Raw genomic sequence first — 69,325 nt, 5'->3', positions numbered from 1 at the left:
ATGGTTGTAGCCATTGTCCCATTAACAATCACACATATTAGCAAACATTTCATTTCAAACATCACATTTTAGTAAAGGCTACTTACCATAATGAACGTTATCTGCAAAATAGCTGCGATAAAGTTATCGGTATGGTCGGTGTTAATCATTTTCGGTTTATCGTCCCAGCTCTAGTCTAATTTGTCCCTACCGTACTCCCTACATCATTTTCACTCCCTCAGCTTTGAGGGACACTTGTACATATGGCGGAGGTGCGTGTGAAGGCAAATGGAGAACCGAGGGGCATGGGGATTACCTTTGTGCAAAGGAAGGAAGCAAATATAGCCAATTTTGACTTTGTAGCGTGGAATCTAGTGCTGCTCGTAATCACAATTCTACGTAAGCCTTGACAGATTCTCGCCGTTTCATCTGTCCACGAGACATTAGCTGATTGTCAACCGAAACTACCTTCTTTTGCATTGACTTCTGTTCTGATCCTCTGGTTTGATCATGGGGGAGTGGATTAGGGGGCGGGACTACCCAAGGTTTCTTGTTCTCTCGCAGTAATCTGCCAATCCTGTCTCGGTGCGCTATTCTCTCATCGCTGTTACCAGAGGGTACTGCCAGAGCGCCTTCAGCACCCTGGACAGTGGCCACCGCACGTGCTCTCCGACCTACGCTAGATCAAGCGCTCCTGCTAAAGAACCTCCCCTGCTTGCTCACCTAGGCAACACTGGAACACTTTTTCAAAGGGTTATGCGTGATCACATATCCCAATATAATCAAACATAAAAGAACGGGTGGTTGTGAAGACATGATCAAAGTTGAGGATTTTGGCGGACAGCATTCACTTTACAATTGAATAACTGAAATTCCAAGGTGAGCGTTTTATGTTTTTCCCTCAGCCTATTTGTGTTTAGAGGTGGTACTTGAAATCAGTCTCTATCAATGACTCATTTTCTTTTCATGATATTGAGTGAATAATATGCCATACATTAGCTTTTGTGTCCATTTGTTGAAATGAATACACAGTCAGTTAATGTACTTCTTATTCTGTGTATTTAAGTCTGCATGCAGCATTGACTCATTGAAAGGCTTGGATAAGAGAATCCTACAACCTCGGGGCATTGTGGAGTAACTTTGTGGATGTGTGAAGGAACTCGTCGCAGAAAACATCCTGCATTACAAAGCAGCGGACCACCACGAACACCGCCAACATGGATGTCGTGAAAAGTTTAAACTTAACAGACAAAGCAGGATATTTGATACAAATATTTATTAATGATGAGGATATTCTCTATAAGGAATATAAGCCTCCTCCTAGGGACATTATCCAGCTGCCTAAATCCATGCTATATCTGCTGATGGCAGCTGTCGTGGTGGTGGCTGTGGCTTACGCTATCGTCGGTCACCTCATCAAGGACCTGGCCCTGGACATAGCAGGTAGTTGGGGGGGGGACTTTAAGGACAAGGGATGTTACTTGAGATTGGGATTAACCTAACGGGTCCCTGCGCTCAGTACTCAGTACTATATAGATCAGAGTTTTAAAGAAAATCAAGGACCTGGCCCTGGAAATAGCAGATACTTAATCTCTTGGGGGGAATTCAAGGACAAGGAATGTTACTGGAGATTGTGATTAGTTTAATAGGTAACCTGTACTGTAATAGTGTTAGTAATAGTGTTCTAGTTTAAAGTTACAGTACTATACTGATCAGAGTTTTAAGTAGAAAGAACATACTGTATGTAGTGTACACTGGAGTGTATCAATCTATTGATGAATAATTGTACATTTGAGATATGTTTTAACCTATTAGGTTTCTGACTGTACAGCAGTTGAAAGGTTAGAGGGGGTTACCTAGGGGATAAGGAATGAGATTCAGACTAACATGTTGACTGCACACATGATTATGTATAACTTCATCAGCACTGTAGGCTAGAATGGAGTATATAATAGATCATTGCAATTGCAGAATTTCTTAGAGAAGATACTTTGGACCCATTGACTTTATGTTATCAGATCTCTGTGGAAAACAATTGTGACTTAAAGCAAATGTAATGCTTTTGTGGGAGAATCTACTGTATAGGAGGGATTGTGTAATACCGGCCCCCATTCGTTTCTATCCTACTAATCACCGAAGCGCCGCGGAGAGCCTATGCTCCTTGAGGCATGATCGGCCTAAGTAGGTACAAAGTAGGCCCTAAATCACACCATCCACCTCTCTCTATCCACAGACTGCCTGCTGAAGACATGTTGTACCCATTGTGTTTCTGTTGTTTAGCAGGCCTCTGTGAAAGATTTGGATGTGATAATAGCCTACATTTTATGAACTGGGGAAACCTAGGAGAAAGGAGTCATATCTCTAACCACCATTCATTTCTATGCTACTAATCACACCATCTATCCCCACTTCTCTCTCTCTCCAGACTGCCTGCTGGGTCCCGTGGAACCTGACCCCCTGAAGGATGGTGACCTGAAGCCCTGCGGTCCTTCCCACATGCCCCCCATCATGACCAACTCCCACCACAACGCCTTCCACGTCTGGGACACAGACAACGTCATCATCCCCATGACCCCCATCGAGGGGAGCCCTCTGGCCAGCCCGCTGCTGAATGTCATAACCCACATACCCTCTTTCTTCCCGCACTCGCTCAGCGTCAACAGCCCTGCGTTGAGCCATTCCCTACCTGGCCGAGAGATTAGAGAGTCGGACGCCTAAGGCCGACCACTGGAGGCAGGTAGCCTAGCGGTATGAGCGAAATGTCGCTAGTAATGGCCAACTCTGGCCTTGACCCCATTCTCCGAGGGTGTCTCAGGGAAAGTGGGATATGCAAAATCACATTTTCCAATTCACACACTTGTACATGTGTGAAATAGGACAAATATAAGCACTGACCCACAAGATACGGTGAAATAACCACAAAGAGAGCAAGAGGCCTAGGGACCACCCATGGGATGATGCAATAATTACTTTATCGAAGATGGAGGATTGTCTAGAATAATCTGAAGCCATTCAAGGCACTGTGCAATAACAATCATTTTAATGGTTCTTTTGAGGACAGTAGGCTTACAGTCAGAAAGGTACATTTTAATACAGTACTGGTAAACCATATTTAGTTAGCTATTCCATTAGCGGTTATTCTGGTGTTCATCTTAATTTATTCATATGGTTCATGTCATTTTCAGTACCAAACTTGTAGCATGCTAGCAGATCTCTATGCTGTACCAAACCTGTAGCATGCTAGCAGATCCCCATAGACTTCCAGTCATTGCGCTAACACTAGTTAGCATTGGCTTGTGAAACTACCTCTATTTTCCTTCATACTCTTACTCGACACAGACATATAAATGGTATCCACAAGTTCATCTAACTCGGGGAAGTAGATAAAGGGCCTCATTGCCAAAATCTCGAAGTATCCCTTTAACAGTACCAAACTTCATTGTTTTGCCTCAACACATTCCATCCCAAAATGTCAGAGGAGCAAAGTAAAGACTTTTGAATGTTTTGGGCACATTGTGTATTCACCGGGTGAAAAGAAAATCACGGGACATCGTAGGACTGCACACAATCGATTGACGCTTTTGTAATTTCACCAACTTGGTTGGAGAGTTACAGATATCCGTCAAGCTTATTGTATATGGACGGACCTTTTCTGGAGTTGGCCAAAGTGGACATATTCTTCACATCTTTCCTATCAAGGAACCCCAGTTGAACAGGCAGGGATACTGCCTCACTTGGCCAGGTTTCACTTGGCCAGGTTTCCCTTGGCAAAGAGGTCTTCTGACCTCAATGGGACCATCTGGTTAACCAAAGGGGGATCTGATTTAAAACCAAAGTTGGTGGGAGCAGTGCAATGACGGAAACGGAGTGATGGAAGCGTTACCGATCATCCCTCTTTAAAGCTTGAGGGGATAGCTTAAGATTGACTGACAGTTGTGTATTAATGGCGATGGGACAAGGCGAGGGATGCCGGACTTCCCCTGTGAACTTTCCATCGGATTTGTGCCAAGTCACCACACTTCCTTCCTCTCTTTGACACCACCAGACTAGTAACTTTTCCTCCTCGAGCATTTAAACATTAAAACTACCAATAAACACAGAAAAACAGCCACATTTGCGTATTTTATAATGAATCTAATGTTGAGTGTTCAGTAGACCTATATATCTGTGGTCTATTATTTCTTTACCAATACGGGTGTCAAAAGCAAAGGCAGCTGCAGGCATCTTAATTTGGGAGAACGGTCTCATAACTATGGCTAGAACAGAATGAATGGAATGGGATCGACCATATAGTTTCCATTCCAGCCATTATTATGAGCACTCCTCCCCTCACCAGCGTCCTGTGGTCAAAAGTTATGGTAAAGTGAGTGTGGGATAACATTCAAAACTTCAACTAAAAGAGGACTTTGTGTAAATATATGTTCGTGCGAATATGGTATTAGATTTATTCTGTTTGATAACACCTGATACTAAGGTTATTTCCAGGCAGCAGGATTAGCTTAGTTGATTTACTAATTAACTAGTAGGGTTGAATTAATTCAGTTAGTAGGGGTGAGGTTAGGTTAAGGTGAGTCTGTGTGATTCCCATACAGGTGGCCTAGGAAGAGGTTTGGGATAGGCCTATCTAAACAGTATTCTAAGTGGAAACACACTACCTTATGCAAACAAATACTAGAGGGTAAGCACACAGTAGTAGAATTCAAGTACAGTGTAGTATATTTCAATCCTGTTGCTTCCTGTGGCTAGTTATGTCCCATAATTGATGTAGTTTTCCAGAAAGGTATAGCGTTACACAACTTAAAACAAACTATTCTTATTTAAGCTGGATGTTACCTGATATTGCATGTAGGATTTGATACTGTTATGCTATTTTATAGCTTTTATCGTCAAGCTTGATGTCGACTGCGCTCATCCCATCTGTGCGTGTCTTTCAAGTGCCTGTCTTCCTTTATTGGGAGAGCAGAAGAGGGGGATTAAAGAGAAAAGATTACACACGCAGCTTATCACTCTCTAATACAGACTCCTTTTATTACTTTTCAGCCAGGGAATTAGAGGCTCAGAGAGCAGTTTAATCTGAGGCAGAAGCTCAGAACCTCACAGACAGCTGTTATGGAATGATCTTATCAGGACAGCAGCTTAGTGTACCAACGGGAAATGAGCTAGTATTGTCACGTTAGTCTTGATGGATCCATCCTCAGTGTTCTCCCATCTCAACCATTGATTGAACTCTGGCATAGTCTGCCATCCTAACTGAGCTGCCAGAGAGGAAGGTAACTAACTGTTCAGGGATGTGACCAATGGTGATTAAAACAGCTGTTTCCTTCCTCTCTGGCAGCTCAGTTAGGATGGCAGAACATCACACTATTACTATGGAGACGGAACAGAAGTTCAACTGTGTTAATTTCATCCCCAGCTTTGGAGGACAAAGCTCAACCTCATATAGGGTAAACCTATCAAACTATTAGTGTTACTGTCAATTGGATTATAAACCTTGACTCAAATGTTTGACCATGACCAGAGGATGTAAACCAACTACGCTGTACACATTTTAATAGGAAACTATATATGAGAGAATGTTTGTAAGTTGACAAAAAATATCAAAGATGACACCTGCAGGACCTCTTGGGGTGGTGAGGTATTTCATATTGTCTTGGGCAGTCAGCACATGGCTGAAGCTACCTGCCGTATTAAGAGCAGATCTAGGCCTAATAAAAAGCATAAGCCCAGCAGTGACACGTTGGCGTTGGGAGTAGGTATCGCTCCACACCGGTAAAGAGGGCTTAATGCAGGACTAATGAGGACTCTGCAAAGGTCGTTCTGACTCAGACTAACTGGGACACTGCTGGAGTTCCACTTGAATGTTCTAGAACTGATTCTAGAATTTTTATGTAAAGTTTCTAGAATGTCAATGTGCGAGAGACAGTCTTACTGGATTTTTTACCACTCATAAACGTGTTTAAACAAGGAAAAGTAATGTTTAACTTGGTTATCCAATAAAGATCAGGCCCTGATGTCAGTCCACAGTGGGAGAATAGGCCTGTTAGGTAGAGATACAGTATAACCAGTGCGGTAGATTACATTTTGGGATAATCCTAAAACGGATTGGGATTGGAACATGTGATGAGTGGATTACCACTCCCTGCAGTTTGGGACATTGTTGTGACTGGCAGGTTTGGCCAAACTGGAGGATTCACATTTTTCTACACCTGTGATGGTGCATGCAAAGTTGTGCTGTGATTGAACTATTGTAGGGAGACAGTGACTGACAAATTATTCAAAAAGCACAGCTGGTTTGAGGGAACATTGTGTGTAGACAATTGTTTTTTGACATCCTCAGCTATATGGGTAATGAAATGTCTTCATAATGTTGCAGTTAACATAATGCTAGAAGAGATTGTTTCATGGCGTTGCAGTAAACATGTCACAGTATCTAATAATGTAAACATGCTACTGTATCTAATAATGTAAACATGCTATAGTACCTAATAATGTAAGCATGCTACAGTACCTAACAATGTAAACCTGCTACTGTATCTAATAATGTAAACATGCTATAGTACCTAATAATGTAAGCATGCTACAGTGTCTAACAATGTAAACATGCTAGTGTCTAATAATGTAAACATGCTACAGTGTCTAATAATGTAAACATGCTACAGTACCTAATAATGTAAGCATGCTACAGTACCTAATGTAAACATGCTACAGTACTTAACAATGTAAACATGCTACAGTGTTTAATAATGTAAACATGCTACAGTACCTAATAATGTAAACATGCTACAGTACCTAATAATGTAAGCATGCTACAGTACCTAATGTAAACATGCTACAGTACTTAACAATGTAAACATGCTACAGTGTTTAATAATGTAAACATGCTACAGTACCTAATAATGTAAACATGCTACAGTACCTAATAATGTAAGCATGCTACAGTACCTAATAATGTAAGCATGCTACAGTGTCTAACAATGTAAACATTCTACAGTACCTAATAATGTAAACGTGCTACAGTGTAAGGGGCGGCAGGTAGCCTAGTGGTTAGCGCTTTGGACTAGTAACCGAAAGGTTGCAAGATCGAATCCCCGAGCCGACAAGGTAAAAATATGTTGTTCTGCCCCTGAACAAGGCAGTTAACCCACTGTTCCTAGGCCGTCATTGTAAATAATAATTTGTTCTTAACTGACTTGCCTAGTTAAATAAAGGTACAAAAAACATGCTACAGTATCTAAGGGCTACAAAGTCAGGTAGAAATATGTAATTAATGTATCTATTCATTAATTACATTAACAATTCAGATGTCTCAGGTTAGTTGAAACAGAATGTTGTAACCAACCCTACCCATGACCCTTAACTGGGAATATCACTCAACTCTTGTTTGGTGTTTAAACTTGACTGCTGACATGCAAAACATTTTGGGACTGAATCAACAGTAGACTAACGGAAAGAAATATATCATTTTGGAGTGGAATTCCACTTTAAGGTTTTTACCCCATACTAAGAGGACCTGGTTCCATGGTGTGACTGACTCGGCCATCTGGCTACATGACCGGTTCTCGGTAAGTCTCTGGCCCTATCCCGTTCTGTCCCTGTCCTGCTCTCAGGTCAACTAAGCTCAGCTCCCTACTGTACCGTGACGATTACAACCGGATGATCTGGCCTGCCTGGCTACTACACAATTGGCTTGTATTTAAACTCTAACAATTTGTATTTTCTAGTGTACATCATGATTTGCATGCATACATTGGTAAATAACAAATGAATTGTGCAATGTGGCCAAGGATAAGACGTTGGCAAGGTATTGTAGGCTACCTCACACTACCCCACTTATTAACATGCATTGACAATACTGGTACGGTGTGTTTGAGTTCAATCCTATTGGTGGGTCTTGACAGTGCCAACACCATTCAGCCCTGATCCCTACTGGTCTTCTATTGGCAGCAGACCAGAGGCTCTCCTCACCAATGGACAAAAGTGCAAGGTCAGCAGCACAACCAGAGACAGCCTACTCCCTCATTATCTGGTTCATATGCAGTCAATGAACTAAAGCAGACCAGACCCAGACGCTAATGCATTGGTGCCTACAGTATGGGAGCGCCACCCCTTAAGTGCTCCCATACTGTAACTGACCATTTTGTTCCATATTAAGACAGTGTCAGCGGGACATCATTTACCCACCATCTTTAAAAAGAGCATGGTCAGCAGCACTCACCCTAACTTCAACACGACCACCTCTGTCTGCTCCCTACAACCAGTGGGTTCAGGGGGTCATGGCGAGACTGGGGAATGTATTTTACATCTAAATAGAGCAAATGTTTGAAAAGAAGTGGAGTAGGCATCAACCTGTCCAACTAAGACCAATTTGATCATAACGTTTGGGTTTAGGTGAACACCTTGTCAGAGCCTGGCCTTTGAGTCAATTAATTTAGGACACTGGAATACGAGTCGTCACTGTTTTTTAACTAGCGGTGCAGTGAAATAGCCTGATCACCAGAGGGCAGCATGTACAAGGATAAATAGATGACTTGGTCCTTCAACGCCATTGTAATGGGCTAATGCTGAGGCCCAATGATCAATATAGCAAGCCCTGAAAGAGCTAACAGATTAGCATCAATATGTACAAACTACAGGAAAACAAATCCAAAAGGTTATTTATTCTTTAAATGAACACAATCTCTTTTTACATTTAATTTTAAAAAAACAACATCCTTTCATTATAATACATTTTTCTCCTTTATGCTACATTCGGGCAAACTTATAATTTCACCAAAGTTAATGCCAAGGTTGTTTTCTAAAATCGCAACCTGAAGTCATCCATCCATCAAACATGCACTATAATAACTGCCAGTCTTGTATCCACACCTCAGCCATCCATCCTATTGTACATGGTCAATATCTAGCCCTTACGAAGGACTACATTTGAGTAAATTGTACTTTGACAGAATTGAACTGCTAAAGTAGAAATATTGTAAAATAAATCAATGTAGTCCTTAATTTAAGGGCTAGGTCATATATACACACACACGTCAATTGTGACCGTTTATTTAGTCATTTCTTCCACTAGGGCTAATCCTTGTCGTCGCTGCCATTTTGGTCATCGTCGATGTCCCTGCGTGGCAAGACAGTGCGGTACAGAGACGTCCCTTTAGCCTGGATGAAGGTGAGGGTCATCTTGTCCTTGGTTACCTTCAATACAATACAACTTTATTGATCCACTCAGGGAAAGGCAAATGTACGTCTGAAATGGCACCCTATTCCCCATGGAGTGCACTATTGACCAGAGACTATTGAGAATAGGCTGCCATGTGACACAGCCAAAGTCTGTCTACAAGTATGAAAACCACAAACAGTATACAGATAAGACAATTCAATAAAACGCTAGAATGGACAATTCTATTTATGACTGACCTCTCCGTGGACAAAGCCTCCCAGGGTAGAAAACTGGCCTGTAAAAAACTTGAGGGTGTCTTTGGGGACATGGTGCCAGTGACGCGTGTCTGGGTCCAGGAAGTTACCGGCACCGCTCACTACATAGCCCACACCAGACTCCTTCAGGTACTGAGGAGAGAATAGGGAGAGGGGGAAAATTGACATTAAAAAAAAAAAAAAGTCAGGGTCATGTTTGGCAGAGCGCAAACATTTTAAAATAGAGCCACTACCTGAAAATATTTTTTAATTGTGTTGAACATTTTTCTACAGTTTGCCATTCCAAACGATGCCATGATGCAACTTAAAAACCGCTTAAGGATCCACCCCTTTTTTTTTTTTTTTTTTCACCTAAAATGACACCCAAATCAAACTTCCTGTAGCTCAGGCCCTGAAGCAAGGATATGCATATTATTGGTACCATTTGAAAGGAAACACTTTGAAGATTGTGGAAATGTGAAAGGAATCTAGGAGAACATAATAGACCTGGTAAAAGATAATACAAAGGAGAAAAAAAAAACATTTTGTATTTTTTTGTACCTTCATCATTGAAATGCAAAAGAAAGGCCATAATGTATTTTTCCAGCCCAGGTGAAATTTAGATTTGTCACTAGATGGCAGCAGTGCATGTGCAAAGTTTTAGACTGATCCAATGAACCATTGCATTTATGTTCAGAGTTTTGTATCAAGACTGTCCAAATGTGGCAAAAAATTATTCATAACTTTTCATGTTCAAAATTGTGCACTCTCCTCAAACAGCATGGTATTCTTTCACTGTAATAGCTACTGTAAAATTGGACAATGCAGTTAGATTAACAAAAATGTAAGCTTTCTGGCAATATCAGACATGTCTATGTCCTGGGAAATGTTCTTGTTAATCGCATTAGCCTACGTTAGCTCAACTGTCCCGTGGAAGGGTCACCAATCCCGAAAGGAGTTTTAACATTATCCATCAATAAATCGAGAATGTTTACTTTAGCATGTCACTTTAGCAATCTTCCATATGGCCTTCCTTTATCTAACAGCAACCCTCTGGTTGATAGAATAGTTGGTTACACCACTAGTAGTTTAGGAGAAGACTATGCGAAATTAAGTTTCAAAACCTCCACAAACCTGCAGGTTGTGGTCGTGACCACAGAAGTATGCGGTGGCCTTGTGTTTGACCAGAAGGGGGCGTAGTCTCTTCAGGAGGCACTCTGTGGGGCCGTGCTCAGACACTGACCACACCGGGTAGTGACCAGCCACAAGCAGGAAGTCAGCCTTGGACTGGGCCATCCTCTGTTGCAGCCAGGTCAGCTGGTAGGTGGATACAGTAAATGAAGACTTAGTTATTGATAATTTCCTCTACAACATTGTTTTTTTGAATTTCTGATGGAGAATTTGTCAGCAGTTGCAATTAATTAACCATAAGGACAAGAGAAGAATAACAAAAGTGTAAAAAGTACATCCAGTTGCAACAATGGTCAGGTTGACAGGGTCAGTGGAACAAAGAAAGTCAATAGAATCTCAAATCTTAAAGTGACTTTAAAAGTTCAAGCCAAAAACATTTTATTTAACAAAGCCCAGAATAATCTGTGTACCTGTCGGTTGGCCTCAACGGTGCTGAGGGGTCCGCGGGGCTTCTCATCAACGTAGTCGTCAGAGTTACCACACAGCATTACTGTATCCAGCATCATGATGCTCAGAGTGCGCTTGGTGTTGGGGATACGGAAGTTCAGCTCGTAGTAGTAGTGAGGGAACCGCCTGAGGGGGGATTGAGGCTCAATGAATGAAGACTGCTCAATGAAGGTTAAGATAGAAACAGCTCAGTGAAAAGGTCTGCATCCCGAATGGCACCCTAATCCCAACAGTGTACTATTTTAGACATTTGGGATGCAAACTAGGATTATGCAGTGAAAAGACTGATTCTGCTGCATGATACAACATATATGATGAACAGAGATACGGAAAACTTTTAAAGGTTTTATACTGTCAAAGACTTGCATAAGGTCTAAGCAAAGACAGTGGAAAAATTAAGATGTCCCACTCAGGTGGTTTACCATTGAAAAAAAGGGGTGGCTGTCCCATAGGCACCAATGCATTATCAGCTGGGTCTTGTCTGCTTAGTTCATGAACCAGAAAAGAGGAGCGAGTGAAATGTCTCTCCTCTGGTCTAAGTGTCTGTTTCTTACCATCTGTCAGACTTGCGGCTGTAGTCGATCTGAGCCTTGACGTTGCCCGCATGGTCGTGGTTTCCAGCCAGGATGTACCAGGGAATGTTGAGAGAGTCAGCCGTGTACACGCGCTCAAAGGTATCCTGAGAGGGCAGATTGATAAACAACCACATTCCCATTCTGTTTGCAAACCGTACACATTTAAAATTCCTCAAGACGTAACACAGACACAGCAACTAACCATTAGGATCAGAAAAACATTCACAGCAAAGAAAGTAAAGATATTTGATCCATTTTGCCATAGCTGGAGTACAGCTGGAGTAACTCTGCTTAACAACTGACCTGGAATCTTGGAGAATCTGCACTGTTCACTCCAGAGTAGTAGAAGTTATCACCCAGGGCCAGAACAAAGTCTGCACCCATCTGCTCTGCTGTCTTGCCCATCTCCCAGGCTGTAGCCTTCTCCACCGGTGTGATGTAGGGAGGGTAGGGCACCCCACCCCAGTCCCCCAGAGCCAGGAACCGGATGGACGTTTGGTTCTCTGGGGGAGAAACCACCACCATACATGTAGTATTATAGCCATTTAACAGACACTTTTAACCAAAGAAATGTACAGTTCAAGTGTATGAGGCCCACGCAGGAATCAAACCCATTACATCCTCCAACAAACGCATAGCGTCTCAGAAAATGTAGTGTATATATACACACACACAACTTACTATAACAGATTGATTTGTAGCCAAATGGCATGTGTCAGTGGAAGTATAACTGAAAAGCAGTGGAGACTGGTGGGAGGTGCTATAGGAGGATGCGCTCATTGTAATGTCTGGAATGGAATCAATGGAACTGAGTCAAACATGTTTTCCATATGTTTCATACCATTCCATTTATTCCATTCCAGCCATTACATGAGACCGTCCTCCTATAGCATCTCCCACCAGCCACCACTGTTGAAAATGTACATACTGCTGCTTTGCTCCAGGTCCTGGAAGGCAGTGGGGAGGCAGTGGACCACAGGGACGGCAGTCAGCAGGAGGGTGAACAGGGAAAGGGCCATCTAAAAGGACAAAAACAATTCATGATAACTTGCTTTGGTTTTATTTGACAAAATCCAAGTCCAATGTTAGGACTACAGAAGAACTGAATAGCCTGATATGGCACTACAGATTGTGCTTTGTCAGGGAAAATCCTACAAACTACAGATTGAAACTAAAACATGCAAACACTGCCAACTCAGCACAAGCAATAACCTTACATTGCAGTAAGAAAACAAACTACCACAAGTAACAAAGGCTCTCGCATCATGTGTTGACAGACTCAATTCTCTGTCTTCCCCAGAGCAAGCACCACTTCTTGTAAGTCCAAAATGGCAGCTTATTGATCGTTTATTGAGTTGACCAATCCCAGCTGGGACTCGCTGTTGCCAATCAGAGTTCTAGTACCACTGTGGCAGGGAAGATAGTAATACAGCATGTAATACAGCTTGTCAGAGTTGACCATTCATAGCTGGTTAGGATAATTAGGTTAATGTTAGGGTTAGCTAAAATGCTTACAAATTCAACTTTTGAACTCAATTTGACATAAGCTGTATCTTGTCGAACCATGACCCAGGGAAGGGTCATGACTCGTGATCTCATCCCTCTCATGCCCGTTGCATTAGAAGTGTCAAAGAATGAATATAGCATAAGTTTTGTACCTAACAAACTGTTTTAAATAACCTACATCTCACCTACAGAACAGCTTCTCCAAACCCCAGATACAAAGCAGTCAACTTTACATGGAGTAAAATCAGAATATGCAGATCTATTTAGCAAAAAACAAATAGCCAGCCGTATTCAATATGAAGAAATCCTGAAAGTGCTGTTTCTCCTACACTGAAAACCTACAGGTTGATAAGAATGTCATGTAAATCCACTCACTGTGATGGTAGTGAGTTGTCCTGAGTGTCCTACTGCAGCCAGGCCAACACTCTGTCTATTCAGTCTCCACTCCTCTTTGATCAGCTCCTGTCTGTCTGTCCTGATAGAACCAAGGTAACCCCAGGCCAGCCCCACCCCACCCCAAAGCCCCACCCACAACCCCAGGCCAGTCTGTGATCAACCCCAGACTACAACCATGCCACTGGAGCATGACAGTTGTTCACAGCCTTGGCCCCGAGTCAGTCTTGGGACCAGAGAAGGAGTGCTAGCAGCATGTGACTGACATTGGTTATAAAAGCTAATGGTCAGACTCCACATTTTCCACCTCAGTGTTAATCAGCTTTTCTCCTTTTCTGTCTCTCAAACTTCTTATTTTTCTCTCCTTCGTTTGCTCTCTCTCTCTCTCCCTGTATCCTCTCAACAGTATCTTGAAGGCTTGATGGATTGCTTTTGAGCAAGGGGTCTTCTTCCTTTTCTTGGAATGCCCCCCCATCATGTTTGCAAAAAAAAAGTTGTTTACTTATCAGTGCTTATAAATTACTACTGTACATTTACCTCTATGACCCCACCTAGCAGCATTGTGTGACCTTGCCATATTCACTCATCTGTCAATGTATGGGCAGATTCTCAGAAACATGACCTGAGAGGTCCAGAGGTCAAAGGAGCTGCACATCAATGATCTAACAGTACACGTGTCAAACCACAGATTATCCATTATATTGACCAGATACTCAATTGGCCGCTCTAACAATGAAAATAAATGTCTTCAAAAAGGGAAGGGAGGAGGCAAGATCAGGTGGGACCATTCTAGCTAATGTGTTTGGACACACCTACAAATTCCAGGGTATTCTTTATTTTTACATTGCAGAATAATAGTGAAGACATCAAAACTATGAAATAATACATATGGAATCATGTAGTAACAAAAAGTACACATATATATATATACACACATATATACACACACACACACACACATATATATATACATATATATACACATATATATATATATATATATATATATATACACACACACACACATACATACACATACACATACATACATATATATATATTATATATATATATATATATATATATACACATATATATATACTGCTCAAAAAAATAAAGGGAACACTTAAACAACACAATGTAACTCCAAGTCAATCACACTTCTGTGAAATCAAACTGTCCACTTAGGAAGCAACACTGATTGACAATACATTTCACATGCTGTTGTGCAAATGGAATAGACAACAGGTGGAAATTATAGGCAATTAGCAAGACACCCCCAATAAAGGAGTGGTTCTGCAGGTGGTAACCACAGACCACTTCTCAGTTCCTATGCTTCCTGGCTGATGTTTTGGTCACTTTGAATGCTGGCGGTGCTTTCACTCTAGTGGTAGCATGAGACGGAGTCTACAACCCACACAAGTGGCTCAGGTAGTGCAGCTCATCCAGGATGGCACATCAATGCGAGCTGTGGCAAGAAGGTTTGCTGTGTCTGTCAGCGTAGTGTGAGGACGTTTGGCATTTGCCACTGGCGCCCTGTGCTCTTCACAGATGAAAGCAGGTTCACACTGAGCACGTGACAGTCTGGAGACGCCGTGGAGAACGTTCTGCTGCCTGCAACATCCTCCAGCATGACCGGTTTGGCGGTGGGTCAGTCATGGTGTGGGGTGGCATTTCTTTGGGGGGGCCGCACAGCCCTCCATGTACTCGCCAGAGGTAGCCTGACTGCCATTAGGTACCGAGATGAGATCCTCAGACCCCTTGTGAGACCATATGCTGGTGCGGTTGGCCCTGGGTTCCTCCTAATGCAAGACAATGCTAGACCTCATGTGGCTGGAGTGTGTCAGCAGTTCCTGCAAGAGGAAGGCATTGATGCTATGGACTGGCCCGCCCGTTCCCCAGACCTGAATCCAATTGAGCACATCTGGGACATCATGTCTCGCTCCATCCACCAACGCCACGTTGCACCAAAGACTGTCCAGGAGTTGGCGGATGCTTTAGTCCAGGTCTGGGAGGAGATCCCTCAGGAGACCATCCGCCACCTCATCAGTAGCATGCCCAGGTGTTGTAGGGAGGTCATACAGGCACGTGGAGGCCACAAACACTACTGAGCCTCATTTTGACTTGTTTTAAGGACATTACATCAAAGTTGGATCAACCTGTAGTGTGGTTTTCCACTTTAATTTTGAGTGTGACTCCAAATCCAGACCTCCATGGGTTGATAAATTTCCATTGATTATTTGTGTGATTTTGTTGTCAGCACATTCAACTATGTAAAGAAAAAAGTATTTAATAAGATTATTTCTTTCATTCAGATCTAGGATGTGTTATTTTAGTGTTCCCTTTATTTTTTTTGAGCAGTGTATATACACACACACGTATATAGCAGCATTGTATAGATAGGTATTTATATTGCTGACTATTTTTCAATGCAACTTTTAACTTATCCAATCACAGCTGTGAGACACAGAGGAACTTATAAGGTCTCCATGTTTGCAGCAGACACGATCACAGTTCAATAGAAAATGCTGGTGGCGAGTGATTGATCTGTTTGATAAATTCGAGAAAAAATAGTATTCTGAAGTTTGCTGGGATGTTACCTACCCTACTTATATCAGTAGACTCAGAACAACCTAAGCATTACAAAACGTACATTAGATCAAATAAGCCACACGTAGCAAATAAGCCATTACATTATTTGTTAACCAAATTCGACACCCATTGACCTTCACACAAAAACTACTAGCTTGGTGAGCGAAAAAAACGCCACCTGATGGAGAAAACAGATTTTGGGCCGTAATCCCTCTCGCGTTGCCTCTTCCTCTCTGGTCAAACTTATTCCGTGGACCGCTGTCGGTTTTTGTTCCTCCCTTTTACTTGATTGATGAATTAAGGTCACTAATTAGTAAGGAACGACCCTCACCTGGTTATCCAGGTTTAAACAAAAAAAACAGCAGACAATAGGCCCTTCATGGAATGAGTTTGACACCCCTGTAGTAGTAGAACAGGACAGAGATAATGTATGGAGGTTAATTGGAATTGTGGGGAAAAGCTGTGAATAAAACAGTATTGCATGTATATGGGGCTATATTTAAAATGTAAAATCTACACCACAATGGATGTTTTTAATTTATGTCATATGGTTTTTGAAGAATGATTAACAATTAACTGATAGTTGTAAGTTGCAAATACAGTGAGGGAAAAAAGTAATTGAACAGTGAGACAATAACAAAAAAAACGCATGTCAAAAATGTTATAAATTGATTTGCATTTTAATGAGGGAAATAAGTATTTGACCCCCTTCTCAATCAGAAAGATTTCTGGCTCCCAGGTGTCTTTTATACAGGTAACGAGCTGAGATTAGGAGCACACTCTTAAAGGGAGTGCTCCTAATCTCAGTTTGTTACCTGTATAAAAAACACCTGTCCACAGAAGCAATCAATCAATCAGATTCCAAGCTCTCCACCATGGCCAAGACCAAAGAGCTCTCCAAGGATGTCAGGGACAAGATTGTAGACCTACACAAGGCTGGAATGGGCTACAAGACCATCGCCAAGCAGCTTGGTGAGAAGGTGACAACAGTTGGTGCAATTATTTGCAAATGGAAGAAACACAAAATAACTGTCAATCTCCCTCTGCCTGGGGCTCCATGCAAGATCTCACCTCGTGGAGTTGCAATGATCATGAGAACGGTGAGGAATCAGCCAAGAACTACACGGGAGGATCTTGTCAATGATCTCAAGGCAGCTGGGACCACAGTCACCAAGAAAACAATTGGTAAACACACTACGCCGTGAAGGACTGAAATCCTGCAGCGCCCGCAAGGTCCCCCTGCTCAAGAAAGCACATATACATGCCCGTCTGAAGTTTGCCAATGAACATCTGAATGATTCAGAGGACAACTGGGTGAAAGTGTTGTGGTCAGATGAGACCTAAATGGAGCTCTTTGGCATCAACTCAACTCGCCATGTTTGGAGGAGGAGGAATGCTGCCTATGACCCCAAGAACACCATCCCCGCTGTCAAACATGGAGGTGGAAACATTATGCTTTGGGGGTGTTTTTCTGCTAAGGGGACAGGACAACTTCACCGCATCAAAGGGACGACGGACGGGGCCATGTTCCGTCAAATCTTGGGTGAGAACCTCCTTCCCTAAGCCAGGGCATTGAAAATGGGTCGTGGATGGGTATTCCAGCATGACAATGACCCAAAACACACGGCCAAGGCAACAAAGGAGTGGCTCAAGAAGAAGCACATTAAGGTCCTGGAGTGGCCTAGCCAGTCTCCAGACCTTAATCCAATAGAAAATCTGTGGAGGGAGCTGAAGGTTTGAGTTGCCAAGCGTCAGCCTCGAAACCATAATGACTTGGAGAAGATCTGCAAAGAGGAGTGGGACCAAAATCCCTCCTGAGATGTGTGCAAACCTGGTGGCCAACTACAAGAAACGTCTGACCTCTGTGATTGCCAACAAGGGTTTTGCCACCAAGTACTAAGTCATGTTTTGCAGAGGGGCCAAATACTTATTTCCTTCATAAAAATGCAAATCAATCTATAACATTTGACATGCTTTTTTCTGGATTTTTTTGTTATTCTGTCTCACTGTTCAAAAATGAACCTACCATTAAAATTATAGACTGATCATTTCTTTGTCAGTGGGCAAACATACAAAATCAGGGGATCAAGTACTTTTTTCCCCCTCACTGTAAAGTCTTCTAGCTACAGTACATAGTGGGGTATGGTAGGCCAGGCTCTAGAACCACAATGAGGAAGTGCATTCAGTGGTTAAGAGTAGAAACTAAAGCATAGCATACCTTCAGAGAAAGCATTTGGGCCATTGGCTCCCAATGCATGAGCCATGATCTGCATCATAATGTTACTTGTGAGGAACATCCCTGGTATTTTAAAGTGATGCTCAAGATGAGTTAGCTACATCGTCTTTCTAGGCATTTAAAATGTAACCACCGCCAGTCAGGTCAACAATAGGATTCAGTCTATATTCAATACAGAACTAAAAGTAACAAGTTGGCCCGCAGCATGAAAACATGTCAGGGGATCGGTCGCCATGTGGAGAAGAAGCCTAAACAGAGTAGACCTGGTTTCAGTAACTACTTGATACCTTTCAAATACTTTGAACGTTTGCTTTAGGCTGCCTGGAGTTTGAGTTTGCACTTTTGGGGCTTTTCTTTTGTTTGCATTACAACAGGCAAGCTCAATCAAGCACAGATAAAAGTATTTGAAATGATTTCAAATAGTATTTAAACCCAGGTCTGGAAAAAAGTGGTCAGTGTATGTAAAGTATGACACTTTGCTCCAAAATAAAAGTAATTTATTCTTACAAACAACCAGATACAAGCCTTTTACCGAAACCTTGCAATTAACACATTTCCATTGCTCTTTCACATACAAATCCAAGTTACTGTCAACTTGTTTTTGTAACCACACTGCTGGTTAATATAATAACAATTAAAACATAAAATAGTGATTGAAATTAAAATCGAAAATAAAAATGTAAAGAAAAGTCTTTGAAACAGACATTTTAAAGACTAAGAACAGATTCTCCGTTTACATTCACATTCAACCTCGGGTGGCTTGACAACAGAAAAACAAAAAGTGTAAAAAATTTAAAAAAAATAGGGAAATACATTTAAAAAAAACTTGAACAAAACAAGAAGTCTATGACCCAAAATAGCATCATTCCGAAAGCGCTATTATTATTTCCTTTTTGTAATCCCGATACAGAACTGAACAACTTGTTAGACACATTTAGGTTACATTTACCACATGGTAAATAAAGAAATGGATAGTCTGGTTTATGAAATAAAGTGATGGTGAAAATGACTGAGGGTTTAGGATGAATCCATTTTAGATCAATATAATGAAAGTAGAGAAAGACATTAAGGTCTTCTTTTCCTCTGGGGGAATGCTTTTAGAGGGTTGGTGGGGGGCTTGAGAGAGGGATGTGGTGTGTGTGTGTGGTACCTCCTATTTATACTGATAGTTCATGTTTCCGTATCCCGTGGGGTAGGAGGTCTGCTGGGTCTGGGGAGTAGCAGCCGCCCCGTAGCCCTGGGAGGAGGCGTTCCCGTACATGCTGAAGCTCGATTGGTTGCCGTAGCCTACGGACCAATGAAACATCAATAAGAACAAGGCATTAAATAATCAACCGATCAGATGCTCTTTAAACCATTATTAAGACATTGGATATCAAGTGACTAAAGACAGAACCAATATCAGAAATAATACCAGATAAAAATCTCTATATATTGGTATACACACACACACAGTGCCTTCAGAAAGTATTCCCACTCCTTGACCTTTTTCACATTTTGTTGGGTTACAGCCTGAATTTAAAATGGAATAAATGTGGATTTGTTTGTCACTGGCCTATACACAATACCCCATAATGTCAAAGTGGAATTATGTTTAGAAATGTAAACATTTGAAAAGCTGAAATGTCTTGAGCTAATAAGTATTCAACCCCTTTGTTATGACAAGGCTAAATACGTTCCAGTATTTAATAAGTGGCATGGACTCACTCTGTGCAATAATGGTGTTTAACATGATTTTTGAATGACTACCTCATCTCTGTACCCCACACATTATTATTATCATCATCATCATCTGTAAGAATACTTTCTGAAGGCACTGTAACCGGTGTATGAATGCGGGTATGAGTGTGTGTGGCGGTGGGGGCCTCCTTTGGCCCCTTACATAGATTTCTACTCACCGCATCCCCACTCACCGTAACTGTACATTTGGCCCCCGGTGACAGAGCTGGGGTAGGCTGTACTGTACATAGAGTAGTCCACCTGTTGTTGCTGGGTCTGTTGGGCTTGAGCCTGAGCTGCAGTCAGCAGACTCTTCTTATCCCCTCCGTAGCCATAACTATAGGGGCTCTGCTGGTCCAGGGGAGGGGCCACCGACTGGTAGGCACCCAGGGAAGATGCACCGACCTGGGCTTGGGCGGTCATGGCGGCCGAGGTGGCGGAGGCGGTTATGGCCGGTGTGGTGTAGGATGATTCGGGGTAGAAGGTGCCGTAGCCGGTGGTGTTGCCGCTGGCGTCTGGCTCTGTGGAGGCGTCACCGGTGGTTGTAGTGGAAGCAGCCTCTGTTGCACCCATACTGTACAGATTGTCTGAGGGAGAGATGGACAATGAAGTTACGATAGCGTGATTGGTGAATGGAGGACATTTAGTATTGGTTGGAGGAACACTTAGCAAATGCTGTGAAGGGGATATCTTTTTGAGAAAAACTGAGAAATGTATAGTGATCGTCTCTATATCTCAGCCAAACAACTTCAACTAGGAAGTAAAAATACAGTATATTTTCCTTTTAATTCATGTTATTATTATTATTATTATTATGACAAATGCTCAACATTGTGTTGCAGCCCAGCCCCATGGGTCAGCCCCAGCATTCAAGTCAACATGATGGAGAGAGATGCTAGGGTTTAAATAAGAGAAGCAATGTGTAAGTGTTAAGACTCAACTTAGAGGCCAAGGAGGGCAGAAAGCAAAGCCAGCAGTCAGGGCCCCTTTAGCCCACTTCTGGGGCCCCATTCCTACCTTCTTTGAAGTAGGCGTAATCACTAATTCAATCATTATACATGATTATACAGTTGATGCAAGGGAGGCACATGGCTATCTAATTCATGGATTTCTAGTGATTATACTTGAAGGAAGTACTTTAAGTAATTGAAATGGGTACCAGTGACTCAATAGACTATAGTGGCTATAAAATAGATAAGGCTAGAGATAAGTTACCAAACACAAATGAACACACCTAATCTATCACTCATTAGTTCCCTTGACAACAGTGTGGAGAGAAGACACTTACGATAACCAGAGCCAGCACTGCTTCCATAACGGTAGTTTGCTGTTAACAAGAAAAGAGATCTAGATTTATTAACGCAAAGGAGCCCAAAAGAGTTGGACGATTTCCTAACAAGCTCTCTAGAACAGTCCGACTATAGGCTTATTGTCTAGTCATTAACTTATTTACTAAATAATCTAAAATAAGCCATATTTGAATGATTTTCTGATAACCTCATCTCTGTGAGAACATGCTCTTAAAAGGCATTAAGTCCAGTCTAGATCCTGAGATAGACAGTCCAAGTGAAGTGTCCTACTTTGGTTGTAGCTGCTGCCAGTCGTAGGCTTTCCTCGACCCCTGCCTCGCCCGCGGCCCCGGTTGTTAGGCTCCGTGTCGGTTGGAATGCCTCGAATAGTGCCAAAGCCTGGGATATGCTGTTGAGGGGAGGTCAGAGGTCACTAAAGGGTTCCTGGTCATGGTGTGTGTGTGGATTAATTAATGGCTATTCCTAGTCATGATTCTATAGTATTGTGAGGTGCATTACAGTGTGTGTACGAAAGATAAACTCAGCAAAAAAAGAAACGTCCCTTTTTCAGGACCCTGTTTTTCAAAGATCATTTGTAAAAATCCAAATAACTTCACAGATCTTCATTGTAAAGGCTTTAAACACTGTTTCCCATGCTTGTTCAATGAACCATAAACAATTAATGAACATGCATCTGTGGAACGGTCGTTAAGACACTAACAGCTTACAGACGGCAATTAAGGAAATTAAGGTCACAGTTATGAAAACTTAGGACACTAAATAGGCCTTTCTACTGACTCTGGAAAAACACCAAAAGAAAGATGCCCAGGGTCCCTGCTCATCTGCATGAACGTGCCTTAGGCATGCTGCAAGGAGGCATGCGGACTGCAGATGTGGCCAGGGCAATAAATTGCAATGTCCGTACTGTGAGATGCCTAAGACAGCACGTACAGCTGATCATCCTTGCAGTGGCAGACCACGTGTAACACCTGCACAGGATCGGTACATCCAAACATCACACCTGCGGGACAGGTACAGGATGGCAACAACTGCCCGAGTTACACCAGGAATGCACAATCACTCCATCAATGCTGAGACTGTCCGCAATAGGCTGACAGAGGCTGGACTGAGGGCTTGTAGGCCTGTTTTAAGGCAGGTCTTCACCAGACATCACAGGCAACAACGTCGCCTATGGGCACAAATCCACCGTCGCTGGACCAGACAGGACTGGCAAAAGGTGCTCTTCACTGACGAGTCGTGGTTTTGTCTCACCAGGGGTGATGGTCAGATTCGTGTTTATCGTCGAAGGAATTAGGGTTACACCAAAGCCTATACTCAGGAGCAGGATCGATTTGGAGGTGGAGGGCCCGTCATGGTCTGGGACGGTGTGTCACAGCATCATCAGACTGAGCTTGTTGTCATTGCAGGCAGACATCCTCCTCCCTCATCTGGCACCCTTCCTGCAGGCTCATCCTGACCTGACCCTCCAGCATGACAATGCCACCAGCCATACTGCTTGTTATGTGCGTGATTTCCTGCAAGACAGGAATGTCAGTGTTCTGCCATGGCCAGCGAAGAGCCCGGATCTCAATCCCATTGAGCACGTCTGGGACCTGTTGGATTGGAGGGTGAAGGCTAGGGCCATTCCCCGTATAAATGTCTGGGAACTTGCAGGTGCCTTGGTGGAAGAGTGGGGTAACATCTCACAGCAAGAACTGGCAAATCTGGTGCAGTCCATGAGGAGGAGATGCACTGCAGTACTTAATGCAGTTGTTGGCCACACCAGATACTGACTGTTACTTTTGATTTTGATCCCCCCTTTGTTCAGGAACACATTATTCCATTTTTGTTAGTCACATGTCTGTGGAACTTGTTCAGTTTATGTCTCAGTTGTTGAATCTTATGTTCATACAAATATTTACACGTTAAGTTTGCTGAAAATAAACACAGTTGACAGTGAGAGGCGTTTCTTTTTTTGCTGAGTTTATATCATGTCTTACCATGGAAGTGTATGTGACTGGTTTCTTCTTCTTGGGGTCAGAGTGAGGGTTATAGTAGGGCCCCGCCCCCTCGGGGAAGAGTTTGTCCAAAGCAGCTAAGGCTGCGTAGGCTTTGGCCTCCTTCTTGTTGGAGCCTCGACCTTTGAACTTCTGTCCATCTACCTCCACCTGTGAGTGGCGGAGGTGGTTACAAAGAGACACATGCTGGTTACTGTGTTTCCACATCCTGCTCTGTCAACTACATCTGGGCCCATACTCATAAAGCCTCTCAGAGTGGTAGTGCTGATCTAGGATCGTAATGAATAAGATTCTACATAAAAATGGGGACCTGATCCTAGAGCAGTACTTCTACTCTGAGATGCTTTGTTGATACGAGCCCTGACCTTACTGGTTATTCATCTACTGTAGTTTCCAAATCCATGCGCAATGAATCAATAGAATTGTCCCAAGCGTGCAAACCCCGCTCATCTGCCACTGACTGACCTCCATGACAAAGCACTTGTCATGGCTGCCCCCGGTCTCAGCAGAGAGCTCGTACTTCAGGCTGCGTCTCTTCTCGTTCAGCTCCATCACTGGGTTCTTCCCGTGCTTGGTGAGGATGGGACCGTTCTGATAGTATGGAAGAAATAGCAGAACAGTCAAGTCCTTGTTCTACGTACCCAGAGTCAGATAAACTCACAGATACCATTTTTATGTTGTTGCATGCAGTAGGAAGGAAGGATGCGGTAGTTTCACAAGCTAATGCTAACTATTGTTAGCGCAATGACTGGAAGTCTACAGGTACAGTTGCAATGCTTTGTGCTGCTTTATGAAAGTATATTAAGTCAACCATTTTAAAAAGTCACAGGGAAAAGCCAGAGAACATAAGAGATATGAAGAGAGAAGGACTACCTCGTCAGATGCAATGGACGCATCACTTGCTGTAGGTGTGGATGGTACGTTGGCTCCTCCCTCTTCGCCTGGTTCAATCTTCACATCCGCCCCAGTGGGCAGGCCCAACTTCTGCAGGACCTGAGATGGACAGGGAGAGAGAGGACTTGGTGGACGGGCAGCCATTATAGACAGAGTCAATACAAACAACAAGGCATTCAATGCAAAACCAGCGGATTACATTCTTGGAGAACAATGACATAACACTTTGATGACAGCAAGCGAGGGTTACAGAGAGAGGAGAAACACTACTCCTTCAAAGAGAGTGACATTTGATTTCAGGGACCAACTTGTGTTGTACCAGTTAACCATCATCTTAAAGGGATAGTGCGAGATGTGTCTAGTTACCCAGAGTCGTGGATACCATTTTTATGTCTCTACGTGCAGTATGAAGGAACTTGCAGGTAGATTTGCACGCTAATGCTAACTAGTGTTAGCGCAATGACTGGAAGTCTACTGGTACAGCTAGCATGTTTTTTAGCCGAGGCATATAATCCCTTACCTTGGCAGCTAGGTGGAGTTTGGCGGTGCGTTTGGACGGCCCTGAGGCCTCGTACGTATCGCCTTCCACGTCTACGGACATGGTGAACACCGGGAAGTGCACTGGACCGCTCTGACCCGTCAGACGGTACTGCAGACCAGGCTTGTGCTGGTTAAGACGCATCAGGGCGTTCATGGCCATAGGAGAGTCCCCGGGCTTCTCTTCTGTGGCTGGGGGAAGGGAGAGTGAAAGAGAGAGTGACAGCAAGAGAGACAGGGAGAGATAGTGAGAAAGAGATAGATGGGGAGGGGGGGAGAAAGAAAGGGATAAAGAGGGAGAGAGCATATCAGAACAGGAACAAATGTAACCTCCTCAAAAAGAGCCTCAATGGTAGAATAGCTACGAAATATCCCAGTCGAAGACCACTTCGGATACATACACGACTTTCTAGGAAATTTGGGATATTTCTGGAACTTCTGAAACTTCCTCTTCTTGCTGTCATCTCCCCCTTTGTCCGTGGCATCATGAGGTCTCTTGGGAGGGTAGGTGGAACTGGCCAGGATCTGAGCTGGTAGGGACATGGAAAAGGGACAAGGTTCAGGAAAAGTTCAAATTCACAACACATCAAGACTACTACTAGACAGCTAATATGAAAGTCACATTTGAGAAGCATGGGACAGGCCAGGAAGATCGCCAAAAACTGAGGAGATACTAACAACCGTAGTTTCTGAGACCTGGCCCTATGGTCCTCCTTGGTTCCCTGGCAGGCAGGGAATCCATCCCCAGCACCTTGTACAGCTGTCCAAACGCAGACAACCTTAGGGCATGCTGACAGGGAAAAACAAACGTAGAACACAGTCAATCACAAAAGGAAGCACATGGGAGTGAATAACACAATTGATATTTGATATTCTACCTGGGGCGCATTAAGGACGCAACATAACAGAACTTTCAGTGACAAAAATCTTGTGTAGAACAGATATTATCGTTTTTCAAGTAGAGTAGGAAATCATGTCAGCTCCATTTGTTACAATTCTACCTGGAACATTATAGGCATAAATATTTCACCTAACCGAATAAAACTGCAGCCTGTTTTACCTGGGCACTCTGTGTAATGTCCTCACGTTGCTGAGTGTCCAGGTGGCTGATGGCGTCCACCTTCTCCTTCTCACAAGGGTCCTTGATACCCGGACCGTCTTTGAAAAACAGAAGAACATTTGAACTAGTTTAATTTGGTGGATGTCATTTCTACATTGTTCTGAGAGGTGTTCCGCAAGGCTATGCTCTAGGCCCTATATTTTCTCTACCCGATACAGGTCTTTAGGGATAAAAGACTTACCGGCCATCAGGATTCCAGACGCCAAGCACTCTAGAACTCTGCGGAAAGACTCTCCTGCTCCCATTGGCCGATCGCATGTTCCAATGGCCTTCTCACACAGCAGCTCTAAAGGCTACACAGAACAGAGAGAGAACAGTAGATAATGAATCTAGTTCAGACCTGGATCCCACCGCTGCCACCAAATGTAATAATATTTATTTACTTATATTTAATAATTTATTGTATGACATGTATATCATTATAGTCAATATTACATGTATTATATTAGTTTGACTTGACTCACCCATCCTCTGAGTGGAGCCCAGGTGGGGACGCGGTTACACAGGTCTCTCATGATACGGATCACGATGGCGGCCGACTTCAGGTCGTTGACCTTAGCCTGAGAGAGACAAGCACGGGCCGAGCTAAGTCAAAGAGGGTGCGATATCCAACGACCTTCCTTCCTTCCTACCTACCTACCTACCTACCTAGAGCACTGGTAAATAAAATAAATAAAAAAGGGGTGCAATATTCCAGTAGCCTCGCGAGCCGCATGATCCCGCGAGCTTACATGAATGCGCGCTGCAGCCAGCTCACGAGGCTAATATTCCTGGACAGCACAAAGGAAAAGTGTGATACGAGTCGAATTCAACCAATTGTGTAAGTAACTGAGTCATCAGGAATATTGCACCCAGAGGTAGCATAGGAAGATTAGTGTAGTATCTCTCCAATATACCATTGGAGCCAAATACTTAATTACGAGGGAAAGGGGATACCTAGTCAGCTGCACAACTTAATGTATTCAACCAAAATGTGCATTTAACCCAACCCCTCTGAACGAGCGATGGTTACATAGTGTTTAGGGACCCTTAAAAACAACGTAGCTACAATATCAGTTGTACTAGCAAATAACAGCAATATAGTTCCAAGGAAGACAGAATGTTTTCTATGATTTCAATGAGGCATTGTGAGAGCATACAAACTCACAACTCATTATGGGACAAGGCAGAATAAAAGGCACATTTGAACACTTTATTTGACAAGTAAAGACGGGATGCAAACCTGGAACCACTTGGCGTGGCGGAGAGATGCCAAGGCAGTTAGGCATTTCTGCCTGTCCAGAACGTCCGCCGGCGCATCGCTGTCGACCGTTAGCTTTTCTATTGGTCGATGGGTGGGATAAGAAGACAAGGTACGGTTTGACCAAGGGGGGGGGTTCTGTCTCGAGGCTCGGGGAGGAGGCAGCTTTTCCCAAGGCAGGACAAGGACTTCTACATCGCTTGCCATTTGGGGTTTTAGACTGGGTTTCTGTACAGCACTTTGTGACATTGGCTGGTGTAAAAAGAGCTTTATGAATAAATTTGATTGAAGGGGACTCCCCGTAATTATAGAGAATGGATTTACCCACCCACCCTGTAGCACAAAACCCTATGCTAGGTCTAAGTGATGAGAGAGTACTATAGCCATCAGATTCACAGTGGGTACCAGAGCTTAATATTTCTCAATATAAGGTTTTGCTGGGGGGATTTCTTAGTCTTAATCAATCCTAGTCTTAGTACCCCTTCCCGCCGCCCCAGTGGTTTGGGTCATGCTGCTCTGCCCCTTTCCGAGACAGAATGAGATGCCAGTTGGTCAAAGGTCCAGCGTCCCTAAAAACTGACACACTAGAAGGCTTAGTAAGAGAGAATCAATCAGGTTTGGAATTACTGTACAAGGCAGTTGGAATCAGAATGCATCTGTGGTCGGCTCGGTACTGCAGCAAAACTGATGACTGCTTGGCTTCAGCTTGCCTTCCTCCAGCAACCAAATCTGGCCTTGATCCAAGACAAGGCCATTCTCTTGGAGGACGTAGCTACTAAAGATGATTGAAGTCAAAATGCCCTTTTCCTGACTTTTAATTAGATCACATTCATCTCTTTTGCCTCTCTCTCACATACACCCCACCCCCATGCATTACTCACTCACACATATTGCTCTCTCACATACACTTTCCCTTCCATATCCCTTGCTTGTGACTGGTTGTGTTCCCATTCAACCAGGCAGGTCAAAGGAAGGGTCCAAAAACATTACCTGTCATGCCGATCAGTTTTGCTGCAATACGAGCCTCACGTTACACTGTTCTGCATTAAAAACACATGCAATCAAATCTATATCCGCGCATTGGCTGGCATTCTCAGAAAAGCCTTCATTTCTTAACTTGAACAATACAATTAACTGTAAATTAAGTCGTACATTACTGTTATTAAAATAACCAAAAACATTATTACACAATGCATTATTAACGACTAAAAGAGGCATTGTAGCGATGAAGATTTTCGCCGTTTTGTTACATAATTACAGCGAATAGAAGAACTCCGAGCTCCAGTGAAGAACCAATCAGATTGTTTGTTCACTGGCATCGGTTCTAAAGTAGCCACTGTGCAGGTTCCACTAACCTCTATATTGACTGATCAGGTATTTAAATGGTGTCTCAGTGTATGGATCAGTAGGGAGCTGCACAGTAACATGCTTTAATTAAATAGTAACACACAGATTATCAGCTGTTGCTGATCTGAAGTTGCCTGCTGTTAAGTGCAGTCCAGGGCTGCCTACATTCAGCAAAGCACAATGTTGTGGAACATTGCCGATAGAAGTATCACACATAATATCTATTGGTGCACATATCACAAATATATCTATACATCATATTTCTGTCTGAAACGTCCCACAACGCTGTGCCCTGAACACAGCTGTGGTAGTGTTGGGTAGTCCCAGCCTCCTGGCCTGGTTTAAGGCTGGTCCCTGGGGGGGGGTCATACCTCCAGGTGGTCCCTCCAGGGGGGTGGTAGCTCCGGCACCCTCTGGCTCAGCCTCCATGCGGATCATGGGGGAGGTCAGGTGAATGGTTAGGGTCAGGACGGGCTCCTTGATGCTCTTGATCACAATCTCCGCCTCCTCTGGGATCTGGGTGACCTCATACTTGTCCTCTGTGACGAGCTTTAGTAGAGTTGGAATGATGGGAAAATAAATCAGTTAGGATTTTGGCTTACAGAAGGGTTGGCTTGGCTTACAGTACAGAAAGAAAGACAATATTAGCATAGAGGCGGCACCTTTCACAACCAAAAATACCTTTTTAAATATAGGTCCTATTGCAACTCTCTCGGTCACTCTCATATTCTCACTTCAAAATGACCAAAGAGAGACAACGTTAAAATCATCGAAGGATATCGGTCTCCATTGGGAAAGAGGTCTTCTGAGCACAATGGGACTTCCTGGTTGAGTAGAGGTTAAATGAAACAGATACACTACCTCAATCTGGGTGGAGAGGTTCTCAGCCACCTTCTTGAGCAGGGTGACGGTGGGTTTCTCAGTGCAGAGCAGCACCAGCTCCAGGTCCATGTCTCCCTTCAGCAGCAGGCCCTTGGCCACCAGGCCCACCCTCATCACCCCACGCAGGATACGCTCTGGAGGGGGAGCCACCTCACTGGGACAGGGGAGGGAGTACCAAGGAAATGCTTATTCAGAGACAAATGCAATAAGTAAATCTACAAGATATGAAGAACCACACATATCCAAGATTAGATGTACTGTTATCCTTCACTTCTTTCTCTCTCTAAAAATGCATCTTGCCTTCCTATGTTGAAGTATTCATTACATTTTAGACTTTTAGCAGATGCTCTTATCCAGAATGACTTACAGGAGCAATTAGGGTTAAGAGCACCAACAGATTTTTCACCTAGTCGGCTTGGGGATTCAAACCAGCGACCTTTCGGTTACTGACGAAACGCTCTTAACCACTAGGCTACCTGCAGCCTAAGAGTCACAGAACTTAATTGCTTGGATTAGTGAAAGTAATAGGATGTTAATCCAATCATGTATCAATCTCTTGCTTAACTCAAGGAAATGACGAAGGAAGCGTTTCCAAACAAATCAAATCAAACTTTATTTGTCACATGCGCCGAATACAACAAGTGTAGACTTTACCGTAAAATGCTTAATTACAAGCCCAACAGTGCAGTTCAAGAAGAGTTAAGAAAATATTTAGTATACTAAAGTAAAAAGTAATAATAAAAAGTAACACAATAACGAGGCTATATACAGGGGGCACCGGTACAAGTCAGTGTGCGGGCGTACAGGTTAGTAGAGGTAATTTGTACACATAGGTGGGGGTGAAGTGACTATGCACAGATAATAAACAGCGAGTAGCAGCAGTGTACAAAAGGGAGGGGTGGGGGTAGAAGCTGTTGAGGAGCCTTTTGGTCCTAGACTTGGTGCTCCGGTACCGCTTGCCATGCGGTAGCAGAGAGAACAGTCTATGACTTGGGTGACTGGAGTCTGACAATTTTATGGGCTTTCCTCTGACACCGCCTGGTATAGGTCCTGCAGTACCAGGGTCTTTGATCAGTCTTTCTTACCTCTCCTCTGCCCCTTCCACAGGTACAGGCGCCACCCCGACTCCGGCCTCCACATCCAGCAGGTCGGAGACGGTCTTGAGGGCACACTCCACGTGGGAGATGACTGTCTGCACCGCCTCCAGCTCCTCAGACGATGGGTACACCGCCGCGTGCTTCGCCATCATGTGGCGGTCGTCACTCACAAATATACGCATGGGAGGCGTGCGCACCGGAGGGGCCTGGAAGAGAGAAGGTAAGATGGAAAAGGGTAAGTGAGATGTGGGTCGTGTTCAGTTGGGCACACAGTAGGAAAACTGAAATCTATGTTCTTATTGTAATAAATCAACCGTGCGTCTTGCCTTTTTGAATGCCCGGCCATCTTCAGACAGCTGTTCGTTCCACAACACAAAATTCTAAAACAGGCTAGTTTTGTCTCCTCTAGTCTCTCCTTATATTGGCTGTTAGATGTGAAGTAGGCTTATTTTACTTTAATGCTTTTGAGTAGTTTGTTTAAAAAAATGTTATGGTATTAAAACAGTTTTTATTTTCATGACGGTCTTCATCCATAATCGTCGGTTACATGATTATACAGTTACCATGCCAGCCCTAAGCACTACTTTAATATGTTCCAATGGAATAGGATGTGTGTGAATGATCTGGAAAACCAGTATGACTAGTAAGTACAAATAGACTGAGGGGAAAAACTGTGACTGGAAAATTATAGTTACTGTATCATCTACAACTTCTGCATTTACATGCTTCTTAGCAAGAGAGGAAATAAAATATTTTATTAATGGCCATCACGTTGGAAACAAATCATAGGACCATTTGTCCAACATATCAAAGTAGGTGCAATTGGCTTCTCGTGTTGGCCTATTAACAGTATGCACAGCAGAGGAGACTGTTGAGGGGAGGACGGCTCATAGTAATGGCTAGAACAGAGTGAATGGAATGGTATTAAACACATCACAGTTTCCAAGGGCTTGATACCATCCCATTCACTCCATTCCAGCCATTATAATGAGCAATCCTCCCCTCACCAGCCTTCTGTGCTGTACAGGTGAAACAAATTGTTCTTCAAGTAAAATTCAACACAACACCTAGGGATAAATCTGATTCTCCAATCCTTGTGTTCATTCGGAGGTGACAGGCATTAGCCAGCGCTACATTCACACACACAGGGAATTTGTATTGACATGAAGAGAAACGGTCGAGGTGGAAGTTTGAACCTCAGTTTGGAGTCGGTTCTCCTCCATCTCCTGTATGGCGGCGATGTACTCATCGTACTGCCTCAGCTCCTCCTCGTAACAGAGACAGTCATACCAGTAGCGCAGCTCCTCATATCTGGGAGGGGAGAGAGACACAAAGTAGTTAGAATAGAAACCAATTACAGTACTAAGTTCACCTCTGTAGATTCAACATCGACCAATTTTGGCAGAGATTAGTTCAACCTTTGGAGAGAATTGAAATGCCTTGTGTGTAGAAATACTACATTGTAGTTTTCATAAGGTTACATTATTATAACCAGTTGGAGTAAGAGTAAAAGGCATGGATGAGAGAAGGCACTGCTCTTTAGTCAGTGCTCCTTGCATTTCCCCCCACTAATGGTTAAAGGACAATTCCACCCAAAAACTCTTAGTCCATTGTTGATGTTGTCCCAAAATATTTTGCATGTCAGAAATAGAGTTTTCCAGACATGTAACTTTCTAAATACATAAATACAGCCAGTATGATGCATTTTGCACCATATAATGCAAATCCATCATACCGGCTATATTTTTGTATTTTGAAAGTTATATCTCTGGAAAACTATATTTCTGACATGCAAAACATTTTGGGACTATATCAACAATGGACTAATGAAACAAATACCCAAATATAGTTTTAGGTGGAGTTTTCCTTTAAGGTTAGGACTGGGGAGGGGATGTGGGTCCTAGATCTGTACCTCATTGAAACTTCACCCTGGAGCGATACAATACCTGTCAAAGTCGTGTGGTAGCAGGCGATGGCCTCGCTGTATCAGGCTGTCCCAGTACAGGAGCTCTTCATAGGCCTGCCGTTCGTCCCAGACTGCATCTGGCACTGGCTCTGCTGCCATAGCCATGAACTTGTCTTTTTACTGCCACCTGTGTGACACCTGCTGTAGCCATAGAAACAGAAACACTGAAAATCCCTCTCTCTACAATGCACCACCTCATGATAAACACATGGTAAAGAAAACTATATACAGGTTGTATAAGAACATTTGGTGAAACTGAAGGTAGTGTGACATACGACAGGCTTGTACATCACGTGACATCCCTGAGGTAACTACCTATGTTTACGAACTACATTCGTAAACATACCAGGCAGTTGCACAACGACGTGCAGGTAAACTATGCTAACTGTTTGTTTACCAACAAATGTGTAAGCAGCTGTCCATACCGCTTTTGGTAATTTGGTTTTAAAACAAAACTAAAAAAACTAATTAAACACGCTGCAAACCAATAATTATTGGGCTAACAGAATTTGTTTTCAACCTGCGGTGGCGACGCCATTTTTATGGCAAGATAGCTAGCATGATACTACCAGATCAGAGACCGTACCAGATGCTGTAGTTAGCAAGGTAAGCTAATACTTTTTTGACGTTTAATTCAGCACATAACTGCAATTAAATACATCGCTAGCAGAATGTCTGTATTAATTTACAAACACTAAAGTAACAACCTTTTCTAGATCGTTAAAAACACTCACCTGAAAAGGAAGGAGGCACGGTAATGTCGCGCTGTTTGGGGGGCGTGGAGCTGCGCGGTGTCGCGCAATAATGACGTATTTTAGCAACACCTTGGTGGCTTCTTCTTCTGTGGGACAATGGCGGACTACAACCCCAGAAGGTGTATTGCCGCCACCCACTGGACGGGTTGAAAAACCAAAACAAGGTAAAAAATAAAATCCATATGTGATAGGGAAACTAACTTATTAATACACCTAAATAAAAATAGTACATTGACAAAAACATAACAAAACTCCTACTTCTTCCTTCTTTCAAATCTCCATATCTCCCTTCTCAGGCTCTAGGGCCTGAGAGGGTGGTAAGGCTTGTGACAATATTTCAATGTAACTCATCCGCTGTGAAGTCTTCCAGTTCCAGGAACCACTCTGCCACATCCACAATGACATCTATTTTCCTGGACCTTCTCTCCACCTTGGCAGTACTATTAATCACCATAGCTATGAAGGCCACCTTCTTAACCTTTAAAATGCCAGGTCCTGCTGGTGAAAGGCAACCCCTGCAGCCTCCAGTGAAGGCCTATCTACCAACATCGATTCTTCAGGAGCACCTTTCAAACCCTTAACCCTTTTAACAGCGGCTGCATATGAAATGCTCTGGACAGCCCTGAATTTGGCCACCTCATTCTCTTTCACCCTTGTAGGGCAATCGAAAAATGTAGCTTCATGGTTCCCACCACAATTGCAACATGTTACATTTTCCTTATTTTAAAACACATGATATGATCTTTTCCACAACTTGGACATCTCGGTTTCTCCCTTCTGCAAACACTTGAAACATGACCAAAAGCTTTACAATGATCACACTCCATTGGTCTTGGGATAAATGCTCTGACTCTGTAGTTTATATACCCCAACTGCACTTGAGTAGGGAGAGACTCCATATTAACAAATAAAAGAACAGATAAACTCTTCACTTTTTCACCATTCACACGATTCATCCGACTTGCATCAATCATTCCAGGAATATTTTTAATCTCTTCAAAATCGACTTCTCACGAGATGCCAGATATAACCCCCTTGAGGGGTGCCCTGTTCCGAAGAGACACACACACGACACTTAACACTTATCAAATCGGGTGAGACGCAACGCACGTTCCTTCTGATCCGCAGAAGCACAGCACATCTAAACAAGCCTGCCTCTCGTGATCCTCACAGCCTTCACTTTACCCAGCACACTCTCCACCAGTTTGGATATCTCAAATAAAACCTGGCTGCCACCTACTGTGGGCCATATCTAGGCCATATCTAGGCCATATCTAGGCCATATCTAGGCCAAAAGTAGGTGGCAGCCAGGTGTTATTTGAGATATCCAAACTGGTGGAGATACAGTTGAAGTCGGAAGATTACATACACCTTAACCGAGTACATTTAAACTCAGTTTCACAATTCCTGACATTTAATCCTAGTAAAAATTCCCTGTCTTGGGTCAGTTAGGATCACCACTTTATTTTATGAATGTGAAATGTCAGAATAAAGTAGAGAGAATGATTTATTTAATCTTTTATTTATTTCATCACATTCCCAGTGGGTCAGAAGTTTACATACACTCAGTTAGTATTTGGTAGCATTGCCTTTAAATTGTTTAACTTGGGTCAAACGTTTCGGGTAGCCTTCCACAAGCTTCCCACAATACGTTTGGTGAATTTTGGCCCATTCCTCCTGACAGAGCTAGTGTAACCGAGTCAGGTTTGTAGGCCTCCTTGCTCACACAATTTTTTAGTTCTGCCCACAAATTTTCGATGGGATTTTAGGTCAGGGATTTGTGATGGTCACTCCAATACCTTGACTTTGTTGTCCTTAAGCCATTTTGCCACAACTTTGGAAGTATGCTTGGGGTCAATGTCCATTTGGAAGACCCATTTGCGACCAAGCTTTAACTTCCTGACTGATGTCTTGAGATGTTGCTTCAATATATCTACATAATTTTCCATCCTCATGATGCCATCTATTTTGTGAAGTGCACCAGTCCCTCCTGCAGCAAAGCACTCCCACAACATGATGATGCCACCCCCGTGCTTCACGGTTGGGATGGTGTTCTTCGGCTTGCAAGCCTCCTCCTTTTTCCTCCAAACATAACGATGGTCATTTTTGCCAAACAGTTCTATTTTTGTTTCATCAGACCAGAGGACATTTCTCCAAAAAGTACAATCTTTGTCCTCATGTGCAAACCGTAGTCTGGCTTTTTTATGGCGGTTTTGGAGCAGTGGCTTCTTCCTTGCTGAGTGGCCTTTCAGGTTATGTTGATATAGGACTATTTTTACTGTGGATATAGATACTTTTGTACCTGTTTCCTCCAGCATCTTCACAAGGTACTTTGCTGTTGTTCTGAGATTGATTTGCACTTTTCGCACCAAAGTACGTGCATCTCTAGGTGAGAGAACGCGTCTCCTTCCTGAGCGGTATGACGGCTGCATGGTCCCATGGTGTTTATACTTGCGTACTATTGTTTGTACAGATGAACGTGGTACCTTCAGGCGTTTGGAAATTGCTCCCAAGGATGAACCAAACTTGTGGAGGTCTTGGCTGATTTCATTTGATTTCCCCATGATGTCAAGCAAAGAGGCACTGAGTTTGAAGGTAGGCCTTGAAATACAATACATCTACACCTCCAATTGACTCCAATGATGTCAATTAGCCCATCAGAAACTTCTAAAGCCATGACATCATTTTCTGGAATTTTCCAAGCTGTTTAAAGGCAAAGTCAGCTTAGTGTATGTAAACTTCTGACCAACTGGAATTGTGATACAGTGAATTATAGTTGAAATAATCTGTTTGTAAACAATTGTTTGAAAAATTACTTGTGTCATGCACAAAGTAGATGTCCTAACCGACTTGCCAAAACTATAGTTTGTTAACAAGAAATTTGTGGAGTGGTTGAAAAACACGTTTTAATGACTCCAACCTAAGTGTATGTAAACTTCTGTCTTCAACTGTACATACATGGCTACCACAATTTTATTCAGTGTGACTTGGAGTCAATCATTTTATAGGAAAGAACTATGAGTGTTATTTATTGACTGCCATGGTCGATATAATTTGCTATTTAATTTACTTACTCTAAGCCAGCATTCCTTTCTTGCTCTTGTCCCATGGGAATCACATTTCGAGCATAGTTTCCAGCATCTTATCATTTAAATGAAAAAAAGACCAAGTCAGACAGAATATATGAATTGTAGACAAGACTGTAAAGTCTAGAGACTATAGAGGAAGGATTGTAATGGGCCCTGAGAAATAAATAAATCAAGCGTTGGACTTAGAACTGAACAGGGATGTTTTATGAGGTGTTATGATGACCCTCAGTCCTGGTTTGCTGGGTTGGCTTGTGTTGTTGCATGTGTTTTGGGAATTTGGTGTTTTGCTGACTTTGGCCTTTCTCCAAATGTATGATTTAAAAGCTGTGTCAAATATACAGTTATGTGAGAGGAAAGTTTTCAGAGAACTACGTAGGCGGTAAGCAGGCTGCAGCATTTATCTTCAGTTTCCTATCGAAGAATATTCACTTGAGCATAATAGTCACTGTTTACTAGAATGGACCCAGGAACACCATTTGGTTTCTTTGCATCGTGTGTTTTTCCACCATATATTCAGGATACTGTACACCCTTTGAACATACTGTATTATTGTAATACTGTATTTAATACCTTGGCGGAGAGGAGAAAAAAAAGGACAACAATGGTATCTAATTCAGTCAAAACATTCTTCTTTATTTTATCACATTCAATTGCTTTACATTCCATAACTTCTTTATACGTCCCCAGAGAATTGAGGAAAAGCAATAAATATTTATAACTTGTACAATATTTGACATGGAGTAGCATTTTTATACATCAGAAGCTCAGGAAAAATCATAGTTCTCCCTTTACTTAACAAGCAATCTTAATCGTAGCAAAACATTTACATAGCATACAACTCCGTTTTTTTGGAATCGTTCTGGAATCGTTAGACATCGATGATGTTAAAATGTAATTGTTAAACCTTAACCAACAGACTTCAGAACAATCAAATGTAACGTTCCACAAATGAGATCCAATCAGTTGAATGAATTGTGATATTCATCTGCGTTTCATTCTATTCATGAAGATATGTAGCTAGGCTTTGACCTTCTGATCTCTAAGATGAACCTGTGCTGATATAGCTGCACATTTTCATATGCTTCAACCTACTCACTATGCAAGTGTGTTTCTCAACTCTCCATCTGTGTTTCTCAACTCTCCATCTGTGGGGTAATGTGTTTCTCAACTCTCCATCTGTGGGGTAATGTGTTTCTCAACTCTCCATCTGTGGGGTAATGTGTTTCTCAACTCTCCATCTGTGGGATAATGTGTTTCCCAACCCTCGGTCCTTGGGATAATGTGTTTCCCAACCCTCGGTCCTTGGGATAATGTGTTTCCCAACCCTCGGTCCTTGGGATAATGTGTTTCTCAACTCTCGGTCAGTGCGATAATGCAGACTGACTGGTCCAATAGACCGTACTCGGACACCGGGTATGTCCGTACTCAATTCCTAGTTTTAATTTAAGAGATATCCAAAGGAGGATGATCTTAGCTTGCCAGTCACTGTGATGAAGAAGATTGAGAGATACTGCCATGGCTGAAGAACATCCTCATTTTTCAGAGCATCGTATCCTTCACTATACGTGACAACAGAAATGCCCTCTTTTTCTGTTGGTGACCACCACAAAGTACCAAGGACCACGCTCGCTGCATGATGAGTAACCTTGCCTGAGACCTAAAGAGTTGCTTTGGCTCCCTGGTCAATACTAGGCTTTAGCTTAGCGGGCTAATGCTGTCTTCTTCTGGCACTCACTCGAACACCGTCGGTCACACAGTCATATCCTGTTGACTGTATTCTTCTCCAAGCTTTTACTCTGAAAGGTGTTCCACTCCCAGCGTAGCAGCACACTCCCCTTCAAATCGGCCTGCTGCTTGGTTATGATCTCATATCCTGTTAACGGGATTGTTCTCCGAGCTCTTGCTCTGAAACGAGTTCCCCTCCCAGCGTCGGAGCACACTCCCTTTCAAATCGGCCTGGCGCTTGGTGATGAGGTAGATCTTGCGGAGGACGGCCCGACGCAGCAGGATATAGACCCAGGGGTCCAGGATCTGGTTCCAGGAAGCCAGCCTCACGCCCATCAAATTCAACGTCTCGTAGGTGGCCATGTCAGCTTTATCAATGGAGCCCCTATAGGAGCGCATCACTGACATGAGCCCGAAGATCTGGGGCATAAGAGAAGAGATATAATTGTTAATTGTTATACTTTGATCCAGCAGCATCATGCAACCTATTTTTTTGATGGGGCATTGACGGCCTAATTCGATTTCTTTGGAATAATTATGCGTAAAATAAACTATCTTGTGTATTTTCAGTGTACAAATGGATCAAACTGAAGGGGCCTGTGGCCAGTCTTTGTTGTTGGGTGACTTTTTTCTAGATGTGTAGCGGGTGTAGGGAATAGGCATGGTGTGGTGGATGGAATCAGTGGCATCAGCATCTACACTTGTTCATGTCCTAGGCAGCGATTGTCCCACTCACCAGCAGAGGGCTCCAGCAGATACAGGACGTGACCATGATGCCCACCAGCTGCACCACCATCTCTATATCATGGCTCTTGGCCACTGAGCGGTGGCTGTGGGACGATGAGTAGCCCGATGGCCTCCGTCTCAGCCTGGCCAGAACCAGGGTCAGCCCGCTGATGGTGTTACACACCAGGGCCACCCCCAGCGACGTCAGGCCCAGCCCGGAGAAGAGCGTAACGAAGGCTACGTCCGCTTCCTGGGTGTCGTTAGCTAAGACCTTGATGAAGGAGAAGACAGACATTTAGTCGTTGTTGTATATAACTCGGTACTTTATCCTGTCATATTGTACACTAGTGTTATTTCTATGAAGCTTTTTGTGCCTCAAAAAAAATCCCATTCACTTTAATGGTGGTAGGCAGATTTACTAAACGTCACATTGTTTAAATAACTGCCATAGAACTTTGAGAATGTTCAACCTAAAGCATTAGGGGAGCTCAGTATCTGGCTGCCAGGGCTGGTGTCAATTCGAATTGAATTAAATCAATAAATAATTACAAAAATTTAAAAAAATAAAAACTGCATCTATTTTTAATTACTTGTTAATAAACGGAGGAGTAGAAGCTATTTATTTCAAATGTTTTTCCATTTCTTATTTTTTTTTATTAAAATCACTTTCTGAACTGACAGCTGTTAATTCTAATTGACCCCAGCCCTGCTGGCTACTGACCTTGATAAAACACCAGCTGTTGGGGTGCTGGTAGGTGTATGACCCCAGCTGGAAACAGGGCAGCAGGGCCACGCAGAGGGCCACCAGCCAGATCCCAGAGAGGGACAGCTTGGTACGGGTGGTGGTAACTAAGGAGGAGTGGAGCAGTGGCTGCGTAACACCCAGACAGCGCTCGGCGGCCATCGCACAGCCCAGGAAGAGCGGGCACAGACCGAAGAACACCATAGATCCACCCAGGAACTGGCACATGGGGTCGGTCGAGCCGTTTGAGGAAGCGGCAACCGCCTCGGGGAACACCCCTCCGGAGAGGTAAAGCCGGAGGACCAGCGCTCCCGGGATGATGTGGCCAAAAAAGTCTGTGAGTACCAGGGAGCTGGCGAAGAGGAGGAAGGTGGCTTTGGAGCGTCGGCGCTGGTGGGAGTAGGCGTTGGCCAGGATGAACAAGGCCACGATGTTGGAGATGACGCCCAGGGTCATGGAGAGAGCGGCTGCGATCGGGCCTCCGGACATAGGCTTGTCCGAGGTGAGGTTCCCCTGGTGAGCCAGACTCTCCATTTCCACCTATACAATATGCAATATACAATACAACTTTATGCCTCCCTCCCTCCATCACAATCTGAACTGTGTCTTTTTGCTGTCTTATGTTATCAACCCAACGGACATCACACATACACACACACACAGAAGTGAAACCAGCCTCCCTCCATTAGCTAGTTCTGGCCCCCGGGACTTTAACCAGTGACCTTCGGGTTACTGTTCCACTTCTCTAATATCTGGCCTACCTACCATCTCCGTGTCCCACTGGCTGAGGTTGGAGAGGGGGTCGAGGGCCCCCGGGGGCCCGGAGAGGTTGTAGTGATTCATGGCTAGCATCACTGGGCTTTGAAGGTCAGGAACCCCATCACCGAGAGAGGCTGGGAAGAGAAGGAGAGAGACAATATGATTATAGTGGTATTTCAGGCTTCAATGACCTGTAAGTAACATGGGGGAATGGGGTCATTGTATAGGTAGCAATATAAATGGAAAACACACACAGTCAATACTAGAATTCAGACTCTCAAGTTTCAGCAACACGTCTTCTTCCCTATCTAGCTATCTACTAGCTACAAAATATCATGATGATGAGGAACTCATGAATGACACCACAGAATCAGATGTGTCAAAATTCACACTGTTCTCTATCCTATTTAACCCACATAGATAGAATATGCTTTAAAGCCCCTTTAAACTTAAACTTGACAAAAATAGCTATTTGCACCTCAGAGAATATCTGTACCTTAGAGACTGTTTGCATTGACTCTCCAGACATCCAACCCTTACACACAAGCGCAAACACAGAAACACACATAAACACACGCACACACACACACACACACACACACACACACACACACACACACACACACACACACACACACACACACACACACACACACACACACACACACACACACACACACACACACACACACTCAACACTGCTGTTCTATTATATACCATTTATTTAACTGCGCGACCAAGACACTATCCACGTTATATTTGTAACACAGTCATACTTGACATAACACATTCATTATCTATACTGTATATTCTATTGTGTACATATCAGTTTTACTTTGCATACTACCTTCCTCTAATTACTCATTATTTAAATTTTTTTATTGATATTGTACTGCAATGTTGAGTGTCTATCACGCAAGCATTTCACTTAAACTTTTATACCTGCTGTAAACTGTGTACATGACGAATAATGATTTTTATTTATTTTAAATGTTTATTTGAGGTAATAGCACCTAACCCCTAACCACAGGTCTAGGATCAGCTCATTCTACCCCAATTCCCAAACATAACCATTAAGGAATCATTAAACAATATCTGATCCTGAATCAGCAGTTAGGGACAGCTTCCACCTAATCCCACAGAACAGCTGCTCTATTCACCCTTAGGTTGTACAATTGATGTACAATGCATTTGATACAACTGGGAGGTTGTCTGCACACAAATATAGACACAAGCATTCTGCAGTGTCTCCACACACTGGTGTAATGACTTTTCTGCTGAAAAACTCTCTGTTGTATCACACAATCTGTTGTACATTAGTCATACGCCACTGACGGGTTAGAACTAAGGGCAAGTTATAACAGTTCCCTGTTGACAAGCACACAACTATTGAGACACATTCCATGAGCAGCTTCAATCCCTCAGGCTCTATTCTAGACCAGGGAGGCAGCAGGCAACACACGTTCTCGCTCTCTCTCTTGACAAAATGGTTTCCTCACATTAACACTTGTCTGGAAACATGGACATTACATTGAGGTGATGGTTATTTTTAAACCGCCTCAAATGGTCTGTGTTCGTTGGTGTAAAAGTAGACTTTCAAGCAATACATCTTAAGCAAAAAAAACACATTTCTGATAACTCTACACACATGTTTGTGTTTCAACAGTGTGTCTATATTGTATTGATGTGGCAGACAGTCTATGTTTCTAATACAGATTTGTCTGTTTTATTCAGTGGTCTAATGTCACTAATAGAGGTGGTATATGCTGCCAACATTATTCTACCCAACTCAATTAATAACTTGGCTGTTCTATTCTACTCAATTATATTCTATTATTTTCTGTTCTATTATACAAAAAAAAAAAATCCCAACAGGTGGTTTTGCACATGCATATGTGTCATGAATAGACCTACATACTCACTAAACTTGAGGAAAACAGTTCTCCGTGCACAGCTCACCCTTACTGTAAATGAAACTAAAATAGGTTTAGTATCAAGTCACTGAGGGTGAATCAGAAAACATCCAAAGACATTTTCTGGATTGACCTGTCACCTTTCACTATCATCCTAATCACCCTACTCAATGACTAATTATTACCTTATCATCGAGCCACCCTGTAATTATTATTGAGTTGAAGGTGTGTTTAGCTATTTTAAATATGCACTACCATGCCTTACATACCACTGGCATGTCTTTGTGGCTCTGAAACATTCTTAGCATCATTTCTTTGAGGTGGGTTATTTTTTTCCAAAGCTGTCCATTTGCTTACCCTTTATTAATACTGTTGCCATACACAAAAATAAAATAAAAAGCCATAATAATTATGATAATAAAATATTTAATGAATAATCATTACCATTACAGATAGGGATGAATAATTCCAGTCAAATGTGATGTCCACCCTGTCAACGGAATAGTCTGCGGTGTTATTCTAAATCCAGATTCCAGAAAGATATACAGGTATCTATATAATCCAAAGAAACCGTTGAAAACGAAACACATTCACCAAAGTCTTCCTAAATCGACTGGGGCAGAATAAAAGTACTCTAAAAGAAGAACCATTGTTCCATGATATCTCTTCGGCAGGATGATGACACTGAGTTAATATTCCCCATTGTTCTCGGAAAACAAATGTTCAACAACTTCCCAACAGAATTGCCTTCATCGCTTTTAAATCCGTTTGATTGGAGTTTCATGACCGGAGCGCGTGGAATATTCCAATGCCGCGGATAGGCTGTACCGCAGGTTCTCTGACGCGTGCTTCTCAATAGCGTTTTATATAGCGCCGTGTCCTAATGGATAGGTAGCCCATGGGCGGCCCCGTGAGTCATTAAGTCATATTATTTTCAGACATAGAATAACACTTTTTCATGTAATTTGTCCATGTTTACATGTACGATTTACGGTCACTGTAATATTAGGCTACTGTAGCCAATGTGAGGCACATTCACATTATACTTTTGAATATCAGTCTGTATATACATGGTACAGGAAATAATAACTCAAATAGCATCACAATAACCAGCTGCCAAACATCTATAGTTTAAAATAGATACCTAAATATTTGGTTGTTTTTAAATAGCCATTATTGATTCATTTGATCATTATTACTCAGTAAAAATGACATGAGCTTATGGTCTATAACCCATCATTATAAGAGGTGAAACACTGCATGCAGTAGGTTAGACAGTATGGTGCAGCCTGTATAGGAAAGTTTGAAATTATACTTATGCTTATAATTCACCATTAAATACTGGTATACAGTAATTCAGGCGATTTTCTGTGCTCCTGTAAAAATACATTTGTTGCAAGTGTTTTTAACGTGTGCATCTCAGAGTATGCCTTGAGGTTTTGTAGCAAAAAATATAGATGTTTTATTGTCACATACACCAGATAGGTGCAGTGAAATGTGTTGTTTTACAGGGTCAGCCATAGTATTATGGCACCCCTGGAGCAAATGAAGGTTAACTGCCTTGCTCAAGGGCACATAAACAGAACTCTCACCTTGTCGGCTCGGGTATTCAAAACAGCGACCTTTCGGTTACTGGCCCAACGCTCTAATCGCTAGGCTACCTGCCGCCCTAGTGAGATCTATCTGATTTCTCTGGATCAGTATTCTTTTTCCAGGTCCTAGGATCAATGCTTGGTTTCAAATTGATGATAAAGTGCAAACCGAGACGAGAGATGGCATTTCTCTCTTGCTACGCAGACGCTGCATATGAAACATGATGTTATAAATAACTAGAGGTGTCAACTATCAGGCCAGACCCAGTAAAAGTTGAATACTTTGCTGAGGACATACTGTAGGCCTATGAAGTAGGCAGACTGGTTCTCTAGTGGCTTTTTACTCTCCTGTCTAAATGTATGATGTAGGCTAATATTAGGCAAATATATTCTAAACCAGACACTTAATTCATGCAGTGATTGATTATGACAGGCTTTATTAGCCTGTTATAGATAGCCCAGATATCAAGGGAATTAATTCACTCTGATCAGCCCAAGAATGATTCATATTTATACTACTTACTGTGTCTTATCCCACTGTGGTTTTAAATATATTGAATGTCATTTTACTACTCACTCATATGGTTACCCAGAGACCATGCAGCTTAGTTAGGGAACTCCTTTCCATCCTCTACTACTAACACTATTCATTTAGTGCTGAAACTGTCTGTCTTTCTCTCTCTTTGATTGACAGCTTAGTATAAAAAGAGGGGATAGGAGGAATGTGTCAGGTGGTCCAACCAAAGCGTGGCGCTCGTCTCGTACTGCCCACTGGAGACAGGTGCGCATGTTTGTTTAATTAAATCATTATTTGGCAACGCCAGGGCAGACACAGGCATGTGGCTTGGCATTGGATTAAGAGCAATAAGAAGTGAGGAGTTCAGAGAGAGAGAAAGAGAGGAGGGCGAGGAAGAGAGAAAGAGACAGAAAGAGAGGAGGGCGAGGAAGAGAGGAAGAGACAGAAAGAGAGAGAGAAAGAGAAGAGGGCGAGGAAGAGAGAAAGACACAGAAAGAGAGAGAGAAAGAGAAGAGGCCAAGGAAGAGAGAAAGACAGAAAGAGAGAGAGAAAGAGAGGAGGGTGAGGAAGGGAGAAAGAGACAGGAAGAGAGACAGAAAGAGAAGAGGGCGAGGAAGAGAGAAAGACACAGAAAGAGAGAGAGAAAGAGAAGAGGCCAAGGAAGAGAGAAAGACAGAAAGAGAGAGAGAAAGAGAGGAGGGTGAGGAAGGGAGAAAGAGACAGAAAGAGAGGAGGGCGAGGAAGCGAGAAAGAGACAGAAAGAGAGAGAAAGAGACAGAAAGAGAGAAAGACAGAAAGAGAGAGAGAAAGAGACAGAAAGAGAGAAAGAGAGGAGGGCGAGGAAGAGAGAAAGAGAGGAGTGCGAGGAAGAGAGAAAGAGACAGAAAGAGAGAGACAGAGAAAGAGACAGAAAGAGACAGAAAGAGAGAGAGAACAAGACAGAAAGAGAGAGACAGAGAGAGAGAGAGAGAGAGAGAGAGAGAGAGAGAGAGAGGACATTCATGTTTGGTATGGTTCTGAGGGAATACTCTGAGACATTGGTTTGGTATTCCATTGGACTGGACCAGGTCTACTAGGCCTTCCAAATGGTTCAAAACATCTCTCACAAAGAGAGGCTTTGTGAAGGCTGAAATGGCGAGAAAGATGCCTGGCTGAAGAGTAGTCTATCAACAAAACCAGAACGCAACGTAAGAACCACAACATCTGTTAGAGTGAAAGAAGGTGGGTGAAGGTGAGAATGATCAAACGCGCGATCAAGAAACAACCTATGTGTGAAAAGTAAATGGAATGCCGCATAAAAAATTGAAATGGGAATTTAACAAGGTGCATCAAAGGAGGGTTTGACCTTGTGATCTAAAAAAATCGCCGAAGCAATCTCAGAGGTGAAAAGATCTCCTGAAATTCACTTCCCATTACCTTTTTTTATTCCTTTTTCCATTTTAATGTGACATCGGACCTGAAAAACAACCTGTGTGTGAAAGTAAATGGAATGTAACATTGAGGTACAGTATATTAGTTGTCACCTCTTTGATCTAAAAAACGATTAACCTCCAAATCAAATCAAATGTATTTATATAGCCCTTCGTACATCAGCTGATATTCTCAAAGTGCTGTACAGAAACCCAGCCTAAAACCCCAAACAGCAAGCAATGCAGGTGTAGAAGCACGAAACATAAAATCATCTCCTTCATTTCACTTCCTACTTTCTCTTTAATTCCTTTCCCATTTTAACGTGACATTCCTGAAAATCAATCAATCAATGACATTTAATTATAAAGCCATTTTTACATCAGCAGATGTCACAAAGAGCTTATACAGAAATCCAGCTTAAAACCCCAAACAGCAAGCAATGCAGATGTAGAAGCACGGTGGCTAGAAAAAACTCCCTAAAAAGGCAGGAACCTAGGAAGAAACCTAGAGAGGAGCCAGGCTCTGAGGGGTGGCCAGTCCTCTTCTGGCTGAGCCGGAAGGAGAATATAAGAGTACATGGCCATTAAGGCCAGAAAAGAACGATGTCAGTAACAGCCAGACTACCTTCACCTCACACATCCGCACCAAACGGGCTTAACAGTGGCAGGAGGTGGTTTCTCTTTCAACGTTCCTCAGTAGAATGCCAGGATCTGATAACACGAGCAGGAATTGCGTGACAACCGACGACCTTGATCATCCAGAAGTGCAAAACAGCGTTGGAAGTTCAAAGGATTGGAACGGCTCAAACCTTCCCCATTAGGACCATGTCTATGTCCCAAATGGCATCCTATTCTCTACACAGTGCACTACTTTTGGCCTTTTGGCCAGATAGGGCTCTATAGGGAATAGGTTGCCTTTTGCGACACAGCCCATCTCAAAGAGGGCCACAGTTGTGGGAATGTTGATCTTGGGAGTTGGATCCGGAATCCAGGACCAAGAAGAAGACAACTTTCGTTCTTTTTTTAACAGCTGGGGTTGTCAGAGTTAGACCCGTAGAGCAGAAGTCAAGTCAAGCACTTGGCCCCGACGAGACGTGGCCCTCCCCCGGCCCCCTTTTTCTATGAACATTTTTCCCCATTCCCCATTTTCTTGGTAATTTGCGCTCGCAAACTTTGCCATTTGGCCTGTGCAACGGCCCTGTTGTCCTTCCAACACCCAGTCTGGCTCTGAGGCCTCCTCGGGCTCCCTCGGCTCCTCAATCTCCCCCACTGACCACAAAGTGGTCCTGAAAACCACTGACTGCTCTCCTCTTCCTCTCTTTCCCCCTTTTCTGTCTCAACAGTGAACCTGCCGGCCTTTGAACCGCTCTCCGATGGAGCAGCGAAATGGAGGGTTGGAAAAGCCAGGCAAAAGGTTTAGGATAAAGATCTCTGTCTGTTCATATCAAGTTGGAAATGCTAGACTAAAGAAAAGCACAGAGTTAAGTACTCTTTGGTCACTGCATACCGTTTGTGTGGGCGGCACTTCGCTCGTCCAAATCTGCATCCCATGCAGTAAGAAAAAATAGTCTGTCTGTGTCGCTGAACACCCCATATCTCAACCTGTCTCAGGCGTTTTAGTATCACCCCCAAACCCAAGAATAGAGGTGGTTGTGCCTTTCCTTCTGTGCCGTCTCTCCAGTCTTCATTTGCGCTAAATTCTTCAATGTCTTATGCAATAAACCCACCTGATGTTGAATTAATATGAATTAAAGGAACCCTATCAGATGCAGTAGCTGGTGACACTGTGTCTAATGTCACTTTATTATGGGGTCTTTTGTCTGTATTTTGCCTTCAGAACAACCTCTCCAACTGCAGAAATCTTGACGCCCAGGCAACAGCAGCTGCAGTCCTAAATAATTTGAACAGTTTTGTTTGCCAAACTGTCCACATGCACACAGCACCGTGAGTGCTATTTTGAATAAAACAATATGCAGTCATACAATTTATTCACAGAGACAAACAGAAACCACAGCCATGTCATAATCTGTCCCGCTAACGTTTTACAGTGAGATGTTTTGCTGTCATGATTGGAAAGCCATATGCTATCTAGCCACTCTAGAATCAACAAGATAAATTGGACGCCTACTGGAACGTCTACAGTACATCACAATATGCAAATCAGCATCGTTGACTCTAAGCACTTATTCCATTCATAAAGAGATGACTATGATGAGTGGAATGGAAGGAAGATGGAAGCTTGTTGGTTCTGGAACGTTTGGGTGGGTTCTTTCGGTTCCGCTGGCAGGCTAGGCTACCTCACTACTTTTCTCTGTGGGAGGGGGTGACAGTCTGACAGACAGACACTCAGACAGACAGAGAGACAGACAGAGACACTAGTGGTTCTTAGATTTACCACAGCGATGGATTCATGGAATGTTCCACACTTTCTATCCATCACGCGGTGTAAATCTACCAGCACTGAGCACTCACACATTTCAATCTCCCGACCTGGGGTATGCTAATATAGGTGTTTATCGTGGCCAGGCCTTCTCTCCACCAGAACCCCATGTTGAAACCAAGAGCAGAGACAAAGAGGAGAAAATGGGTTTATTGATCTTCTGGGCACTTGGGGCTGAAATGCACTCTGGGTAGTCTTAGGCTTCGTCCCAAATGGGCTTTCCCTATATAGTGCACTACTTTTGACCAGAGCCCTATGCACTATGTAGGGAATAGGGTGTCATTTGGGAAGTAGGCCTTATAGTTTCTGAACAGCACTGTCAGTGATGGATTGTCTTGGCTCCCACAGCTGAACATGGAGGAATGGACATGGACTGATATAAGACAGGTGTGCAGTAGAGAAAGGCTTGCCAATTAAAAATCCACTTGTGTCTAGTTCACAATCAAATTCCTTTCAAGGGCAAACATTTCCAGTAATCAATTTAGTTAGATCTTGTCAAAGAAAAGGGTCATGCATGTGTTTTTGATAAATCACTGCACTAATTATCAGTATATTCATATTTCAGTAACCAACAATCACACCCTAAAAATTATAACAAGCCCCCCCCCACAATGTTTTATTTTTACCTGTCTCCATTACCAATAACATGGGAGGTTAGCATTTGGGGGGGTGTATGATCTTTGTTTTTCTCTAACTTTCTCTTTCATCATTCTTTATGATTCATTCATGATTATCCATCCACATTAATGTAGAAGTGTTCAGAAACATAAAAAATATATATTTACAATAAAACTGACTGCAAAATGACACAATACATTATTCACTATTCTGTTCCTATTGGGCAAAACATAATCTGAAACACAATCAAAACAAATGCATCCAACAAGTTTGAAGAGTCACAAGCTTGATGTAATCATTGCGGGCTAGGAATATGGGACCAAATACTAAACTAATATACAACAAAAAATAGAAAATGAACATCAAACATATTTTAAAACCATATGATTATGTTGGAAAGCAACCATTACCTACATGGTAACAAACATAACTCATGTACAAACCAGATGTTGAGGACAGGGGGAGGACATGTTGTGTTGTTTAGTGGGTCAGTTTAGTATTTAGCTAAAAAGGAAAACAGCAGTCATCATCCCAAAAGGTTTGAACCCACAGATATAGATAAATAGATGTAACTCTAGGTTTGAACCGATAGATGTAGGATCTTAATTTGATCAGTTGCAGGTGAACTTTCCTTCAATGCAGGACATTTAAAATGTGTAGTGTATTTGAGGTTTAAAAAGGCTTCTGAAATTTGTGACTTCCATATTGAAATTTCAGACTTAATTTACCCTAACGAAAAATGTATCAATCCCTACAAAAATGTCCAATATTTATAATCCACGTAATAATTATAATTTCCTGTTGCTGCAGGATTATTTTCCTGTTGTAGCAAACTGGCTCAAATTAAGATATGGCATCTGTTCAGCAGCATCGACTAGATTCTAGTTTCTCTCTCCACTCCATAACGTCACCAAGCAGAGTGATATGAGCTCAAAGCAACACAAGCTGTTACGTGGAATCCCTGACATTTGTATAAAAGACCCTATCTCAATATTGTATTTACCTTTCACACTAGCACACCTAAACAAAGCCCACTGTTATCCTGAACATCGCTGAAAGCTAAACCCTTTGTTCGTCTTAATACTTACTCAATGCACTGTGGCATGTCGAAATGGTGCTCCAAAAAACGGTTTTATTATTTATTGCTTATGAATTTGGACCAAAGCCTCTGGCGCTCTTGGTGGTTCATACTTTGAACGAGGCCCAGTAGAATTTCAACGAGGGTTCGAGATGGAGAAGAGGAGAGGCCAAGTTTGATTTAAGCTGTAGGTCAGTGTGGCATTTTTTTTTCTCTCTTTGCAATAACAACAATTAGCCTGAAATTCCACTGATATAATAAGTATGCAACCCAAATGCTTAAAATATTTAAGCCTGACACTTTAGCCCGATTCCAGATCAATTTGTGCTGCTTAGCCAACTCCTGTGGTCATACATGAAAACACAAACACACAGATCTGGGATCAGTCTAAAGTGTCAGGCTGCCGTGCTGCCAGAGAGGGATTTGCAACCGTTATTAAATGTGTCACTAGAGGTACTACTAGACTGATTCCAGATCTGTTTGTGCTGTCTAGCCAACTCCCATGGTCATACATGAAAACACAAACAGATCTGGGATCAGTCTAAAGCACTGGTTCTCAATAAAGGGGTGCACATTTTTGTTTTTGCCCTAGCACTACACAGAGGATTCAAATGATCAACTCATTAAAATGCTTTGATGATTTCATTCAAGTGTGTAGTGCTAGGGCAAAAACAAAAATGTGCACCCCTTTGGGTCCCCAGGACCAGGGTTGAGAACCACTGGTCTAAAGTGTCAGGCTGCCGAGCTGCCAGAAAGGGATTTGCATCCGTTATGCAATGTGTCACTAGAGGGACTACTAGACTGATTCCAGATCTGTTTGTGCTGTCTAGCCAACTCCTATGGTCATACATGAAAACGCAAACAGATCTGGGATCAGTCTAGTAGTCCCTCTAGTGACACATTTCATAACGGATGCAAATCCCTTTCTGGCAGCTCGGCAGCATTTTGAGGAAAACCATAAACTTGTCAATTCTAAATATCATTAGACTGTCTTATTATGCGTCTGATTTGTGTTGTGATGGCTAACTCTCTCTAATGCCCATATGCTCCTGTCAACACATTTCATCTCTTTTCACTCCCTTTTCTGGCCAAAGATCTGAAACCTAAACAAGGACTGTGTCTATCTATTCTATTGTGAAATATAAACATTATTATATTGTCTTAGTCTGCGTCAGATTTATGTTGTGATAGCTAAGCTAGTCATTCCCACATACTGTTATGTTGTCTCATTTCTCCATCTTCTTCACTTTCCCTTTTCTGGCAAAATACCATATCTGAGTAAACATTAGTTACATTTATCTATTGTGAAACATAAATAAACAATTCCAGAAAAGTAAGCGTGGAAAAATGTAAATCATTTCCTGTTACTCCCTTGTAGCCTACCAATAAGGCTTCAGTGTTTGAGGTCAACTTACTGTACTTTTGACCTCGAAGGTTGCACAAATTACGTTTTAGATTCAAATGAGAGAAAAGGAAAGCTGAGTTGTTTCTCCTCCATTTGGTTACACAGCAGATCATATAGAGATGATCCTTTACAGTAAGTATATAGTATTATCCTTCTGAACTACCTTATCATTTAACAAGCAAGACAAACAGCCATTAAACACTACTTTAACTGTGTTATACATTTTATACAATGCCATCCATTGGCCTAGATATATGAATACTTACTTTGTAAAATACTTATGTCAAAATATATATATATATATTTTTAGCAACCTATTTTCCTTTTAAATCACGTGTCAAACTCATTCCACGGAGGGCTGAGTGTCTGCAGGTTTTCGCTCCTCCCTTGTACTTAATTGAAGAATTAAGGTCACTGGTTAGTAAGGAACTCCCCTCACCTGGTTGTCTAGGTCTTAATTGAAAGGAAAAAACAAAAACCAGCAGAGACTAGGTTCTCCATGAATGAGTTGGACACCCCTGGTTTAAGTCAATCAACAATGGCAATCGGTAATTTAATCCCAGTTCATATGCAATGAGGCCTACAGCAGTATGAGAGACGCCGTAAACCTGTTGACCCAGTGGAAGCATGTATGGCTTTGAGTTCTGTGTCTGCAGTATCACTGTGTCTGCAGTATCACTGTGTCTGCAGTATCACTTACCTCCTTCTGCATAAATCAGACCTGATTTAGATCCTGTACTAGGACGCACGCACACACACATTATGTTCTTCTATCCTCGCCGGGACCTAAAATAACACACACACAAACACACACTCCAGCATAAATCATCCCCATCCTGTACCAAGACAGACCGACCAGACAGACCGACCAGAGAGACAGACCGACCAGAGAGACAGACCGACCAGAGAGACAGACCGACCAGAAAGACAGACCGACCAGAGAGACAGACCGACCACAGCTGGGAGGGCTTCAGAAGAATTCTTCACAGCTAACCTCTTTCCACTGTTGAGACCACAGATTATGGGTCTGAAGGAGGGGGGGGTCAAAGGTGCAAAGTGTGAGTGTGTGTGTGTGTGTGTGTGTGTGTGTGTGTGTGTGTGTGTGTGTGTGTGTGTGTGTGTGTGTGTGTGTGTGTGTGTGTGTGTGTGTGTGTGTGTGTGTGTGTGTGCGCGCGTGTGTTGAAGCTGACAGTCAACGCTGAAACAGGGGAGTGATTGGGAGGTCAATAGCCCCAGCTCATCCCTCTATACTTCCATCCCCAAATTCCTCTTTTCCATCTCTCCATCCGATAACCGCTGTCTAGTACGCCACACGCACATCAAAATATCAGGGGTTCTGAAAAAAGAAAACATCCCTTCTTCCCCCTTTTCCTTCCATATCTCTGTGCCCCAGATGGAAAGGCAATGTGGGGCTTGTGGGTTTGGATGGGGTGGGATAAGCGGAGCTTGGAACACGGAATGCCAGCGCCTCAGAGAGAATAATAACTGATTGATATTGGTGACATGACACCAGGCCGTTTGTGAAGTGTTGATATTGATTAGGAATAACAGAGAGAGTAGGAGGCATAGAGCGAGAGAGAGAGAGAGAGAGAGCGAGAGAGCGATGGGGATGGTGACAACATGGTCAACAAACTAGTGGGATGATGAAGACTAAATAAGATGTAGCTAAGAACATCAGACAGAAATAGCTCTGAATCCGTCACAGCAATCCTGGATAATATATCTAGATCAGGCCACTTGTCTTCAAACGTTTGACTCATTTGTTGCTTTACTCATGGATCGACCTGTGATCTTTATAGCGATGTGGTCATTTTAGAAAGCAGGCACGTGATCAATCAATACAGAGCCTGTGGCATCAATAAGTTACTGGTGTGTGTGTGGTGTTTGCGTTCCTCTAATTGACATGATGAAGACAGTTCCTGCTGGCAGTTGCATTCCCTCCTGAGACATACAGTACAGTACATTGACCTATAGGTGTGTTGACAACTCTCCACCAATCACTGAAGATGAGTGTGACTGTGAATTGTAATAATAAGTAAACCCATCCTCGAGGACAAGAACAGAACAGAACTTATTCAATATGAACGACGTAAACAAGGACCTAACAAGCTTTTGGTTTTGCTATTCATGTCTCATATAAACCAGGCATCTTTTGATGAGCTTCATTGACCTTTACTTTCAGTTTAACAGCCATTTAAGATGTCCTAAAGAAAGGATTTGGACTACAAATTGGATGACCTATTATGGATCAGCACAGGAATCGAATAAACCTCCTTTTGTCACGTTTGTGATTTGTAATAGCCTACAAAGCTTTAATAATAGAAACATTTAATTTATTAATGTGTGCATTTATTGATGTATGCCCTGGCAAAGTGCGGAAGATATATTGTATAACTTAAACAAAGAACCACTTTAATGAATATTTTTATTTCGCTTTTAGCGATTTCCAGGACCCTTTTAGCAAAGAAGAGAAACCTTTCTAAATGTCCTCCTCTTCACTAAAGCACCGGAGTGCGCCAATATCACACTTCCTCTCTATGCTTTATAAAGTCACTGACTGGCTCTTTATCTTTCCAGACTAAACCGATGACAGCTTTCCACATACTTCCATAGCTTTCTAATGGGCACCATCTTCCTCAAACATTGTTTCATTATTGGCCCTCGCCAAACAAAACCTAACCAGCATCCCTAAACAAACACACCACCTCTCTCTCTCTTTCTATCTCTCTCTCTCTCTCTCTCTCTCTCTCTATCCTTCTCTCTCTCCTGCTCTCTCATTCTCTCCCTCCCTCTCTATCTCCTTTTTGTCTCTATCGATCTCTCTCACCCTCTCTTTCTCCTTCCTCCATGAGAACTTGACTCTCATAATGTTTACTGTTCACACTGAACAGTTTGGCTCATGATATGGCAGCAGCCATTATTGTTTTGCTTTTCTTGGCCCCGTGCATTAGCCCGCAGCAGACCTGGGTTCAAATACTATTTGAAATCATTTAAATTACTTCAGCTGGACTTGATTGAGATTGCCTGACGTAATGGAACCAAAAGAATAGTCGTAAAAGTGCAAACTGCAAACCCCGCCCTTCTGGCACTTCAGGCCGGCTAAGCAAACGCTACATTTTTTTGAAAGATTTAAAATAGTATTTGAACCCAGATCTGGCTGGCATTGCTTAAAAATCCTTCACAGATTACCTATTGGCTATTACACGTTGTTCGTGTGTGGATCGGCATGCCAGTGGAACATGGAGTCAGAATGTAAGACAAGAATTGGAGTTTAAAGATTTTTGTTGTTGTTGTCTTTCCCTGCAGTCTTGACATATCTTCCTTCCCCATTCAGGAAGACAGCCCAGAAGTAGGAAATACATTAAGAATACGTTGCCCATCTGCCTTCGCAGCAGAGATAAGAGTGAATTGCTTTTGCAGTAAATGTCAGAGGGTGCGTTGATGCATGACACCCCCCACCACTATACCTCATGGTCGTGCCGTGTTTTAATTCTCCATCGGTGGCTTTGCTGACGTTGGTAAGAACAACATTGGTGGTAACGGTCTGTGGGAGGTAGGAGGTGGTAGTGACTAAGGAATGCCCTGTCGACACACACACACACAAACAGACACACTGTCAAGGGATATAAAGGTAGAGGAAGCAGTGATTAAAGTGGACCTGCAGAACAGAGAGATTTAAGAACTGAAAGCTGCCTGCTAGCAGAGTCAACATCCAGCTAAATAATGACTGATGCCATGGTACCAACACACGTAGACACACACACACACACACACACACACACACACACACACACACACACACACACACACACACACACACACACACACACGCACGCGCACACACACACACACACACACACACACACACACACACACACACACACACACACACACACACACACACACACACACACACACACACACACAGGTATGCACATGCCCTACACTACACTACATGCACTGCGCGAACACACACAACACACACAATATTACACACACACTTGTAGGCATGCACATAGGCGACAGAGAGCAAATATAGTATATACTCAAATATAGTATCGACTCAAATATAGTATATACTCAAATACAGTGACAACTCAAATATAGTATATACTCAAATATAGTATGGACTCAAATATAATATAAACTCAATTATAAACTGGTTGGTTCAAACTCTGAATGCTGATTGGCTGACAGCCGTGGTATATCAGACCGTATACCACGGGTATGACAAAACATTTATTTTTACTGCTCTAATTACATTGGTAACCAGTTTATAATAGCAATAAGGCACCTCTGGGTTTGTGATATATGGCCTAAGAACATCCCTTAGCTGTGGTATATTGGCCATATACCACACCTCCTCAGGCCTTATTGGTTAATTATCCATCAGGCCATGCTCCATGGGGAGTCAAACAAAATCGATGATGAGGCTCTCAGACATCAATGTAGAATAATTACTGAAATAAGCCCCTGTGAGTATCTTATGAAAACAAAGAGACTGAACCTGGCCTGAAATGACCATGACACACACACACGCGCACACACACACAAGCATTAGTGTGCACACACACAAACACACACACTAACACAGGAACCATTAGCCAAGAACACTCTGAGAGCCAGACGGTATCGAACGTGTCCCGAATCCGAGTGGAACGGTTATTGTGTAAAACTGCAGGACAGAAATGAGATGATGAGAATTAGAGCTCAGAGGTAGAAGGAGGTGTAATGAGATAGTTACAGATGTAGGATCTTAATTTGATCACCTTGTTGCAGGAGAACTTTCCTGCAATGCATGAAATTAAAAAACTTGGAATGTATTTGTGTTTCAAAAAGGCTTCTGAAGTTTCACATTTCAGACTTGATTTTCCCTTCATAAAAATGTATCGACCCATACAAAAATGTCCATTAATTATAATCCACAAAAATAATTCACATTCCCTGTTGCTGCAGGATTATTTTCCTGCTGTAGCAAACTGTCTCAAATGAAGATCCTACATCTGTAGTGTCATTCAGTTGTTCTCAACATAGGGTACTACTGTCACAAGGGGATACTTAGGAAGACTCATAAGAACATGGGCCTAATGATCAGTTACACATGAGGGGGCACTTTGGGCAGAGCAAAACGTGATTGAGGGTTCAATACCAAAAAGGTTGAAAACCACTAGTACAGCCTGCTCAACAACTTAACAATTCAACTTGATTATCTTTTTCAAAACACATTTATATTTTCCTTTGCCCCATTAGAAAGCCATTTGTTTGAATGACCACTACACGTGAGACGGATGACCACTACACGTGAGATGAATGACCACTACACGTGAGATGGATGACCACTACACGTGAGACGGATGACCACTATACGTGAGATGAATGACCACTATACTTGAGATGAATGACCACTACACGTGAGATGAATGACCACTACCCTTGAGATGAATGACCACTACACGTGAGATGAATGACCACTACACGTGAGATGAATGACCACTATACTTGAGATGAATGACCACTACGCTTGAGATGAATGACCACTACACGTGAGATGAATGACCACTACACTTGAGATGAATGACCACTACACGAGATGAATGACCACTACACTTGAGATGAATGACCACTACACGTGAGATGAATGACCACTATACTTGAGATGAATGACCACTACGCTTGAGATGAATGACCACTACACGTGAGATGAATGACCACTACACTTGAGATGAATGACCACTACACGTGAGATGAATGACCACTATACTTGAGATGAATGACCACTACGCTTGAGATGAATGACCACTATACTTGAGATGAATGACCACTACACGTGAGATGAATGACCACTACACGTGAGATGAATGACCACTATACTTGAGATGAATGACCACTATACTTGAGATGAATGACCACTACGCTTGAGATGAATGACCACTACACTTGAGATGAATGACCACTACACTTGAGATGAATGACCACTACACGTGAGATGAATGACCACTACACTTGAGATGAATGACCACTACACTTGAGGAAAAATAGTCCTGCAGCAACAGGAAATCGGAATTATTTTGTGGATTATAATTAGTGGACATTTATGTAGGAGAAGATACATTTTTAGTTAGGGCAAATTAAGGCCGACATTTTATTTAGAAATGACACATTTTAGAAGCCTTTTTAATCTTTGAAACAATACAAGTTTGCATTTCCTGCTGTACAACAAATTAGGATCTGACACCTGTAGCATATTGTGGAACTGTCTGTGCTCAACACCACTGATCTGTCCCTGAAATTGAACCCTGTTGACAAAATGAGTCTGCAGTGGTGTGCCAGAGACAGTGTTTGCCTCAGTTTGACAGTAATTAGTGTTGAGTTAAGCCCTAATGGTAGACATGTGTCTATTGGTTCTCTTGTTGATTTGACACACTCGTGTTCTGGTTTCACTTAGTTATATCCAGTTTATGTCTTAAACTGCATTATGTGTATGGATTGACTAACGATGTCCTCTGATTATCTCCATTTGATTGTGATTGTATTTAATAATTAGGGGGTGCTTATATAGTTCAGTTTCATTGTATGTACAAGTGGGTAACCTGTACTGGTGTGAGGTGTGAAATGGAAATGTGTTTTTGGCATATCCCATTCCCCCTGAGACACCCTTGGAGAGTGGGGTCACAGCCAGGGATCAGCCATTATTGATGGTGACCCTGGAGCAATAAGGGTTAATTGCCTTGCTCAAGGGCAGAATCACAGATTTTTATGTTGTCGCCTCAAGGATTCGATCCAGAATCCTTTGGGTTACTGGTCCAACGCTCCTAACCGCCAGGTTACCTGCCACTAAATCACATACATAGAGAGATCTATCACTCGATTTTTTTGATAGTACTCCTCTATGCTTTCTGATTCTGCAACATGTTTTGGTGAGATATTTAGCCTATGCTCAGATCCATTGTAATAAAGCCTCTGAACTGATGACCGAGACCAAAACTGATGTTCTTTTATCGTTCCTGAATTTCCATAAATAACCACAGGAAGATGTCTCCCACCCCGTCTAAGAATGTGTCTAAGAATTCTGTAAGGATTGCCACGGTACAATAACATTGGCAAGCTAGTGACTTGAAGATGATGTCCTCTTGTAGCCTACCATTGACACCGATGTGGCTTTAATACCAGTGCCAGCAGTGCAAAAAATCATACTTCCCAACATTTGATCCACTACACCAGCTGTACTTGGAATTGAGTGGCAATTTGCCTCACAAATAGTTTGATCGTGATAGTAGATCCAGGCAATTGGCTGTATCAGAATTGGTGGCTGCAGGCTAAGTGTATCATGTGTCAACCTGGTCTCAGACCATAAAGTATTATTCTGTACGTAAATCCAAGACAAACGATTTAGTATTATATGTTACGTTTTGTATGGTATGTATTAATTTGAAGATGTTGCAAATTACAATTCATATTAAATGAGGTTACGAATTTACAAAACATATAATATGTTAACGAATTTGCTAAACGTATGATATGTTACGAATTGTATGATATGTTACGACTGCTAAACAATTAATCAAAAGGCCACCCGGCCTATTTACATTCCCCCCCCCTTTTTATACTGCTGCTATCTATGCATAGTCACTTTACCCCAACCTACATGTACAAACTACCTCGACTAACCTTTACCCTCGCACATTGACTCGGTACCAGTACCCCCCCCCCTGAATATAGCCTCGTTATTGTTATGTCATTTTGTTGTGTTACTTTTTATTTTTTTACTTTAGTTAATTAATAAATATTTTCTTAATTCTATTTCTTGAACTGCATTGTTGGTTAAGGGCTTGTAAGTAAGCATTTCACGGTGAGGTCTACACATGTTGTATTCGGCACATGTGACAAATACAATTTGATTTGATTTGAATTCTAGCTAGGTGGCTAACGTTAGGTAGCTTGCTAACGTTAGCGGGGCTAGGGGTTGGAGGTTAGGGGTTAGGGGTAAGTTAAAGTGTTAAGGTTAGGGTTAGGGGAAGGGTTAGCTAAAATGATTAGGGTTAGGATTAGGGGAAGGGTGCGCTAATGTTCTAAGTAGTTGCAAAGTAGCTAAAAGAGTAGTAAGTAGTTGAAAAGTTGCTAATTAGCTAAAATGCAAAAGTTGTCCATTATGAGATTTGAACTTGCAACCTTTGGGTTATACGCCCACCCATCCACCCGACCAATCACCTTCTTTTTGTTTTTGCCTTAAGTAACCATCTGTCTTATGTAACCATACCAAACATAACATACATTTATTTTTATTTAATTTGCTATATGGCGTTTCTCGGATTTACGTATAGAATAATATGAAATGCTCTGAGACCAGGTTGCAAGTGGATGCAGGCAATAGTCCATATCATCACATAGAGAACGCATAGCTCACTATTCTCCACCACTTCCAAGGTCAAGCTGTAACGCGTCTCTTAGGACACCCCTTTGAACATGTTCAAAATAGCCCCCCACCCCCTCTCTCTCTCACTCGTTCTCTCTCCCTCTCTCTCTGAAGATAGACTAAGCTGTGTTAAACTAATGTTCATTGATTTTAATAACACAGAGAGTATGTTGACATTTATCATGCTGTGTTGAGCTTACCTCAGCCCACGTTCATTCTCTCAATTCAATTTAAGGGCTTTATGGCATGGGAAACATATGCTTACATTGTCAAAGCAAGTGAAATAGATAATAAACACTTTGTGAAATAAACAATAAAAAAATTACAGTAAACATTACACTTTCAAAAGTTCCAAAAGAATAGACATTTCAAATGTCATATTATGTCTATATTTTTTATATTTTTTTATTTAACCTTTATTTATATACAGTGTTGTAATGATGTGCAAATAGTTCAAGTACAAAAGGGAAAAGAAATAAACATAAATATAGGTTGTATTTACAATGGTGTTTGTTCTTCACTGGTTGCCCTTTTCTTGGTCACAAATCTTGCTGCTGTGATTGCACAGTGGTATTTCACCCAGTAGATATGAGAGTTTATCAAAATTGGATTTGTTTTTGAATTCTTTGTGAATCTGTAATCTGAGGGAAATATGTGTCTCTAATATGGTCATACATTTGGCAGGAGGTTAGGAAGTGCAGCTCAGTTTCCACCTCATTTTGTGGGGAGTGGGCACATAGCCTGTTTTCTCTTGAGAGCCAGATCTGCCTTCGGCAGCTTTTCTCAATAGCAAGGCTATGCTCATTGAGACTGTACATAGTCAACGCTGAGGAAATGTATGAGTCTGCAGTTAATGATAATGCAGAAGATTTTCCCAAGGTTGCTGTTGACTCATATCCCACGGTAGTTATTGGGGTCAAATTTGTCTCCACTTTTGTGGATTGAGGTGATCAGTCCTTGGTTCCAAATATTGGGGTTATATTTGTATTTATTTATTTATTTCACCTTTATTTAACCAGGTAGGCAAGTTGAGAACAAGTTCTCATTTACAACTGCGACCTGGCCAAGATAAAGCGTAGCAATTCGACACATACAACAACACAGAGTTACACATGGAATAAACAAAACATACAGTCAATAATACAGTAGAACAAAAGAAAACAAAAAGTCTATATACAGTGAGTGCAAATGAGGTAAGTTAAGGCAATAAATAGGCCATGGTGGCGAAGTAATTACAATATAGCAATTAAACACTGGAATGGTAGATGTGCAGAAGATGAATGTGCAAGTAGAGATACTGGGGTGCAAAGGAGCAAGATAAATAAATAAATAAATACAGTATGGTGATGAGGTAGGTAGATAGATGGGCTGTTTACAGATATGCCAGAGCTGAGGACGATGTTAAAAAGGTTAAGTTTAGCCAATTGGAATTTGTGGTCTGTATATTTTATCATTTCATTTAGGATACCATCAACCCCACAGGCCTTTTTGGGTTGGAGGGTTTGTATTTTGTCCTGTAGTTCATTCAATGTAATTGGAGAATCCAGTGGGTCCTCGTAGTCTTTAATAGTTGATTCTAAGATTTGTATTTGATTATGTATATGTTTTTGCTGTTTGTTCTTTGTTATGGAGCCAAAAAGATTGGAGAAGTGGTTTATCCATACGTCTTCGCTTTGGATAGATAACTCTTCGTGTTGTTGTTTGTTTAGTGTTTTCCAATTTCCCCAGAAGTGGTTAGATTCTATGAATTATTCAATTACATTGAGCTGATTTCTGATGTGCTGTTCCTTCTTTTCTCCATAGTGTATTTCAAATCAAATCAAATGGTATTTGTCATACAACAGGTGAAATGCTTACTTACAAGCCCTTAACCAACAATGCAGTTTTAAGAAAAATACCTAAAGAAAAATAAGAAATAAAAGTAACAAATAATTAAAGAGCAGCAGTAAAATAACAATAGCAAGGCTATATACAGGGGGTACCGGTACAGAGTCAATGTCCGGGGGCACTGGTTAGTTGAGGTAATTGAGTTAATATGTGCATGTAGGTAGAGTTTTTAAAGTGACTTATGCATAAATAATAACAGAGAGTAGCAGCAGCGTTAAAGAGGGGGGCAATGCAAATAGTCTGGGTAGCCATTTGATTAGATGTTCAGGAGTCTTATGGCTTGGGGGTAGAAGCTGTTTAGAAGCCTCTTGGACCTAGACTTGGCGCTCCGGTACCGCTTGCCGTTCGGTAGCAGAGAGAACAGTCTATGACTAGGGTGGCTGGAGTCTTTGACAATTTGTAAGGCCTTCCTCTGACACCACCTGGTATAGAGGTCCTAGATGGCAGAAAGCTTAGCCCCAGTGATGTACTGGGCCGTTCGCACTACCCTCTGTAGTGCCTTGCGGTCAGAGGCTGAGCAGTTGCCATACCAGGCAGTGATGCAAATGTTTTAGTGATTCACCATAGTGAAGGCGTAGGCTCAGGTTTTCTGGGTCTCTATGTTTTTGTTCGTATAGGTTTCTCAATCATTTTCTTAGGCTGTCTGCTTGAAATGTTTAGATTTGATAGGGAAGCTGAGAGGTCAAATATACTGTTTAGGTTTTCTACTGCCAAGTTTACACCTTCACTATAACAGTGAAGCATTTTGTCCATGAAATTGTCTAGAAGGGATCGAATTTGTTCTTGCCTAATAGTTTTTTGGTAGATTTCCACACTGCTTTCCTTCCATCTATAGCATTTCTTAATATTATTCAGTTCCTTTGAGTTTGATGCCTCATGATTGAGCAAAGCTCTGTTCAAGTAGACTGTGATTTTGCTGTGAACTGATAGTGGTGTGAGTGGGCTGACTGTGAACGCTCTAAGAGACTCGGGGTTGAGGTCAGTGATAAAGTAGTCTACAGTACTACTGTCAATAGATGAGCTATATGTGTACCTACCATAGGAGTCCCTCGAAGCCTACCATTGACTATGTACATACCCAGCGTCTGACAGAGCTGCAGGAGTTATGACCCGTTTTTGTTGGTTATGTTGTTGTAGTTGTGTCTAGGGGGCCATATGGGGGAGGGAATGCTGTCACCTGCAGGCAGGTGTTTGTCCCCCTGTGTGCTGAGGGTGTCAGGTTCTTGTCCAGTTCTGGCATTTAGGTCGCCACAGACTAGTACATGTCCCTTGTCCTGGAAATTGTTTATCTCCCCTTCTATGATGGAGAAGTTGTCATTGTTAAAGTATGGGGATTCTATTGGGGGGATATAGGTAGCACACATGAGGACATGTTTCTCTGTTGAGATAATTTCCTTATACATTTATAGCCAGATGTAAAATGTTCCTGTTTTGACTAATTTAATAGAGTGGTTTAGGTCTGCTCTATACCAAATTAGCATACCCCTTGAGTCTCTTCCCTGTTTCACACCTGGTAGTTTGGTGGATGGGACTACCAGCTCTCTGTAACCTAGAGGGCAACCAGTGGGTCCGTCTCCTTTATACCATCTTTCTTGTAGGATGACAATGTCTGTATTTCTGATTTCTTTGATGAAGTCTGTGTTCCTGCTCTTTAGGCCAAAGGCAAATGACCTCAGACCTTGCATATTCCAGGATGAGATAGTAAAAGCTTTATGTTCCATAGTGTCTAGTGTTGTTTTTGTGTGGTTTAGGACCGGACCATCACTGTAGGCGTGAGCAGAGTATGTTGAGCATCTGATACATACCTCTTAGGTCGCATGATGGGGGATGGGCGGGTGTAATACTGGGGGTTGGGCCTGTTGCTCTACTCACGGCCTGGGCATTATGTCCTGCTGTCATGTTGAGGTCCTTGCCGCAGGGGCGGGAGGCATGGGGTGGGCTGAAGGGGCATAGGTCTGATATGGGGGGGCCTATATAGAGTGTGGCCAGGGTTTGCTCTCGCTCTCTCAATATTTAGCATGCTGTGTTGAGCTTACCTCAGCCCACGTTCATTCTCTCTCTCTCTCTCTCTCTCTCAATATTTATCATGCTGTGTTGAGCTTACCTCAGCCCACGTTCTCTCTGTCTCTCAATATTTATCATGCTGTGTTGGGCTTACCTCAGCCCACGTTCTTCTCTCTCTCTCTCTCTCTCTCTCTCTCTCTCTCTCAATATTTACGACAATCCGGTAATAAAAGCTATGCTGTGCAAGTATAACTGTCAAAGTTTGATATTGTCATTCATTTGGGACGTGAATGTAAATTAGCCTACTAGGATACTGGCCAAATAGATGTTGTTTTAATGGAATCAGGACTATTATCGGTGAAAGGTTTCAGTGATTAAAATCTTCAAAAGACTTGGTTCACACAAGCACCTTGTTGTCGATGTTAGCTGATATTATAGTCAGTATGGAAACCCCATCGAGGACTCCAGCAGAGTTCTCAAACACTCAAAGTAGATCCCCATGATAGAATAATATTACTTGAATGTAATACCACCATTATTAATAACAAGCATAGTACTGTACAATCAAAGATGCTTCTGGATTGTTTGTTGTGAGGAGGGCTCTCTATTTCAGAAAGTCTTTGATGATAAGGATGACACTTATCTTCTGCTGCTGGGTTCTGGTGTGTATGCTCACTGCGTGTCTCTTACACACAGACAGTGGTTATCTGCCCTCTCCTCAACCCTCTCGAGGCCCTGATACAGGATCAAAGCTGAATCATCACTGTGCTCTGTGTCAAAACAGTAGTGCTGTCCAAGGAACAAGCCTGGCTGAACCAGACTGAATGCTGCTCTGACTCACTAGCAGGCGAGTACTGACTGGTTTAGCCAGGCTAGGGTCCAAGCCAAGGCATTGCCCCACTGAACTGGAAATCACTGTCTGTGGTTTTATTAGGTTACATATGGAAATCATATATTATTACACCATAGTCATGGTTACTGTTGCTATTATTAAGGTCACATCTCCTGGCATGTCGAATATGTAAATATATATGTCTGCAATTTCTATGAATAAATAAAGAAGTGAAGGAACTTTATCTAATTGAGCTTTCTCTAAATTATTTATGATTTATGATTTTTCTCTCATTTAGTGTCAAAATCAGTTGCTCTTATGATGTTGATTTAGAGTTGAATTAAGGATCATTTTACCCAGATTGGAAATACTACTAACCTTTTTGATAGTAAAAAGCAGTTTGAAGTCAATACAGTGATTAGCGTAGTTGTTGTACATTGTTTTCCAGAGGACATTGTGGAGCCACGTTTATATCAGCAACGATGGAATGTGATATTAACATCTACCAGCACTTTGTCTTACATTTTATCGGTATTCTTTACTAAAACGGTTCAAAAGTAAATGCGCTTTTTACATTGATTTTATGTTTTTATTTTGAGACTTTAACGTTTGTAAAACTGTTTGAAAATGTACAAAAACCAGCCAAGTGTAATTGGGAAAGGTTTAGGCCTCCCTTCATTTTATGGCTCTCGTAACATTATTTGATAAATTCTTGGCACGCTCGACAAAACATTATTTTTTACTTTTGCTGTCCATCTTTCTTTCTTTCTTTCTTTCTTTCTTTCTTTCTTTCTTTCTTTCTTTCTTTCTTTCTTTCTGAACTCAAATCAAATCAAATCAAATCTTTTGTAGTCAACTGTAATTCAGTTCTGAACTCTCTTTGTATTGATATTTGTATTGATTCCGGGCTCCATGTTGCACTGTGTTCAGTTCCAATCCAGTCCAGGCATTTGTCTTTATTGATTAACCTTTACAGACTTGCTGCAGTGTTTTATTTGTAAACCACTAACACGTCCATGTAGGTGGCCCCGGTGGAGAGAGGAACCAGTCAGAGGAACAAATACTGGACTAATGTGTAAGGAAGAAATATAGAGCTGACAGTAGTGATAACAAGATGGGAAGACAGTAATACTGTAATTAGAAGACATACAGGGCCTATAGAAACTCTACACCCTCTGGAACTTTTATAACATTTTATTGCATTAAAGTGGGATTGAAATATATTTAATTGAGCTACACAAAATATTCCATAATGTCAAATTGAAAAGAAAATTTGACAATTTTTTTACAAATTAATACAAATTCAAGAACTAAAATATAGTCGTTGCATAAATATTCACCCCTTTGTTTAGGCAAGCCAGAATTAGTTCAGAAGTCAAATTCTGCTCAACAAATCACAAAATACGAAATGATCCCCAGTCAAGTATTGAATTTCAAGCACAGATTAAACTACAAAGACCAGGGAGATTTTCAGGAGCCTCATAAAGAAGGGCAGATGATTGGTAGATGGGTAACAACAACAAATCAGACATTGAATATCTCTTTAAGCATGATCAAGTTAATCATTATGCTGTGGATGATGTATTAAACTACCCAGACACATTAAAGATGGCCTAAATGCAAAGTGTTATGTTTGGGGCAAATCCAACACAGTACATCACAGAGTAACTGCCTACTTATTTTCAAGCATGGTGGTGGCTGCATCATGGTATGGGTATGCATGACATCGGCAACGACTGGGGAGGTTTTAGGATCAAAAGAAATGGAATGGAGCTAAGCACAGGCAAAATCCTAGAGGAAAACCTTCAGTCTGCTTTACACCAGACACTGGAAGAGGAATTCACCTTTCAGCAGGACAATAACATACAACGCAAGGCAAAATCTACACTGGAGTTGTTTACCAAGAACGCAGTGATGTTCCTGAGTGGCCAAGTTACAGTTTTAAATTTGCTTGAAAATCTATGGCAAGACTTGACAATTGCTGTCTAGCCATGACCTCCAACACCTTGACAGAATTTTGAAAAGAATAATGGTCAAATATTGCAAAATACAGGTGTGCAAAGCACTTATGAGACTTACCCAGAAGGAATTGCTGCCAAAGGTGTTTCTAACATATAGGCGGTGAATACTTATCTAATCAAGGTATATTGGTGCTTTATTTTTAATGAATCTTTAAAAAATGTTAACATTTTTCTTCCACTTTGACGGTGTAATGTCAGAGTATACTTTCTATAGGCACTGTACATACGAGAGAGAGAGAGAGAGAGAGAGAGAGAGAGAGAGAGAGAGAGAGAGAGAAGGAGAGAGCATTCATGCATACTTGCACACATGCTTGTGCAAGTCTGTTTCAGGTGTGTCTCTGTGTCTGTCTCTGTACAATAACAACCATGTTGCAGGTTGCCAGGCCGACACTCCTTGGCATCCCGGGACAGTGTAAACCTAAAACACATGGCTTGGCTTCGAGTCACATGGCGCTTCGCTGGGATGGCAGAGACTGTACAGTATGTGGGATGGGCACTGCCACAACTAGAACACTGTTCTGCTTGGCCACAGCAGTGGAGGCTGCTGAGGGGAGGACGGCTCATGATAATAGCTGGAATGGATTAATTCCGTTCCGTTCATTACTATGAGCCGCCCTCCTCTCAGCAGCCTCCACTGATGTACTCTTGGTGTAATGTGGTCTCTGGTCTACTTTTCTGTGTTTTTCCATATGTCTATTGGCAGTTCAGCTATGGCTATGTTCCAATGTCCATACTAGCATACCACCTAGAAAGCATGCCCAATGTATTGCTTCATTCTAGGTAATAACTAGAATGGGGCGGCAGGTAGCCTAGTGGTTAGAGTGTTGGGCCAGTAACTCAAAGGTTGCTGGATCGGATCCCCGAGCTGACAAGGCAGTTAGCGCACTGTTTCCCGGTAGGCCGTTATTGTAAATAAGAATTTGTTCTTAACTGACTTGCCAAGTTCAATAAAGGTTCAATTTAATTTGAAAAAGAATAAGCTGTAATGTAGTGTAGTAGTGCATAGAGTAAATGTTAGAAAAGAGCCTATTTCTCAATTGTTGAGATTGAGACCATGTCAGGGTGGCCCACAGCAGGGCTGCCACTGTGCTGCTAACACATAGAAAAACAGGGTGAGACTTTGACTCAAACAACTCAATGGCGCTTAGAATTGTTTTCAAATTTCACTAAACTGTTAATCCCTTTATGGTCTCAAGGTTCAGTACATACAGTTGAAGACAGAAGTTTACATACACTTAGGTTGGAGTCATTAAAACGTGTTTTTCAAACACCCCACCAATTTCTTGTTAACAAACTATAGTTTTGGCAAGTCGGTTAGGACATCTACTTTGTGCATGACACGAGTAATTTTTCCAACAATTGTTTACAGACAGATTATTTCACTTATAATTCACTGTATCACAATTCCAGTGGGTCAGAAGTTTACATACACTAAGTTGACTGTGCCTTTAAACAGCTTGGAAAATTCCAGAAAATGATGTCATGGCTTAAGAAGCTTCTGATAGGCTAATTGACATCATTTGAGTCAATTGGAGGTGTACCTGTGGATGTATTTCAAGGCCTACCTTCAAACTCAGTGCCTCTTTGCTTGACATCATGGGAAAATCAAAAGAAATCAGCCAAGAACTCAGAAAAAAATTGTAGACCTCCTCAAGTCTGGTTCATCCTTGGGAGCAATTTCCAAACGCCTGAAGGTACCACGTTCATCTGTACAAACAATAGTACGCAAGTATAAACACCATGGGACCACGCAGCCGTCATACGTCTCAGGAAGGAGATGCGTTCTGTCTCCTAGAGATGAACGTACTTTGGTGCGAAAAGTGCAAATCAATCCCAGAACAACAGCAAAGGACCTTGTGAAGATGCTGGAGGAAACAGGGACAAAAGTATCTATATCCACAGTAAAACGAGTTCTATGTCGACATAACCTGAAAGGCCACTCGGCAAGGAAGAAGCCACTACTAAAGAAAAAACACCATAAAAAAGCAAGACTATGGTTTGCAACTGCTCATGGGGACAAAGATCGTACATTTTGGAGAAATGTCCTCTGGTTTGATGACACAAAAATAGAACTGTTTGGCCGTAATCACCATCGTTATGTTTGGAGGAAAAAGAGGGAGGCTTGCAAGCTGAAGAACACCATCCCAACCGTGATGCACGAGGATGGCAGCATCATGTTGTGGGGGTGCTTTGCTGCAGGAGGGACTGGTACACTTCACAAAATAGATGGCATCATGAGGATGGAAAATTATGTGGATATATTCATGCAACATCTCCAGACATCAGTCAGGAAGTTAAAGCTTGGTCGCAAATGGGTCTTCCAAATGGACAATGACCCCAAGCATACTTCCAACGTTTTGGCAAAATGGCTTAAGGACAACAAAGTCAAGGTATTGGAGTGGCCATCACAAAGCCCTGACCTCAATCCCATAGAAAATTTGTGGGCAGAACTGAAAAAGCATGTGCGAGCAAGGAGGCCTACAAACCTGACTCAGTTACACCAGCTCTATCAGGAGGAATGGGCCAAAATTCACCCAACTTATTGTTGGAAGCTTGTGGAAGGCTACCCGAAATGTTTGACCCAAGTTAAACAATTTAAAGGCAATGCTACCAAATATTAATTGAGTGTATGTATGAGTGTCACACCCTGGCCATAGAGAGGGTTTTGGTTCTCTATTTTTGGTTAGGCCAGGGTGTGACTAGGGTGGGCGTTCTATGTTCCTTTTTCTATGTTGGTGTATTACTTTGTTTCGGCCGTGTATGGCTCTCAATCAGGAACAGCTGTAGATCGTTGTTGCTGATTGAGAGTCATACATAAGCAGCCTGTTTTTCCTTTGGGGTTTGTGGGTGAATGTTTTCTGTTTAGTTTTACAACCTGACAGAACTCTTGCTGGTCATTTTTGGTTTATTTTGTAAGTGTTCATTTAGTCCATTAAAGTCTTTCAAGATGAGCACATCCTCCGC

General features: G+C 42.2%; 3 protein-coding genes across 8 annotated transcripts; all 3 read right to left on the bottom strand.

Moving 5' to 3' along the window:
- Window positions 1-8,621: 8,621 nt before the first annotated feature.
- On the bottom strand, window positions 8,622-13,610 carry LOC106589400 (tartrate-resistant acid phosphatase type 5). 4 transcript variants are annotated; one of them, XM_014179344.2, is made up of 8 exons: window positions 13,482-13,610; window positions 12,529-12,619; window positions 11,904-12,103; window positions 11,580-11,704; window positions 10,989-11,151; window positions 10,522-10,704; window positions 9,391-9,540; window positions 8,622-9,168 (listed from the first exon to the last, which is right to left on the bottom strand). In XM_014179344.2, exons 2-8 carry the CDS (start codon window positions 12,617-12,619, stop codon window positions 9,049-9,051), a joined length of 1,032 nt encoding a protein of 343 aa, XP_014034819.2. In that variant the 5' UTR covers window positions 13,482-13,610; the 3' UTR covers window positions 8,622-9,048. The 4 variants fall into 4 exon arrangements, with proteins under 4 accessions (XP_014034819.2, XP_014034837.2, XP_014034829.2 ...); XM_014179362.2 differs by lacking the exon at window positions 13,482-13,610 and adding an exon at window positions 13,292-13,310; XM_014179354.2 differs by lacking the exon at window positions 13,482-13,610 and adding an exon at window positions 12,818-12,940.
- Window positions 13,611-18,807: 5,197 nt separating this feature from the next.
- LOC106589563 (interleukin enhancer-binding factor 3) lies at window positions 18,808-33,265 on the bottom strand. Of its 3 annotated transcripts, none has more exons than XM_045707626.1 (20): window positions 33,171-33,265; window positions 32,417-32,577; window positions 31,667-31,781; window positions 30,459-30,676; window positions 29,353-29,527; window positions 28,863-29,040; window positions 27,127-27,224; window positions 26,369-26,464; window positions 26,086-26,197; window positions 25,845-25,942; window positions 25,463-25,574; window positions 25,186-25,314; window positions 24,768-24,976; window positions 24,227-24,346; window positions 23,819-23,944; window positions 23,336-23,503; window positions 21,627-21,744; window positions 21,335-21,373; window positions 20,241-20,633; window positions 18,808-19,614 (listed from the first exon to the last, which is right to left on the bottom strand). In XM_045707626.1, the coding sequence occupies exons 2-20, from the start codon at window positions 32,539-32,541 to the stop codon at window positions 19,481-19,483; spliced, it is 2,763 nt and encodes a 920-aa protein (XP_045563582.1). In that variant the 5' UTR covers window positions 32,542-32,577; window positions 33,171-33,265; the 3' UTR covers window positions 18,808-19,480. The 3 variants fall into 3 exon arrangements, with proteins under 3 accessions (XP_045563582.1, XP_045563581.1, XP_045563586.1); XM_045707625.1 differs by having other exon boundaries at window positions 32,417-32,574; window positions 33,171-33,244; XM_045707630.1 differs by having other exon boundaries at window positions 25,481-25,574; window positions 33,171-33,226.
- Window positions 33,266-36,887: 3,622 nt separating this feature from the next.
- LOC106589359 (prostaglandin E2 receptor EP1 subtype) lies at window positions 36,888-42,987 on the bottom strand. Its single transcript, XM_014179221.2, has 5 exons — window positions 42,590-42,987; window positions 40,239-40,366; window positions 39,453-40,013; window positions 38,742-39,002; window positions 36,888-38,425 (listed from the first exon to the last, which is right to left on the bottom strand). Exons 2-5 carry the CDS (start codon window positions 40,323-40,325, stop codon window positions 38,147-38,149), a joined length of 1,188 nt encoding a protein of 395 aa, XP_014034696.1. The 5' UTR covers window positions 40,326-40,366; window positions 42,590-42,987; the 3' UTR covers window positions 36,888-38,146.
- Window positions 42,988-69,325: the final 26,338 nt, after the last annotated feature.

This window comes from Salmo salar, chromosome ssa02 (genome assembly GCF_905237065.1).
Source record: "Salmo salar chromosome ssa02, Ssal_v3.1, whole genome shotgun sequence".
Classification (NCBI taxonomy): Eukaryota; Metazoa; Chordata; class Actinopteri; order Salmoniformes; family Salmonidae; genus Salmo; species Salmo salar.
Note: the sequence above shows the minus strand (reverse complement) of the source record. Positions and strands in the feature narration are given on the sequence as shown.

Excerpts from the sequence above, each read along its gene's own strand:
- LOC106589400 (XM_014179333.2), bottom strand. The coding sequence starts at position 12,867 with ATGATGCGAGAGCCTTTGTTACTTGTG. Across the intron at positions 11,152-11,579 it reads AGCCGCAAGTCTGACAGATG|GCGGTTCCCTCACTACTACT; the intron begins GTAAGAAACAGA and ends ATCCCCCCTCAG. Across the intron at positions 9,541-10,521 it reads GTCACGACCACAACCTGCAG|TACCTGAAGGAGTCTGGTGT; the intron begins GTTTGTGGAGGT and ends TTCTCTCCTCAG.
- LOC106589359 (XM_014179221.2), bottom strand. The coding sequence starts at position 40,325 with ATGCTAGCCATGAATCACTACAACCTCTCCGGGCCCCCGGGGGCCCTC. Across the intron at positions 39,003-39,452 it reads ACAGCTGGTGTTTTATCAAG|GTCTTAGCTAACGACACCCA; the intron begins GTCAGTAGCCAG and ends TCCTTCATCAAG. Across the intron at positions 38,426-38,741 it reads TCTGCTGGAGCCCTCTGCTG|ATCTTCGGGCTCATGTCAGT; the intron begins GTGAGTGGGACA and ends CTTATGCCCCAG.
- LOC106589563 (XM_045707626.1), bottom strand. The coding sequence starts at position 32,541 with ATGGCTATGGCAGCAGAGCCAGTGCCAGATGCAGTCTGGGACGAACGG. Across the intron at positions 25,943-26,085 it reads GTCTGGAATCCTGATGGCCG|ACGGTCCGGGTATCAAGGAC; the intron begins GTAAGTCTTTTA and ends TGTTTTTCAAAG. Across the intron at positions 24,977-25,185 it reads CAAATTTCCTAGAAAGTCGT|CCACAGAAGAGAAGCCCGGG; the intron begins GTATGTATCCGA and ends CCCTTCCCCCAG.